The 71289-nt window shown below is 43.3% G+C and overlaps 3 protein-coding genes and 1 pseudogene across 3 annotated transcripts; all 4 read right to left on the bottom strand.

The window, feature by feature from the left end:
- Window positions 1-4159: 4159 nt before the first annotated feature.
- LOC123191834 (glutathione S-transferase TCHQD-like) lies at window positions 4160-8668 on the bottom strand (annotated as a pseudogene).
- Window positions 8669-30989: 22321 nt separating this feature from the next.
- On the bottom strand, window positions 30990-39907 carry LOC123190157 (probable LRR receptor-like serine/threonine-protein kinase At1g56130). Its single transcript, XM_044602751.1, has 24 exons — window positions 39652-39907; window positions 39367-39553; window positions 39176-39247; window positions 37124-37195; window positions 36965-37036; window positions 36496-36567; window positions 36294-36365; window positions 36130-36201; window positions 35920-35991; window positions 35753-35824; window positions 35605-35679; window positions 35416-35487; window positions 35264-35329; window positions 35104-35169; window positions 34975-35019; window positions 34772-34836; window positions 34017-34396; window positions 33727-33925; window positions 33040-33201; window positions 32838-32956; window positions 32443-32653; window positions 32124-32355; window positions 31880-32030; window positions 30990-31726 (listed from the first exon to the last, which is right to left on the bottom strand). Exons 1-24 carry the CDS (start codon window positions 39803-39805, stop codon window positions 31328-31330), a joined length of 3159 nt encoding a protein of 1052 aa, XP_044458686.1. The 5' UTR covers window positions 39806-39907; the 3' UTR covers window positions 30990-31327.
- A 1491-nt stretch (window positions 39908-41398) lies between these two features.
- LOC123190159 (probable LRR receptor-like serine/threonine-protein kinase At1g56130) lies at window positions 41399-49313 on the bottom strand. Its single transcript, XM_044602753.1, has 24 exons — window positions 49072-49313; window positions 48312-48498; window positions 48141-48212; window positions 47668-47739; window positions 47505-47576; window positions 47278-47349; window positions 47087-47158; window positions 46935-47003; window positions 46314-46385; window positions 46146-46220; window positions 45964-46038; window positions 45787-45858; window positions 45629-45694; window positions 45477-45536; window positions 45064-45108; window positions 44899-44963; window positions 44405-44784; window positions 44116-44314; window positions 43337-43498; window positions 43129-43247; window positions 42652-42862; window positions 42334-42565; window positions 42100-42247; window positions 41399-41995 (listed from the first exon to the last, which is right to left on the bottom strand). Exons 1-24 carry the CDS (start codon window positions 49160-49162, stop codon window positions 41642-41644), a joined length of 3042 nt encoding a protein of 1013 aa, XP_044458688.1. The 5' UTR covers window positions 49163-49313; the 3' UTR covers window positions 41399-41641.
- Window positions 49314-60186: 10873 nt separating this feature from the next.
- On the bottom strand, window positions 60187-68782 carry LOC123190158 (probable LRR receptor-like serine/threonine-protein kinase At1g56140). The gene is made up of 24 exons (XM_044602752.1): window positions 68538-68782; window positions 67755-67941; window positions 67588-67659; window positions 67352-67423; window positions 67175-67246; window positions 66641-66712; window positions 66203-66274; window positions 66052-66120; window positions 65192-65263; window positions 65023-65097; window positions 64844-64918; window positions 64651-64722; window positions 64493-64558; window positions 64343-64399; window positions 63857-63901; window positions 63699-63763; window positions 63205-63584; window positions 62892-63090; window positions 62095-62262; window positions 61886-62004; window positions 61416-61626; window positions 61097-61328; window positions 60862-61009; window positions 60187-60760 (listed from the first exon to the last, which is right to left on the bottom strand). Exons 1-24 carry the CDS (start codon window positions 68629-68631, stop codon window positions 60407-60409), a joined length of 3048 nt encoding a protein of 1015 aa, XP_044458687.1. The 5' UTR covers window positions 68632-68782; the 3' UTR covers window positions 60187-60406.
- Window positions 68783-71289: the final 2507 nt, after the last annotated feature.

Raw genomic sequence — 71289 nt, 5'->3', positions numbered from 1 at the left:
CAAGCTCGGGAGGTATTGGTTCCTCCTTTGGCCCCTCATATTGCACAACTAATTCATCATTATAAGCATTCTTTTGGCAAAAAGTCATGAGCCTTTGTTCAAGGGAAAAACTTAACCTGTTGTTCTGGATAGCAAAATTATCATTAAGTTCAGAGATCCTGTTAACAAGAACATCAGTAGGAACCTTTTTTCTAAGGTTTTCATTAAAAGCAACATGATCTAAAGATCGTAAACGCATAATGTCTTCTTGATAAAAAAAGATTGCTTCTATGGGAGGACGGCCGGCATCCACCCTATAATGCGCAAAAATTTCATTGGCTTCTTTCATTATAAATCTGAACACATGAGCTAAAAAGATGGTCGCTGCTCGCTTAACAGAAGAATGCTCAATATTGGAAAATTCTAAGAAAATCCTTTGTATGGAAGGATGCATATGTAAAAATTGTCTTTCAAGCTCAACTATGAGCAAGGATATAGTATCCATGAGACTACTAGTTTTATGAAGAATAGACCCGCTCATGATGGGCAAAGCACCGGCACAAGTAAAGAAATCTTGAATAACTCCCTTCCCAATAATATTACCGCTACCAATCCGAAACTTTTTAGTATGTAAAATAGTAGGATTTTCAAGACGATCATCGATAGCATCAAAATTTTCCATATTATTATCCTTATCAATGATAACCTCCCCAATTTCAGACATGAAGGCAGTAAGAGGCAAACAAAAAGAGGTGAACTAGAAAAGAGAAGGGGGACGGAAAAAGAGGGCGAATAAAACGGCAAGAGTTAAGTGGGGGAGAGGAAACGAGAGGAAAATGGCAAATAATGTAATGCGAGGGATAAGAGTTTATGATGGGTACTTGGTATGTCTTGACTTGTGCATAGACTCCCCGGCAACGGCACCAGAAATCCTTCTTGCTACCTCTTGAGCACTGCGTTGGTTTTCCCTTGAAGAGAAAAGGGTGATGTAGCAAAGTAGCGTAAGTATTTCCCTTAGTTTTTGAGAACCAAGGTATCAATCCAATAGGAGGCCACACGCAAGTCCCTCGTACCTACACAAACAAATAAGAACCTCACAACCAACGTGATAAAGGGGTTGTCAATCCCTTCACGGTCACTTACGAGAGTGAGATATGATAGAGATGATAAGATAATATTTTTGGTATTTATATGATAAAGATTGAAATTAAAGATTGAAAAAAAAATAGATTGGAAACTTATATGATAAAAGATAGACCCGGGGGCCATAGGTTTCACAAGTGGCTTCTCTCGAGATAGCATAAGTATTACGATGGGTGAACAAATTACTGTCGAGCAATTGATAGAAAATAATTATGAGAATATCTAGGCATGATCATGTATATAGGCATCACGTCCGTGACAAGTAGACCGACTCCTGCCTGCATCTACTACTATTACTCCACACATCTACCGCTATCCAGCATGCATCTAGAGTATTAAGTTCATAAGAATAGAGTAACGCATTAGGTAAGATGACATGATGTAGAGGGATAAACTCAAGCAATATGATATAAACCCCATATTTTTATCCTCGATGGCAAAAATACAATATGTTCCTTTGCTGCCCCTGCTGTCACTGGGAAAGGACACCACAAGATTGAACCCAAAGCTAAGCACTTCTCTCATTGCAAGAAAGATCAATATAGTAGGCCAAACCAAACTGATAATTCAAAGAGACTTGCAAAGATAAACCAATCATACATAAAGGATTTCAGAGATGAAACAAATATTGTTCATAGATAAACTTGATCATGAACCCATAATTCATCGGATCTCGAGAAACACACCGCAAAAAGAGTTACATCAAATAGATCTCCAAGAAGATCGAGGAGAACATTGTATTAAGATCCAAAGAGAGAGAAGAAGTCATCTAGCTAATAGCTATGGACCCGAAGGTCTGAAGTAAACTACCCACACATCATCAGAGGGGCCATGGAGTTGATGTAGAGGCCCTCCGTGATTGATGCTCCCTCCGGTGGAACTCCAGAAAAGGCCCCAAGATGGGATCTCTTGGGTACAGAAGGTTGCGGTGGTGGAAATAGGGTTTCGTGGTGCTCCTAGATGTTTTCGGGGTATATGAACATATATAGGATGAAGAAGTAGGTCGGTGGAGCCACGAGGGGCCCACGAGGGGGAGGGTGCGCCCAGGGGTGCAGGCGCGCCTCCCTGCCTCGTGGCCTCCTCGTTGATTTCTTGGCGTCCACTCCAAGTCCTCTAGATCATGTTTGTTCCAAAAATAACTCTCCCAAAGGTTTCATTCCGTTTGATATTCCTTTTCTGCGAAACATTGAAATAGGCAAAAAAACAGCAATTTGCACTGGGCCTTGGGTTAGTAGGTTAGTCCCAAAAATAATATAAAAGTGTAAAATAAAGCCCATTGACATCCAAAATAGATAATATAATAGCATGGAACAACTAACTCATTAGTGATGTGCATTACCGAGGTGTATCGTGTACATACCGAGCAATAGTTGCAAGCAATGTGACTAATGAGTTGGTTACGGGATGATGCATTACAGAACGAGTAAAGAGACTTGCCAGTAACGAGATTGAACTAGGTATGAAGATACCGACGATCGAATCTCGGGCAAGTAACATACCGATGACAAAGGGAATGACGTATGATGTCATTGCGGTTTGACCGATAAAGATCTTCGTAGAATATGTAGGAACCAATATGAGAATCTAGGTTGCATTGTTTGGTTATTGACTGGAGATGTGTCTCGGTCATGTCTACATGGTTCTCGAACCAGTAGGGTCCGCACGCTTAATGTTCGATGACGATTTGTATTATGAGTTATGTGTTTTGGTGACCGAATATTGTTCGGAGTCCCGTATGAGATCATGGACATGACGAAGAGTCTCGAAATGGTTGAGAGGTAAAGATTGATATATTGGACGATTGTATTCGGACATGGAATGGTTCCAGACTATTTTGGGAATTTATTGGAGTACCGAGGGGTTATCAGAACCCCCCCCCCCGGTGGAAGTAATGGGCCATATGGGCCATAGGGGAGAGGCAGGGCAACCCACAAGGAGGTGCCCCCCATGGGGAGTCCAAATTTTACAAGGGGAGGGGTGCGGCCCCCCTTTCCTTCTCCCTCTCCCTCTCCTTCCCCCTTTCCCCCTCCGATAAAAGGAAGGGGGGTCCGAATTGGACTTGGAGTCCTAGTAGGACTCCTCACCCTTGGGGGCGCGCCTAGGTCGGCCTCCTCCCTCTCCCTCCTTTATATACGGGGGTGGGGGGGCACCTCTAAGCACATCAATTGTTTCTTAGTCGTGTGCGGTGCCCCCTCCACCGTTTACTCCTCCGGTCATATTGTCGTAGTGCTTAGGTGAAGCCCTGCGCGGATCACATCACCATCACCATGCCGTCGTGCTGACAAAACTCTCCCTCGACACTTTGCTGGATCAAGAGTTCGAGGGACGTCATCAAGATGAACGTGTGCAGAACTCAGAGGTGCCATATGTTCGGTGCTTGATCGGTTGAATCAAGAAGATGTTTGACTACATCAACCGTGTTAAACTAAAGCTTCCGCTTTCGGTCTACGAGGGTACGTGGACACACTCTCCCCGCTCGTTGCTATGCATCTCCTAGATAGATCTTGCGTGATCGTAGGATTTTTTTTGAAATTGCATGCTACATTTCCCAACAGTTTTGTGCTGCTAGGCGCCTCGACCTTCGTTCGTCAAGGGTCCATGGCATGGAGGCGTGCTGGATCTCCCTCTTCTCTACACATCTAGAAGAGAAGACCTGACCAGAGATTAGACACGGGGAGGGAGAGAGATAGGAAGAGGAAGGAGGATGGATTGAACTCGCCGGAGTGTGAGGCGCCGCCGTGCCCGAATCCCTAGCAGTGGGGAGGGCTGCTGGTGGGCATGAGCGTCGAATCCAGAAGGAGGGGAGGACGCATCGGAGGGTGGCAAGCTCAGGAGGGTGCCTGACTAGCGCGTGTTGTACAACCCGCGCTACTACTACTGCTTGTGTGTGGGGCATGGTTAGGGATATTTACTAGTAGCGTGTTTTGTAAACCATGCGCTACTAGTAGTATTTACTAGTAGCGTGATTAATATAGCTCCCAACTAGTAATTAGTAGTAGCGTGGGGTCAATATACCGCGCTACTAGTGAACTACTACCTATAAGCATTTCCCTAGTAGTGACACTGAATCACCGTATTTTTGGAACAAAGTTCGGACACAAAGGAAGAACGAGGTCTTGAAGAGAGTATGGTACTTCTTCCACCGGTTGAAGTAGTTCCCAATTACAACCTTGTAGTTTGGCCTCTGCTTCACCAATGTGTGTTAATCCAGGACCCTGGCTCTGTAGCTGATGTATTCCTCATGTAGGTCAAGAAGGGTTATGCACGCAAGAATGTCAATGAACATCGAATCAGCCAGTGAGAATTGCTCGGCTCTTTCTCACTTTGTTGCATAGTCTGAGAATCCTTCAGTCTGTCTACGGTCTCATAAGCACCACGGAGACTGACATCATACATGCTAGATAAATCTGGGGCTTCAGCCATCCGAGCAATCAGCACCCGATGTATTAACTTGGAAACAAATGCATGGTACCTACTTTAGTGGGGTGGGAGTTAGTGTGAACATCTTAAGATTCCAAAAAAGAACTTTCTGCATCCATTGCATAAACTCAATATCCACCAGCTGGATTCACCGCTTAGCATAGTAATAAAGTGCCAATGTTTAGGAAGAACTTAGAAGAAAGGGCCCTCGGTATTTTCATGTGAATTTGTGATGGCAATGATGTCTGAATATTATGAAGAAAGGGCCCAAAGTATGTGCTCTAAGTATGAACTGCAAGCAATTTGGTTAGATTCTATAGTATTAATCTAAGGTGAAGTGTTATGTCCGCGCTTGGATGTATTCCTTTGATCATGATTTTTCCTAGTAAAATCCAAACGGCGGAGAGTGGGGAGTGATCAATAGAAGTAGGGAGTAATAGGCGGCCACTCTATACATGATTTTGCGATCACCAGATTGACAAGCACCATTCATTTAGTTGAATTGATTGTTTTGCTTGACAACTCAACTGATATAAATGCACGTAGTTGACCTCTCCAGAGAGAATGAAATGAACTCCCTTGAGCACTCAACTAATGCAACTATTTAGGTGCTTTAGTCCTTTATTTTGGTTTATGCTCATAAGTTTTTCAAATGTGAACCACTGAAGCCAACACCCCTGGCTCTCAGGTGTGGCGGTGCTCTTAAAAACTAAAAAAAGCCAATACCCCTTTTGTTCAAGATTCACCACTCGTGATAAAATATCATTTTTGCCTTGCGCGCTCATATTTGTTTCGTCATCCTGTTTGAGTTTATCGTCATACTGTAATGTTTTACCATATCATTTGGTTATGCATTTAATTTCTGAATCATGAATCGTGTCTACGGAAAGTAGCCTTTTGAGGTTTTGATAAAAATCTTGTCTTAGAGGTCCAGTAACAAATATTCACCTAGTAACACCTAAACGATTAAATCTATGTAATCATCTGATTTGTTTGGTTAAATCTGTGTGGAGATTGTGATTTCTCATGGAGCAACTTTTCTGTTGTCATTTCCATGTGCAGAATCTACACCTCACGACTTTGAAGTGGAGGTTGAATCAGCCTGCTTAAATGCCCTACCCATTAGTGGTGAACATGGTACGACAGCTACAACTTCAACCGTTCCCTTTTAGAGTTTCCTCCATGTGTCAGGTTCCCACTGCTCTTAGGCTCTCTTTTCTTCCTCTTGTCGACTAGTCTTCTAGATATCAGATTATCTAAGTATGTGCACTCATATTTACGTTGTATGCATTAATCTATTCCGCAAGAAGGGAAGAGGAAGGAGTGCTCAAGAACCATAGGAATGGGAGGCACCGGGAAAACACCAAATATAATATTTGTACCTCCACACTAGAGGTGAAAACAAATAAGTTTGGCTTTCCCCCATATTCCCATTCCTAGCGTTCTGAAGATCACTCTTCTTCCTCTTCATGGCTTACTCTTAGTGCCTACAAAACTCTCAAATAAGTAAACACAAAGCTTGAAGTGTTGGACAAAGTGTTTCAGACTATAAATAAACTGTAGGTCACTCTATATAGAGAACCTTCAGAAGCGCAAGCATTGAAGACTCGCAGTGCATGGTGCACCAATCTACATCCAATGACAATGGGGCCCCACAATAACTCGGCCTTGTCCTATTGTCATGTACTCTTAAGTCATAGCACATGCAGGGAGATCTTCTACTTACCAACATCCGAAAGCTGATATCTCATTTTGTTAAACTGTGCATTTATATAGAACGGTAGAACCAAATGTTATGGGTAAAAAATAAGAATAATATGAAGCAAAAAAGTTAGCAAGCAGAAGTTATGATCTAAAAATAATAATAATATGAACTTGTACAAATTGAACATAGAAAAAATACGGAACGTTGGAAAAGAAAATTTGAGTTACAATTGGTACACATGGACTTCATCTTTTTCAGAGAAAAGGCGTCGGTCGAGACCGAGAAGAGCTCGAACCTAGACATACTTTGAATTAACAAACCATCAACCAACCAGGATTACAAGGGCACCACAATACAACAGAGATGCAAAGCAAGCGGAAAGAAAGATACAAGGCACTAGGCAGAACAACACAAAGGCAACAGCAGAAGCGCCGATGCCGATAACCAGCACTACGCCTACATCGACTAGCAAACTAAGTGCACCGAAGGAGGGTCACACTGAGCAAGCATAGAGCATCGGCTGCATCCATAGTCCAAACTTGGGCAACACTTGAGCTATCTCCGCCGTCACAAAGGGACATTACCCTTTCACCCAGACTCGATGGGTGCCGCACCGACGACCAGCAGAGTGACTACCACAGAGCCCAACTCAAGGTGTCCGAGTTGCCATAGGAGAAGCAGACAGAGCTGACCCACAAATCACAGGAGACCAAGCAAATGAGAACCAAATCCGGCGGTGGCAGCACGGAGCATCGGAAGGCGGCAGTGGCAGTGGACTTCATATATTAGCTACACTAGAATAGATGATAATCTCAACCGCACAAAAAAGGATAGATGATAATGTAATCATCCCATGATTAACTGATTATGTAATAGCAAAACTAGAACGCTTGTATAGGTCGTTACTAGAGGCAAAAAATATACAGGCGCGCTGTTCTTTAAGTAATTTGGCATCCGAATAATGTATGTTGTGCACAGATACATAGAAGGAGAGATATAGGAAAATAAGAATCATTAGCCACAACCCCTTGGTGGAAGCATACTGGTCACGTCCTTGTGTGAACTCACTATCTACATCGATTCACCATGGGACATCTAGGCAATATGCTGAACCACCTAGCAATGGCGGAGCGTGAAGCATATTTTAGGAGGGGCTAGATGAGTGTATGAAAATATATTGTGATCAGAGACTGGGAGATATTAAAAAACAGAAATATATTAATATCCAGTAAATACCAATTACACCCAGTCTTTACACCAACAAGATGCCTAAAAACATCCAGGATGCACACAACCAAAAGAAGAGGAGAAGAGAAAAGGAGACCATGCCAGGGTGATCAAACACCCGCAGTAGTAGCACTCTAACCACCACCAAAGACATCACCCAGACTGAAAGAAGGTTCTCCAAAAGCACGCCTTTAGGAAGGAAACAATGCACAAGCGTTGTCGTTGTCCGATCAAAGATCGTAGGTTTTCACATTAGAGAAATATTGCGTTCCCAAAACAATGCTTTCAACAAGGTCACTACCAGGCACAACCAACAAAGGCCAGATCTTGAGTTTTCACCCTGGAAATCACAATTTGGTACTCAAAGGAGCACCACCAACAAAGAATTCCTCCAATGCTACCGCCCCCACTTGCGGAGGCTACTATACAAGTCACATACCGCCAAACTCACAGGAACTCCCACACGGTCTGGACAGGAACATATCAACAAGCCAAGTCTGAACAACTGCCTGTGAAGCAAAGTCTTCATCGCATCCAAGACCCCGCCTTCGCCACTTCCAGGTCCTCCAATCACGCCATGACATTCTCCGCATGCGTTGATCCTTGGAAATCTTGGTATAGACATGTCCCAAGGTGTCAACAAAAACACAACTTCGCGATACCCTAGTGAAGCTGGTTATGCTGATGTTGCGGGTGCATACCACCGGCCCCTATCCAATCAAGGTTTCCAAAGAGCGCCATATATGCCAGTCCTTGTTTTCCTTTGAAGGAGAAGTCTGGAACTCACTGATGGTCAGATCAAAGAGGAATGATCGCATGTAGAACGGTGACTTTGCGCGAAGACCACTAGGGCCACCGCCTGGCTGATTATTTTGCGAGACATGATATCCCAAGATAAACCATATCTCGACGCCCACCTCCGGAGGAAGGAGAAGGCCGCTGCCACCATGTCCGGGGCCGATGCCCTGGCGCCCAAGTGATGCGGTCCGAGCCGCAGGCCGTCGATGCCACGCACAGGAAGCAACAAGGTGCGAGATCGGTGCCAGCCAGGCCCATGTGGGACTAGATCGAGCCCACCATGCCGATGTCGCGCCTCTGGCTATTGCCACCATGCACCAACGCCACAGAAGGAGTGGGAACGGGCACCGCCTCTACGCCCAGCAATAACCAGCAGGAGCCCCGCCGCCGCCACATCGTGCGGGTTTTCCCGATGGTGCCTCCGGCGACGGCGGAGGGAGGGGAGGGGGTGAGGGGAGAGGGCCTCAAGCGCCGGCAGGGGAAGCCTTGGTGCGGCGCGGTATCGCTGCACTGGGGTCAGGTTAGGCCTCATTTTTCATTTTTCAGACGTCGGAGAATTAGCGGAGTTATTAACATAAATACAAGCCTATTTGGCAAAAAAAATCTAGGAAGGGGGGCCACGGCCCAGTTTTTTCCCATTGATGCTCCGCCACTGCAACCTAGTATTTTCAATGTGTCTCTAAACAATACGTTAAAGATATTGTTTTATGATCAAGTGTAGAATTGGAGTTAAGAGTTTGCAAAGCTGTTGATAAGTCATTTCACAGCCATCGTTGCTTCTTCCTAGTATGTGTTATCTATTCATTTCCCTATGCCCATGTGTGACCTTTGTAGCTATAGTTTATGTGATTTAGATCATTTTACATGGTGGATGCTAATTGATGCTAAAAATATATTTAGTCTGAACACCCTATAGATATTGTTCAACATGGATTGCCTAAGTAACAAAATGAGTAGACTAAGGTATAGCCTAGTGGTGGGAAGGGGTTGATGCCTTCCCACCCTCCCAGGTTCAAGGCATGGTACTTGCAATTTGGGTTTGTTGTACCAATTATACTATAGGGGCCTCCCTTACAGTGTTTCTGTCAAAAAAGCAACAAAATGAACCACCTAGTATTTTAGGGACAAGGCTCAGACACAAAGAACGAGGTCCTGAAGATATTTCAGTAATTCTTTCACCCTCCTTCCTAGTTACAACCTTGTAGATCGGCCACCATCACTCAAAGGATCAAATCACACGGGTTGCAATGCAAACACCCACCGAAGTTCAAGAGTGGAGGAAATAAGCCTTATCCCGCACGTCAAAACGATATATAAAAATACATCATTTTATTGTCATTTACAAATTCGATTGGAGTTTAGAGTTTTTGAGGTGGTTGTTTCTTGCTAGCATGTGTATATATCGATTAATTTGCTATGTGCATGTGTGAAGTCTCGGGGAACATTTTGTCCGTTTTAGTTCATTTTACAGGGTGCATGCTGAAAACAATTTGCAATGCATGTTCTGTTACATATTTTGTGAGCTGACTACCATGTTTCTCACTCTAACTTTTGCTATGACTCTTAGCTACACTCGCTGGCATTGGTGTGTCATTGCTCTGATTTTCTCTACATCATGAGTTCAACAAATGGGAACTAGTGAAGAATATTCATCATTTTATTTATTAAAGTTGTGTGTCTCATCTTAACAAGTCAGAAAGTTTGCTTATTTATGTTTCTATGACTAACTAGCCCTTTACGAGATATAACAATGTGTACTTCATATGTACTACATGACATGTAAATTAAATGTCTTGCTGTGTTTCATGGTGCTAGTATAATCTTAAAAATGAAACGGTATTACCAAATTGTCAAGTATAAACTAGTTGGCTTGTTAAGCCGACATCTTATCCTATGAATGGATTAAGGTATCCCAAAGAAATAAAGACAGAAAATAGAAATTCAACTATGCAGGGTGTATGAACTTGAAAGAAATCATTTTAATACTATGAATCATTTTTATGTTGTGTGATCCAAAAGGAAGAGGAATGAACACCAAAGAACAATCGGCATGGGTGGCAACATGAAAACTCAAAACAAATCCTCTTCCGGTGTTAGACGAGGAACTCATGTTTTAGCCTTCCATCATGTTACCATGCTCACCTCTCTTAGGCCCTCTTTTTTTCCACTTTCTGTCTCGTACTGGACATCTCATATAACCTAAATATATGAACATATATGTATTCTTTTCCTGCTAAAGCAATTTAACAAGCAAAAGGAAGAGGAAGGAGCGCATAAGAATGATAGGAATGAGAGGCATCGGGAAATACCAAACCAAATTTCCACCACAACACAGGAGATGAAGAACCAATAAGTTAGACTTTCCTTTATGTTCTCATTCCCACGGCTCTTAGGCCCTCTATTTCTTCCACTTCCTAGCTCGCTTTTGAGATCTCACAACGAATATGTGCGCATATATTTTATTTCCATGCTAACGCAACCAAGCAAGTCAATGAAAAGGAAGGAGTGCTAGAGAACAATAGGAGCAACCAAGCAAGCAAAAGAAAAGTAAGGAGTGCTAGAGAACAATAGGAATAGAAGACATCAGGAAACACCAAACTGAATTCTCACCTCCTACACTAGAGGTGGAAGCAAAGCAAGTTAGGGTTTCCTCCATGTTCCCATTCCCACTGCTCTCAAGCTCTCTTTTCTTCCTCTTCTCAACTAGCCTTCTAGATCTCAGGTTATCTAAGTATGTGCACACATATTTACGGTTTATGGATTAATCTATTGCGCAAGCGAAAAGGAAGAGGAAGGAGTGCTCAAGAACCATAGGAATGGGAGACATCAGGAAAGCACACAACTAAATATTTGCACCTCCAACACTAGAGGTGAAAATATAAGACTTAAACTTTCCTCCATGTTCCCATTCCTAGTGCTCTTATGCTCTCTCTTTCTTCCTCTTCCCTGCTTACTATTGAGCCTACAAAAGCTGAAGAAAAAATTATCAGACAACAAGCTTGAAATTGTTGGACTAAGTCTTTCAACTTTGATGTATAAATAGATGTGCTATGCACTATGTAGAGAACCATAGGAAGATCAACTAATTAAGACACCCAGTGCATAGTATCACTATACAGCCAATGACAATGGGGCCCATTGTCCTGTGTTGTACATGTAGAGCATGTGCAAGGATATCTTGTGCATTCATACAGCAGGAAAGTAATTTAGCGTTTTCACGGCAGAAGAAAATAAAAAATACTCTCCTTCGCCCTGCCAATTACTAGTAGTAGTTGCTACCACCTGAGATGCCAACTAACAAACACCTCGGCGCGCACACGCACCTCACCTGCCCTCATCGATGATGGAGGAGAACATCGACGACAGGTTCCCGGTCACCGGTGTGGCATCCCTGCCCGCAGCAGGGTCGGCGCTGAAAGACTGTTGACAGACCAGCCTGGCTGCTCGTGCCTGTGTAGCTGCTGCTGCTCCCGGCCTTGACCTGCCAATCCGTGATGTAGCCCGGCCATGTCGGCATCTTCCATGAGCATTGACACCACCATCGACATCAACGGTCGTCGGTGGGGCGACCCCTGGGTGCAGATGAGTGCGACGCGGATCACCCGGAGCACCTCCTCGCTGTTGAATTGCGACAACTTCGGATCCACAAAGTCGAGGGGGATGTCGTTCTCGTACAGGTCCCACACCTAAAAACATCCAGAGTTTTAGTAATCGTAGTAAAAAAATCAACTGTAAATTATGTGGCGGTCGGTTCACATAACTTTCAACATTACTCCACCAACTTCTATCAACACGTTATTTGGGACTTGGCTTGATGAGATAGATACTGCTACAGCGAGACACATTCGTGTGGGAGTATGTGCTTTATTGTGGGCAGTTTGGAACTGCAGAAATGATTTGGTTTTTAACAGAACAACAAACATTCATTTTTTGCAGGTTATCTTCAGAACAACTGCGTTGATCCATATGTGGTCGCTAGTCACTCCGATAGAGGCCAGGGAGCATTTGGTTACTGGGTCTACCCGATGGGAGATGGTAGCATGGGATATTTTCACCGGTTCGGATGGCGGTCATGTAATATGATAGGCATGTAGTGCTCCTACCGTTTGCCAGCCGGTTGTGGCCTTTCTTTTTATGCTTTGCTCTTCGTGAGATTTTTTTGTATTTCTTTGTTCGAGACTTGGAGACTTTTGTTGGACCTTTTGTTTATTAATAATATTGGCCGTATGCATCATTCCGATGCAGAGGCTGGGGCGATCCCCCTTTTCGAAAAAAAGATTTTGCCGACAGCATACCGACCAAATCACAGTTGTGGGCTTTTGGCTTTACTTTCTACTAATATACTCTGGATTTTATTGACCTTACTGAAGGAAATATGCCCTAGAGGCAATAATAAAGTTATTATTTATTTCCTTATTTCATGATAAATGTTTATTATTCATGCTAGAATTGTATTAACCAGAAACATAATACATGTGTGAATACATAGACAAACAAAGTGTCACTAGTATGCCTCTACTTGACTAGCGTGTTGATCAAAGATGGTTATGTTTCCTAGCCATAGACATGAGTTGCCATTTGATTAACGGGATCACATCATTAGGAGAATGATGTGATTGACTTGACCAATTCCGTTAGCATAGCACTTGATCGTTTAGTTTGCTGCTATTGCTTTCTTCATGACTTATACATGTTCCTATGACTATGAGATTATGCAACTCCCGTTTATCGGAGGAACACTTTGTGTGCTACCAAACATCACAATGTAACTGGGTGATTATAAAGGTGCTCTACAGGTGTCTCTGAAGGTACTTGTTGGGTTGGCGTATTTCGAGATTAGGATTTGTCACTCCGATTGTCGGAGAGGTATCTCTAGGCCCACTCGGTAATGCACATCACTATAAGCCTTGCAAGAATTGCAACTAATGAGTTAGTTGAGGGATGATGCGTTATGGAACGAGTAAAGAGACTTGCCGGTAACGAGATTGAACTAGGTATTGAGATACCCACGATCGAATCTCGGGCAAGTAACATACCGATGACAAAGGGAACAACGTATGTTGTTATGCGGTTTGACCGATAAAGATCTTCGTAGAATATGTGGGAGCCAATATGAGCATCCAGGTTCCGCTATTGGTTATTGACCGAAGACGTGTCTCGGTCATGTCTACATAGTTCTCGAACCCGTAGGGTCCGCACGCTTAAAGTTCGGTGACGATCGTAATAAGAGTTTTTGTGTTTTGATGTACCAAAGGTTGTTTGGAGTCCCGGATGAGATCAAGGACATGACGAGGAGTCTCGAAATGGTCGAGACGTAAAGATTGATATATTGAATGACTATGTTTGGACATCGGAAGGGTTCCGAGTGGTTCAGGCATTTTTCCGGAGTACCGGGAGGTTACCGGACCCCCCCGGGAGAAGTTATGGGCCTTATGGGCCATAAGAAGGAAGCACACCAGCCCACAAGGGTCTGATGCGCCCCCTTTGGGCAGGAGGCCGAATTGGAGAAGGTTTGGGGGGTGCGGCCCCCCTTTCCTTCTCTCCTACTCCTCCTTCCCTTCCTCTCCTACTCCAACTAGGGAAGGGGAAATCCTACTCCCGGTGGGAGTAGGACTCCTCCAGGGCACGCCATAGGGGCCGTCCCTCTCCCCCTCCTCCACTCCTTTATATACGGTGGTGGGGGCACCCCATAGACACACAAGTTGATCTTCGTGATCGTTCTTTAGCCGTGTGCGGTGCCCCCTTCCACCATATTCCACCTCAGTCATATTGTAGCGGTGCTTAGGCAAAGCCCTGCGTCGGTAGAACATCATCACCGTCATCACGCCGTCATGCTGACGAAACTCTCCCTCAACACTTTGCTGGATCAGAGCTCGAGGGACGTCACCGAGAACGTGTGCAGAACTCGGAGGTGCCGTACGTTCGGTACTTGGATCGGTCGGATCGGGAAGACGTACGACTACTTCCTCTATGTTGTGTCAACGCTTCCATTGCTGGTATACAAGGGTACGTAGACAACACTCTCCTCTCTCGTTGCTATGCATCACCATGATCTTGCGTGTGCGTAGGATTTTTTTTGAAATTACTATGTTCCCCAACAATGGCATCCGAGCCTAGGTTTTATGCGTTGATGTAATATGCACGAGTAGAACACAAGTGAGTTGTGGGCGATATAAGTCATACTGCTTACCAGCATGTCACACTTTGGTTTGGTGGTATTGTTGGATGAAGCGGCCCAGACCGACATTACGCATACGCTTACGCGAGACTGGTTTTACTGCCGTGCTATGCACACAGGTGACTAGCGGGTGTCAGTTTCTCCAACTTTAGTTGAACCAAGTGTGGCTACGCCCGGTCCTTGCGAAGGTTAAAACAACACCAACTTGACAAACTATCATTGTGGTTTTGATGCGTAGGTAAGAACGGTTCTTGCTAAGCCCATAACAGACATGTAAAACTTGCAACAACAAAGTAGAGGACGTCTAACTTGTTTTTGCAGGGCATGTTGTGATGTGATATGGTCAAGACATGATGCTAAATTTTATTGTACTAGATGACACCCCGCGCGTTGCTGCGGGAATTGTAGCAATTAAAAAATTGGAAATTGGACAAATGAAAAGATAATTTGAATATACTTGTTAACTGTGTTGTCTCTTGGCTAAATTAAACCCATTTCATGACACCGAGCAATACACAATACAAATATTTTCCATTTTGCTTTAAGAAATATCAACATTACTACTCTTTCAATTGTCTAGTGACTAAATATAGTGAGCATGAAATCATCTGTTCATCCAAAACATCTCACAAAAGGAGCAAATAAAAATAGAACAAATCAAATAGGCATCGATGATTGCCTTGGGAGGTGATAATGCTTCTTGGTCACCTACATTATACTCACTTCTTATCTTCAGTCGATGACCATAGCACAGTGTTGGCAATTGAAAACTGGAAAGGAAACAACGTGTGAGAAGAGGTGCATGATGTCAAGAACATAGGCATACCAATTTTGGTTGTAACATTATTACAGCCAAGTAATTAAACCTGTACTACATTTAGTGAAGGAAATATTAGACAACAATTAGCAAGAAATTAACAATATTAGAGAAATTTGCAAGAAAGGTCAGTTTCAACAGGAAATAAAATAGTGAGGCAATCTAACAGTTCAGTGGACAGAGAGTTAGCCCTCCATCTCAACTTGAAACTTTAATGCAATATTGGCAGGAAATTGTCCCGATAGTAACTGAAAAGGGAATGAGAATTAATACAATACATGAAAATAGAATGACATTAAAATATAAAGAATATTTGTATCCTGATGCTAACAGAACGTAGAAGATTAAAAGAGAACACATCACATCTGCTTATGATAAGAGAAGGACCTCAAACGCTACACAGAAGGCATAGTAGAGCAAGAACAAAGCATGTTAGTTAATGTTTGGGATTACCTGCCTGAGTTCGGCTGGCAACAAACTCGAACAGTGTCCAGGATTGCAAAGTATTGCGTCACCAGTCCACTGCAGTGCCTCCAATGGGTGGCTGCATCAAGGACGACGACAATCCGATCTGCTTAAAATTGATGTCCACATTCTACTATTATGGGCTCAATTAGCCTTACAGACTTGAAATAAGGTGTTATGGAGATCTGCAGTTATGCCACACACATACATGTTCAGAAGATTTTTAAGGTCTGGGATGTAGGAACTCGTGGTTGGAGCATGGCATGTTATAATACTGCCAGAAAAAACAACGTACCTGAAAATGAACTGGACTACTCTGATCCTCTGGTCCTACAAAACAATCATAATAGTTCAAACTGAATACAGATAAAATTTGTACTAATCAAACATGAGAGAGAGATATGCAGGTCTGTAGTTGAGCAAATATCAGAACATCCAACCAAGCTGACTCGGGACTGAGAGGGAGGAGAGTCCCAACCTCTTATCCACGTGACATTCAAGGAGGACGCCGGCGCCCGGTGGCAGCACATCTAGTTCAATGGGTGTCCGGTTCGACGCCTGGGCGCGGGATTTGGGCAGCAGAGCCGACGGTGGTGGCAAAATAGGGATTCAGGTTGACAGCAACACAGAAATCCGGCAGCCACGAACTTCTTACCCAACCATGGCATGTGTTTCGATCTCATGGCGTGAGTGGAACCGATGAGCCCGGAAGAGAGGTTAATAACATAGGAGATCAACCGTGTGGTGGAGAAAATAACTTGGGGGATACCAAAGGGTGTCGTGGAGACCATTATTTCTTAGGGAAAAAAGCTGAAATATCATATATGTAATCTAGGAAAAAAAAAGATTAATTTGTTTATGTGGTGGTTTGCTGAGTTGGATAGGCTGTTGCTCCCTGAAGTTTCACCTTCTGCCACAAGACATGAAGAGACAGCTAAACATTTGGGCTTCTTTTTGTTTTAGACGATCGGGCTTCGGTGCACAGTATATAAGATTGTAATCCGTTTTTTGCATGGAGGATATGGCGGGCCAAAGAATGAATGTCTCATGGCTGTATGCGGACGCATTGCTATGATGAAGAATTGATGACATGGCCAAGTGCTGATGTGGACAGCTTGCATGTCTAGATAAATAAGGTAGTGGGGGTGAACTTCTTAGGTATATAGGATGAGATGATCATGTTTTGTAACCGAGTTATCGGCAATTGGCAGGAGCCATATGGTTGTCGCGTTATTGTATGCAATGCAATTGCGCTGTAATGCTTTACTTTATCACTAAGCGGTAGCGATAGTCGTGGAAGCATAAGATTGGAGAGACGACAACGATGCTACGATGGTGATCAAGGTGTCGCGCCGGTGACGATGGTGATCATGACGGTGCTTCGGAGATGGAGATCATAAGCACAAGATGATGATGGCCATATCATATCACTTATATTGATTGCATGTGATGTTTATCTTTTATGCATCTTATCTTGCTTTGATTGACGGTAGCATTATAAGATGATCTCTCACTAAATTTCAAGATAAAAGTGTTCTCCCTGAGTATGCACCGTTGCCAAAGTTCGTCGTGCCCAGACACCACGTGATGATCGGGTGTGATAAGCTCTACGTCCATGTACAACGGGTGCAAGCCAGTTTTGCACACGCAGAATACTCAGGTTAAACTTGACGAGCCTAGCATATAACAGATATGGCCTCGGAACACGGAGACCGAAAGGTCGAGCGTGAATCATATAGTAGATATGATCAACATAGTGATGTTCACCATTGAAACTACTCCATCTCACGTGATGATCGGACATGGTTTAGTTGATATGGATCACGTGATCACTTAGAAGATTAGAGGGATGTCTGTCTAAGTGGGAGTTCTTAAGTAATATGATTAATTGAGCTTTAATTTATCATGAACTTAGTCCTGGTAGTATTAGCATATCTATGTTGTAGATCAATAGCTCGCGATGTTGCTCCCAGTTTATTGTGTTCCTAGAGAAAAATTATGTTGAAAAATGTTAGTAGCAATGATGCGGATTGGATCCGTAATCCGAGGATTATCCTCATTGCTGCACGGAAGAATTATGTCTTTGATGCACCGCTAGGTGACAGACCTATTGCAGGAGTAGAGGCACACGTTATGAACGTTTGGCTAGCTCAACATGATGACTACTTGATAGTTTAGTGCACCATGCTTAACGGCTTAGAATCGGGACTTCAAAGATGTTTTGAAAGTCATGGACCATATGAGATGTTCCAGGAGTTGAAGTTAATATTTCAAGCAAATACCCGAGTTGAGAGATATGAAGTCTCCAACAAACTTCTATAGCTAAAAAGATGGAGGAGGAGAATAGCTCAAGCAGTGAGCATGTACTCAGATTGTCCGAGTATTACAATCGCTTGAATCAAGTGGGAGTTAATCTTCCAGATAAGATAGTGATTGATAGAATTCTCTAGTCACCATCACCAAGTTAGTAGAACTTCGTGATGAACTATGATATGCAAGGGATAATGAAAACGATTCCCAAGCTCTTCGTAATGCTGAAATCAACGATGGTTGAAATCAAGAAAAATATCAAATGTTGATGGTAGACAAGACCAATAGTTTCAAGAAAAGGGAAAAGGGAAGAAGGGGAACTTCAAGAAGAATGGCAAGCAAGTTGCTGCTCAAGTGAAGAAGTCCAAGTCTGGTCCTAAGCCTGAGACTAAGTGCTTCTACTGCAAAGGGACTGGTCACTGGAAGCGGAACTGCCCCAAGTATTTTGCGGATAAGAAGGATGGCAAAGTGAACAAAGGTATATTTGATATACAGATTATTTATGTGTATTTTACTAGTGTTCGTAGCAACCCCTCAGTATTTGATATCGGTTCAGTTGCTAAGAATAGTAACTCGAAACGGGAGTTGCAGAATGAACAGAGACTAGTTAACGGTGAAGTGACGATGTGTATTGGAAATGGTTCCAAGATTGATATGATCATCATCGCACACTCCCTATACTTTCGGGATTAGTGTTAAACCTAAAATAAATGTTATTTAGTGTTTGCGTTGAGCATGAATATGATTGGATCATGTTTATTGCAATACGGTTATTCATGTAAGTTAGAGAATAATTGTTGTTCTGTTTACATGAATAAAACCTTCTATGGTCATACACCCAATGAAAATGGTTTGTTGGATCTCGATCGTGGTGATACACATTTTCATAATATTGAAGCCAAAAGATGCAAAGTTAATAATGATAGTGCAATTTATTTGTGGCACTGCCGTTTAGGTCATATTGGTGTAAAGCGCATGAAGAAAATCCATGCTGGTGGACTTTTGGAATCATTTGATTATGAATCAGTTGATGCTTGCGAACCATGCCTCATGGGCAAGATGACTAAGACTCCACTCTCCGGAACAATGGAGCGAGCAAAAGATTTGTTGGAAATCATACATACTGATGTATGTGGTCCGATGAATATTTAGGCTCGCGATAGATATCATTATTTTCTGATCTTCACAGATGATTTGAGCAGATATGAGTATATCTACTTGATGAAACACAAGTATGAAACATTTGAAAAGTTCAAAAGAATTTCAGAGTGAAGTGGAGAATCGTCGTAACAAAAATAAAAGTTTCTACGATATGACCACAGAAATAAAATATTTGAGTTACAAGTTTGGCCTTCAGTTAAAACAATGTGAAATAGTTTCACTACTCACGCCACCTGGAACACCACAGTGTAATGGTGTGTCCGAACGTCGTAACCATGCTTTATTAGATATGGTGCGATCTATGACATCTCTTACTAATTTACCGCTATCGTTTTGAGGTTATGCATTAGAGAAAGCTACATTCACGTTAAATAGGGCACCATCTAAATCCGTTGAGACGACACCGTATGAACTATGGTTTGGCAAGAAACTTAAGCTGTCGTTTCTTAAAGTTTGAGGTTGCAAAGCTTATGTGAAAAAGTTTCAACCTGATAAGCTCAAACCCAAATCGGAGAAGTGCGTCTTCATAGGTTACCCAAAAGAAATTGTTGGGTACACCTTCTATCACAGATCTGAAGGCAAGATATTCGTTGCTGAGAATGGATCCTTTCTAGAGAAGGAGTTTCTCTCAAAAGAAGTGAGTGGGAGGAAAGTAGAACTTGATGAGGTAATTGTACCTGCTCCCTTATTGGAAAGTAGTTCATCACAGAAATCTGTTCCTGTGACTACTACACCAATTAGTGAGGAAGTTAATGATGATGATCATGTAACTTCAGATCAAGTTACTACCGAACCTTGTAGGTAAACCAGAGTAAGATCCACACCAGAGTGGTACGGTAATCCTATTCTGGAGGTCATGTTACTTGACCATGACGAGCCTACGAACTATGAGGAAGCGATGATGAGCCCAGATTCCGCGAAATGGCTTGAGGCCATGAAATCTGAGATGAGATCCATGTATGAGAACAAAGTATGGACTTTGATTGACTTGCCCATTGATCAGCGAGCCATTGAGATTAAATGGATCTTCAAGAGGAAGACGGAAGCTGATAGTAATGTTACTATCTACAAAGCTAGAATTGTCGCAAAAAGGTTTTCGACAAGTTCAAGGTGTTGACTACGATGAGAGTTTCTCACTCGTATCTATGCTTAAGTCTATCCAAATCATGTTAGCAATTGCCGCATTTTATGAAATCTGGCAAATGGATAAACAAAACTGCATTCCTTAATGGATTTATTAAAGAAGAGTTGTATATGATGCAACCAGAAGGTTTGTCAATCCTAAAGGTGCTAACAAAATATGCAAGCTCCAGCGATCCATCTATGGACTGGTGCAAGCATCTCGGAGTTGGAATATACGCTTTGATAAGAAGCATATAGTTTTATACAGACTTGCGGTGAAGCCTGTATTTACAAGAAAGTGAGTGGGAGCACTACAGCATTTCTGATAAAGATATGTGTATGACATATTGTTGATCGGAGATAATGTAGATTTATTCTGCAAAGCATAAAGGAATGTTTGAAAGGAGTTTTTCAAAGAAAGACCTCGGTGAAGATGCTTACATATTGAGCATCAAGATCTATAGAGATAGATCAAGACGCTTGATAAGTTTTTCAATGAGCACATACCTTGACAAGATTTTGAAGTAGTTCAAAATAGAACAGTCAAAGAAGGAGTTCTTGCCTGTGTTACAAGGTGTGAAGTTGAGTAAGACTCAAAACCCGACCACGGCAGAAGATAGAGAGAATGAAAGTCATTCCCTATGCCTCAGCCATAGGTTCTATAAAGTATGCCATGCTATGTACTAGACCTATTGTATACCCTGCCCTGAGTTTGGCAAGGGAGTACAATAGTGATCTAGGAGTAGATCACTGGACATTGGTCAAAATTATCCTTAGTGGAATAAGGATATGTTTCTCGATTATGGAGGTGACAAAAGGTTCATCGTAAAGGGTTACGTCGATGCAAGTTTTGACACTGATCCAGATGACTCTAGATCTCAATCTGGATACATATTGAAAGTGGGAGCAATTAGCTAGAGTAGCTCCGTGCAGAGCATTGTTGACATAAAAATTTGCAAAATACTTACGGATCTGAATATGGCAGACCCGTTGATTAAACTTCTCTCACAAGCAAAACATGATCACACCTTAGTACTCTTTGGGTGTTAATTACATAGCGATGTGAACTAGATTATTGAATCTAGTAAACCCTTTGGGTGTTGGTCACATGACGATGTGAATTATGGGTGTTAATCACATGGTGATGTGAACTATTAATGTTAAATCACATGGCGATGTGAACTAGATTATTGACTCTAGTGCAAGTGGGAGACTGAAGGAAATATGCCCTAGAGGCAATAATAAAGTTATTATTTATTTCCTTATTTCATGATAAATGTTTATTATTCATGCTAGAATTGTATTAACCAGAAACATAATACATGTGTGAATACATAGACAAACAAAGTGTCACTAGTATGCCTCTACTTGACTAGCTTGTTGATCAAAGATGGTTATGTTTCCTAGCCATAGACATGAGTTGTCATTTGATTAACGGGATCACATCATTAGGAGAATGATGTGATTGACTTGACCCATTCCGTTAGCATAGCACTTGATCGTTTAGTTTGTTGATATTGCTTTCTTCATGACTTATACATGTTCCTATGACTATGAGATTATGCAACTCCCGTTTACCGAAGGAACACTTTGTGTGCTACCAAACGTCACAACGTAACTGGGTGATTATAAAGGTGCTCTACAGGTGTCTCCGAAGGTACTTGTTGGGTTGGCGTATTTCGAGATTAGGATTTGTCACTCCGATTGTCGGAGAGGTATCTCTGGGCCCACTCGGTAATGCACATCACTATAAGCCTTGCAATCATTGCAACTAATGAGTTAGTTGCGGGATGATGTGTTACGTAACGAGTAAAGAGACTTGCCGGTAACGAGATTGAACTAGGTATTGAGATACCGGCGATCGAATCTCGGGCAAGTAACATATCGATGACAAAGGGAACAACGTATGTTGTTATGCGGTTTGACCGATAAAGATCTTCGTAGAATATGTGGGAGCCAATATGAGCATCCAGGTTCCGCTATTGGTTATTGACTAGAGACGTGTCTCGGTCATGTCTACATAGTTCTCGAACCCGTAGGGTCCGCACGCTTAAAGTTCAGTGACGATCATAATAAGAGTTTTTGTGTTTTGATGTACCGGAGGTTGTTCGGAGTCCCGGACGAGATTGGGGACATGACGAGGAGTCCCGAAATGGTCGAGACGTAAAGATTGATATATTAGATGACTATGTTTGGACATCGGAAGGGTTCCGAGTGGTTCAGGCATTTTTCCGGAGTACCGGGAGGTTACCGGAACCCCCCGGGAGAAGTTATGGGCCTTATGGGCCATAAGAAGGAAACACACCAGCCCACAAGGGGCTTGTGCGCCCCCTTTGGGCAGGAGGCCGAATTGGAGAAGGTTTGGGGGGTGCGCCCCCCCTTTCCTTCTCTCCTACTCCTCCTTCCCTTCCTCTCCTACTCCAACTAGGGAAGGGATGAATCCTACTCCCGGTGGCAGTAGGACTCCTCCAGGGCACGCCATAGGGGCCGGCCCTCTCCCCCTCCTCCACTCCTTTATATACGGGGGTGGGGGTACCCCATAGACACACAAGTTGATCTTCGTGATCGTTCCTTAGCCGTGTGCGGTGCCCCCTTCCACCATATTCCACCTCGGTCATATCGTAGCGGTGCTTAGGCGAAGCCTTGCGTCGGTAGAACATCATCACCGTCATCATGCCGTCGTGCTGACGAAACTCTCCCTCAACACTTTGCTGGATCGGAGCTCGAGGGACGTCACCGAGTTGAACGTGTGCAGAACTCAGAGGTGCCATATGTTCGGTACTTGGATCGGTCGGATCGGGAAGACGTACGACTACTTCCTCTATGTTGTGTCAACGCTTCCATTGCCGGTCTACAAGGGCATGTAGACAACACTCTCCTCTCTCGTTGCTATGCATCACCATGATCTTGCGTGTGCGTAGGAATTTTTTTGAAATTACTACGTTTCCCAACACTTACATTTTCAAATATAAGTATAAGGTGTATCGTCTTCAAGCCTAGTGTGATGGTTCGGTTCACCGGCAACAATCTCCAGCGCTACCACGCCGAGTGCAAACACGTCAATCTTCTCAGCCGTGTGGCCTCTCATGGCGTACTCAGGTCCATGGTAGCCACTAGGAGAAGGAAAGCCAGCCAATCGCCGTCAGGACATTTAATTTTTTTTCACAAACTCATGAGGGTGATGTCGATGGAGACAAATTAAGACATAGGCTGGGAGTTAGTGTGAACATCTTAGGATTCCAACAATCAACTTTCTGCATCATTGAAGAACCTCAATATCCACAGGCTGGATTTCACCGCTTAGCATAGAGGTAAAGTGCCAAAGTTTTGGAAGGAATTAGAAGGAAGGGACCTCAGTATTTTCATGTGAATTTGTGATGACAATGATGTCTGAATATTGTGAAGACTGATTTTTACCTGAATATTGTGAAGGCAGATTTTTACCCAAAGTGTGTGGTCTAAGAATGAATTGGTAGTAATTTGGTTAGATTCTATAGTGTATTAGTAAACTATAAGGTGAAGTGTTCTGTCCGCGCTTGGATGCATTCCTTCCATCATGACTTTGCCTAGTAAAACCCAAATGGCAGATAGCGGTGAATGATCAATAGAAGTAGGGAGTAATAGGCGGCCACTTCATACCTGATTTTGCGATCACCAGATTGACAGGCACCATTCATTTATTTGAAATGATTGTTTTGCTTGACAACTCAACTGATACAAATGTACACAATTGACCTCTCGAGAGAGAATGGAATTAACTCCCATGACAACTCAACTGATGCAACTATTTAGGCACTTTAGTCCTTTATTTTTGGTTTATACTCATAAGTTTTTCAAATGTGAACCGTTGAAGCCAATTTCCCTGGCTCTCAGGTGTGGCGGCGGCCTCAAATTTTTTTCTAAAAGCAAATACCCCTTTTCTTCAAGGTTCATCACTCGTGATAAAATAGCATTTTTCCCTCGCGCGCTCATATGTTTCGTCATCCTATTTGAGTTGATCATCATACTGTAATGTTTTACCATATAATTTGTCTATGCATTTAATTTCTGAATCATGAATCGTGTCTAGGGAAAGTAGTATTTTGAGGTTTTGATTAAAATCTTGTCTCACAGGTCCAGTAACTAATATCCACCTAGTAACACCTAAAATATTATATCTATGTAATCATCTGATGTGTTGAGTTAAATCTACATAGACATTGTGATTCCTGACGAAGCAACTTCTCTGTTGTCATTTCCATGTGCAGAATTTGTACCTAGCAGCTCTGAAGTTGAGGTTGAATTGAATCAGTAGATGAAATATAGTAGCTGCCAATGGTGAAGATGGTACGACAGCTGCAACTTCAACCGTTCCATTTAGGGTTTCCTCCATGTTCCCATTCCCACTGCTCTCAGGCTCTCTTTTCTTCCTCTTCTCAACTAGTGTTCTAGATCTCAGATTATCTAAGTATGTGCACACATATTTATGAATTAATCTATTGTGCAGGAGAAAGAGAAGAGAAAGGAGTGCTCAAGAACCATAGGAATGGGAGGCATCGGGAAAACACCAAACATAACATTTGCACCCCCAATACTAGAGGTGAAAACAAATAAGTTTGGCATTCCTCCATATTCCCATTCCTAGCGCTCTTAAGATCTCTCTTTCGTCTACTTCTTCACAGCTTACTCTCAGTGCTTACGAAACTCTCAAATAAGTAAACACTAAGCTTAAAGTGTTGGACTAAGTGTTTCAAACTATAAATAGACTGTAGGCAACTCTATAGAGAAACTTAAGAAGAGCAAGCATGGAAGACTCACAGTGCATGTGGCACCATTCTATAACCAGAGACAATGGGGCCACACAATAACTGGGCCTTGTCCTATTGTCATGTACTCTTAATTCACATCACATGCAGGGAGATCTTTTGCTTACCAACATCCGAAATCTGATATATCATTTTATCAAATTGTGCACATATATAGAACCAAATGTTATGGGTAAAAGATAAGAATAATATGAAGCAAAAAAGGTAGCAAGCAAAATTTATGATCTAAAAGAAAATATGAATTTGTACAAATTAAACATAGGAAAAATATGAAAGGATGGAAAAGAACATTTCGATTACAATTGGTACACATGGACTTCATATATTAGCTACACTAGAATAGATGATAATGTGATCAGCCCATGATTAAACAAATTATGCAGTAGTAAAACTAGAACGGTTGTACATGTCATTTCTAGAGGAAACAATATACATGTTTGTTGTTCTGTAAGTAATTTTGCATCCAAATTATGTAGGCTACACACAGATACATAGGATAGATAGGAAAACAAGAATCATCAGCCATGATCCCTTTGTGGAAGCATATTGGTCAAGACGTCAAGTACTTGTCTAAACTCAGTATCCACATCAATTCAGCATGGTTCACCTAGGCAATACGCTGCACCACCTAGTATTTTGGGGACAAGGTTCAGACACAAAGTAAGAGTGAGATCCTCAAGATAGCTCGGTACTTCTTCTAGCGGCAAAGTACTTCACAGTTACAACCTTGTGGCTCGGCCACCATCCCTTGGATCAAATCACCCAAGTTGTGATGTGAACATGCATTGAGGTTCGAGAGTGGAGAAAATAAGTTGCGCGTCTAAATAGTATGTTAAAAACACAGTGTTATGCTCAAGTGTACAAATTCCATTGGAGTTTAGAATTTTTGAAGCTGTTGATGAATCATTTCATAGTTATGGTTGCTTCTTGCTAGTATGTGTTACTTGTCCATTTTCTATGCCCATGTGTGAACTCTATAGGAACAGTTTATGTGATTTAAGATCATTTTACAGGGTGGAAGCTAATTAACGCTAAAGATAATCTGAAATGCATATAGTTTACGTGTTATGTTTGCTAATTAAAATATTTCCCACTCTGATTTCTGCTCCTATTCTTAGCTTCAATGGTGAGGAGTGGTGTGTCATTGATCTGATTCATATCCAGATTGATTTCAACTTAATGGAACGAGTGAAGAATATGTACCATTGTATGTGTTAAAGTTGTGTGTCTCATCTTTCTTATCTTGCTAAATTTAAAAAGGTGCTAGTGTATGTTTCTTTGACTACATGGATTTTTTTTCCAGATCTAGATGTATCTTTAATTTATATTAATTGCCTTGGAATGATATGGACTCGTGTGCAGAATAATCCGGGGCTAAAACATGTTTTGTTCTATTTGTAGAATTTGAAATGTAGTTTACTATACTATACTATATTTTAAAGTATAAACTAGTTAGCAATCCGCCATCTTACCATACCATGGATTAAGGAATGCCAGAAAAACAGCAAAAAAATAACATTCCTACTACGTAGAGTATATGAACTTGAACCAAATCATGTTATATTATAAATCCTTCTTGTGTTGTGTGATCCAAAAGGAAGAGGAAGGAGCACCAAAGAACAATAGGCATGGGAGACCAAAGCATCCTCTAGTGTTAGATGAGGAATGAGAGCTTTAGCCTTCCATCATGTTCCCATGCACACTGCTCTTAGGCTCTCGTTACTTCATCTTCCTGTCTCACAGTGGACATCTCATATCATATAAATATATCAACATATATGTTTACTTTATTGCTAAACAATCTACCAAACAAATAGTAAGAGGAAGAGCGCTTAAGAACAATAGGAATGAGAGGTATCGGGAAATATGAAATGGGATTTCCACCTCAACAAAAGAGGTAAAGAACCGGTAGGTTACGTTTTTCTATGTGTTATCATTCCCATTGCTATTAAGCTCTCTCTTACTTCCTTTTCCTAGATCGATTTTGATATTTCACATTGAAGATGTGCACACACACATATATTTGGTTTCTAATCAAAGCCAAGCAAGCCAATTTTGTGTGCCCTTACCACCTTTCTCACTCTGATTTCTGCTCATACTTTGAGTTAGCAGTGGTATGTCATTGATGTGGTTTAGTCTCCAACATGAGATCAATATAAAGAACCATCCTATGTGTTAAAGTCATGTGTCTCATCTTGTTAATTCTGAAAATGTGCTTGTTTATGTTTCTACAAAGGCCCTTTTTGGACATAGAGAGGTATACTTCATATATATATATATAAGGACTCATGTGTGGAAGCCTAAAAAAGGACCCATGTGCGGAATAATCTGGAGCTACACATGTGTGTCGTTATGGAATAAGGAATGGCAACAAACAAATAAACACAGAAGATAGCAATCCAACTATGTAGGACTAATGAACTTGATCAAATCATATTGTACTACGAATCATTTTCATTTTGTATGATCCAAAAGGAAGAGGAAGGCACACCAAAGAATAATAGGGATGGTAGGCATCAGGGAAAGTCAACCAAAGTATCTTACTTTGTTACACAGGAACTGAGAGGTGAGAGCTTTAGCCTTCCCTCATGTTCCCATGCCCGCCTTTTGGTCCTCTTCATGTTATCCATATGCATTCTTTTGCTAAAGCGATTTAGCAAACAAAAAGGAAGAGGAAGGAGTGCCTAAGAACGATAGGAATGAGACACATAGGGAAATACCAAACTGAATTGCCACCTCAATACTAGAGGTGAAGAACCAATAAGTTAGGATTTCCTCTATGTTATCACTCCCACTGCTCTTAAGCCCTCTCTTTCTTCCTCTTGCTACCTCATTTTTTGACGTCTGACATGAAATATGTGCACACATATGTTTGGTTTTTAAGCTTCAACAACCAACCAAGCCAAAAGGGAAGAGGAAGGAGTGCTTGAGAACAATATAGGAATGAGAGCCTTGGAAAACACCAAAGTGAGTTCTCACCTCCAACACTAGAGGTGGAAACAAAGCAAGTTAGACTTTCCTCCATGTTCCCACTCCCACTGTTCTTAATTATGCTCTCTTTTCTAACACTTTTCGACTCGCCTTCAAGCTCTCCACTTAACCAAATATGTGGACTCATGTCTATTGATTCTCCACCAAAGCTATTGTATAAGACAAAAGGAAGAGGAAGGAGTGCACAAGGACAACAGGAATGGGAGGCATCAATAAAGGATCCATGAAAAATATTTGCACCTCCAACACTAGAGGTGCAAACGTACAAGGAGGGATTTCCTTATCTTCATGCTTACTCTCGGAGCCTACAAATCTAACGAATCAAAAACTCTCAAATAACAACCTTGAATTGCTGGAAAAAGTGTTTCAACTTTGAGGTATAAATAACAAGTGGTGCACCATATGGAGAACCATAGAGGAGTGCATGAGGCATAATTGTATTTTCAATGATGGTGGGGCCTCATAATCACGGAGCCCTGTCCTATTGTCCTCTACTCATAAATTAGAGCAACTGAATGGAAATCTCTTTTGCTTACCCTGTTACCCATATCTAAAACTAGTACATAATATCCATATCGGCATGTGCATTTATACAGTATGAAGAAGTGTAGCAATAAGAAGTCATGAGATAAAATAATATAAACCTGAACAAATTAAACAAGAAAACTTGGAAACAATATAGAACAATGGGGGGGGCATTGAAGTGGCAACAAATTTTTACACAGGTATTTCAGAGCCGAGGTACACCATTACAGATGAAAAATATGATTAGTCCATGATTCTAGAGATATCATATTAGTAAAATCAAATGTATATATGCCATTTTATCAAGAGATAAAATGTGTATATGGCTAGGGTTATTGTTCTATAAGTAATTTAGTATCCAAATTCTGAAGGTTGTACACAACAACATACATGGAAGGAGGGAAAATAGGAAAATGTATCTCCAAGGAAATCATTAGCCACAACCCCTATGAGGAAAACACATTGTATACATCGGTTCAACATGGATCGCCTAAGCAACATGATGAACCACCTAGTATTTTAGGGACAATGTTTAGACACAAAGAACGAGGTCCTAAGATATTTCATTACTTCTTCCACCCATCAAAGGACTTCCCAGTTACAACCTTGTGCCATGACTTGAAGATCAATCACCGTTGCAATGCAAACATCCACCGAGGTTCAAGAGTGGGGCCTTATCCCGCACGTATAAACAATCTATAAAAAACATCATTTTATGATCGTGTACAAATTCCATTGGATTTTAGAGTTTTCGAAGTGGTTGTTCCTCGCTAGCCTGCGTATGTATCCATTCGTTTGCTATGTGCATGTGTGAGGTCTTTAGGAACAGTTTGCTTATTTAGATCATTTTACAGGGTGGATGCTAAAAACAAGCTGCAATGCATGTGTTGTTACATGTTTTATGAGCTGACTATCATCTTTGCCACTCTAATTTCTGCTATGACTCCTATCTACAATGGTCGGCATTGGTGTCTCATTGATACAATTTTCTGTACATCGTGAGTTCAAAGGGAACTAGTGTAGAATCTGCATCATTGTATGTATTAAAGTTGTGTCTCATCTTAACAAGCCTAAAAGTGTGTTTATTTATGTTTCTACAACTAATTGGCTCTTTTCCGGATATAGCGACGTGTACTTCATGTATGTACTATCTGACAGGTAAATTAAATGTCTTGGTGTGTTTCATGGTGCAAGTAGAATCTTCCAAATGAAACAACACTACCAAATTATCAAGTATAAAGCAGTTTGCATGTTAAGCCGACATCTTATCTTGTGAATGGATTAAGGCATGCTAGAGAAACAAAGACTAAAATTAGCAATCTAACTATGCGGGGTGTATGAACTTGAACGAAATCATTTTAACACTATGAATCCTTTTTATGTTGTGTGATCCAAAAGGGAGAGGAAGGAGAACCAAAGAACAATAGGCATGGGTGGCAAGGTTAAAAAAATAGGCATGTGTGGCTACATGGAAACTCAAAACAAAGCCTCTGTTAGACAAGGATCTAAGGTCTTTAGCCTTCCATCATGTTCCCGTGCTCACCGCTCTTAGGCCTTTTTTTCTTCCACTTCCTGTCTCACATTAGACATCTCATATAACATGAATATATGCGCATATATGTTTTTTTTTCTGCTAAAGCAATTTAGCAAACAAGAAGGAAGAGGAAGGAGTGCATAAGAACGATAGGAATGAGAGGCATCGGGAAATACCAAACAAAATTTCCATCACAACACAAGTGATGAAGAATCAATAAGTTAGGATTTCCTCTATGTTCTCATTCCCACCGCTCTTAGGCCCTCTCTTTCTTCCTCTTCCTAGCTCGCTTTTGAGATCTCACATCGGATATGTGTGCACATAGCTAAAGCAACCAAGCAAGCCAAAAGAAAAGGAAGGAGTGCATGAGAACAATAGGAATAGGAGGCATCAGGAAACACCAAGCTGAATTATCACCTCCTACACTAGAGGTGAAAACAAAGCAAGTTAGGGTTTCCTCCATGTTCCCATTCCCACTGCTCTCAGGCTCTCTTTTCTTCCTCTTCTCGACTAGCCTTCTAGCTAGATCTCAGATTATTTAAGTATGTGCATACATATCTATGATTTGTGCATTTATCTATTGCGCAAGCCAAAGGGAAGAGGGGGGGGGGGGGGGGGTGCTCAAGAACCATAGGAATGGGAGATCAGGAAAGCACAAAACTAAATATTTGCACCTCCAACACTAGAGGTGAAAACAAAAGAGTTAAGCTTTCCTCCATGTTCCCATTCCTAGTGCTCTTGTGCTCTCTCTTTCTTCCTCTTCCCTGCTTACTTTCGGAGCGTACAAAATCTGAAGAAAAAAGTATCAGGCAACAAGCTTGAATTGCTGGACAAAGTGTTTCAGCTTTGATGTATAAATAGATGTGATGTGCACCTACAGAACCATAGGAAGATCAAGTAATTAAGACACCCAGTGCATAGTATCACTGCAAAGTTAATGACAATGGGGCCCATTGTCCTGTGCTGTACATGTAGAGCATGTGCAAGGAGATCTTCTGCTTACATATATCTGGGAAGCTATTGCATTCATAGAGCAGGAAAATAATTTAGCATTCGCGGCAGAAGAAAATAAAAATACTCTCCTTCGCCCATACTACCACCTGACGATGACAACTACGTAGCAAACACCTTGGCGCGCGCACGCACCTCACCTGCCCTCGTCGATGATGGAGGTGAACATCGGCGACGGGTTTCCGGTCGCCGGCGTGGCATCCCCACCTGCAGCGTGGCCACCGCCGGAAGACTGCTGCGTGGTCGACGATGACGACAGGCCGGCCTGGCTGCTCGTGCCCGTGTAGCTGCTGCTGCTCCCGGCCTTGACCTGCCACTCCGTGATGTAGCTCGGCTTGATCACCTCCTCCCCGGCCATGTCGGCGTCTCCCGTGAGCATCGACACCACCCTTGACATGGACGGCCGTCGGTGGGGCGATCCCTGGGTGCAGATGAGTGCGACGCGGATCACCCGGAGCACCTCCTCGCTGTTGAACTTCGAGAGCTTGGGGTCCACGAAGTCCAGAGGGTTGCCGTTCTCGTAAAGATCCCACACCTGAAAACATCAGACAGTTTCAGTGATTGTAGTACAAATTTCAACTGTAGATCTTGCCGACAATACACCGACCAAAGCACAGCTGCTGCTTTACTTTCGAGAACATTTCAAAATTTAACTTTCGAACGTACTGTGGCTTTTATTGATCTTTACCTTTTCAAATATATAAGTTGTCTCCTCTTCAAGCGTAGTGTGATGGTTTGATTCACCAGCAACAATCTCCAGCGCTACCACACCGAATGCAAAAACATCAATCTTCTCAGTCATGTGACCTCTCATGGCATACTCAGGTGCAAGGTAGCCACTTTGGAAAAGGAAAGCCAACCAATCACCGTCAGAACATTTACAAACAAATTTGACAAACTCATGAGGGCTGCGTCGATGGAGATGCACTTACAATGTGCCTGCAACTTTTGTGCTCACATGAGTCTTCTTGTCATCATAAAGCTTGGCAAGCCCGAAATCAGAGATCTTTGGGTTGAGATCGGCATCTAGCAAGACATTGCTGGCCTTAATGTCCCTGTGCACAATGCGGACGCTCGACTCCTCGTGGAGATAAGCTATACCTCTTGCTATGCCTAAGCATATCTCGAATCGTCTTGGCCAGTCTAGGTTCAAGCCTCCCTTTCCTGAAGATAAACATTGAGGGGCTTTAATTTTTATAAAATTAAGGTTCAACACAGCAGAGTCATAGTCGATCTTGAATGAAATCATACCAAACAGCGCGTGATCAAGGCTTCCATTCTCCAGGCACTCATAAACCAACAGCGGTGTCTTGCTCTCGAGGCAGCAGCCATACAACTTCACGAGATTACGGTGTTGCACCCTTGATATAGTCTCTATTTCCGTAGCAAATTGAAGTTTCCCCTGATTAGATGATTCAGAGAGCTGCTTCACTGCCACCACTCTACCATCACTTAACTTACCCTGCAAGGAAGTTGCACTAATCAATTAAGGTCAGGCTTTGACCAGGTTCTAGCAAATGAATACACTTGACAATGATGAATTTACGCATATCATCTGACAGATGTATACTAAGTTCAAGTTCAGATTATGACCAAGCAGTTTCTAAGCATTTACCAAATACAGATATATAGTAAAACGAACCAACCTTGTAAACTGATCCATATCCTCCTTCACCAAGTAGGTTACTGGAATCAAAATTTTCTGTGGCTGATCTTAGCTCACTATAACTGAATACATTTGGTCTTCCAACTATAGTGTACAGCTCTGCACAACAGACAAAAATGATCCTTAGCATAATTCTGTCTACAGGAAAGTAAACAATATGATCCTGGAATATCAAGGAGTACCTTCTAACTCCAATAATATTTTTTTCCTTTTCTGCCTCCATACAAAGACTCCAGCAAGAGCAGCCAGCAAACAAACAGCAACACCAATTACAACTCCAACGATCACACCAGTTTTACTGCTGCTCTTGTTGTCCACAGAGTAATGCACAGTAGGGATGAAATCTGAAAAAAGTTAACTTAGTTTGAGTATGCAAAACAATGAATGATGCTTAGTTGCAATGCAAGACGAGCAATTTAACACAGTTATGATTACATCAAATACAAAAGTGAATCGTGTAGAATTTCTACCCTCATCATGGGTCTTCCAACATTTATGCTAATTTCCAATTGAAATAGAAAACATTCAACTTGTTTAGACATGAATCAACCAGTGAGCATACACTGGCATGAACTATATTACAGAGCACCACTTAATCTTTTTAATGTGACCGTCACAAAAAAGATTGATTACTAATTTCAAATTGTAAGTATCTTTCACATCAAAGTTTCATGTTCAATTTTAGATATTAAATACACCAGTGGTAGAAGTGAAAAACACTGGCACTATCGATACTACAGTGACATGTTTCCTTGGCCACTGTGTTATACAAGTACTACCTCCGTCCCAAAATAAGTGACGTGGTTTTAGTTCAAATTTGACTTCAAGATGGCAGTGTAGAACAAAGAAGTTCCAGTTCAGGTTCGTACTTGGGGTTGCGCTCAAAGCCGATATTGCAGGCCCATAGTAGCCTTGAGTAGGAATGCAGCAAGTACCCTTGCCAGCCCAGAAGAGATGAATCTCAAGGAAGTTTTTTACCACAGGAACAACATACTGCTTCTTTACAACAACGAAAGATTTCCCTCCTGCAGCCTTTCTTATGTCGAAGTTCTTCTCCCTGCGCTCTCCCTATACAGACACCAATCAAAAGAATGTATTGGTTTCACAGTAGATGAGCTAAAAATATCAGACAGCAGAGAAATTTAAGCTTCTAAGCTACCTGGAGATAGATATCAAAAACTCTTCTCGCTCTGCTTTTCCAAGCTTGGGGATCAGGGGAGTCAAACTCTGCAAACTGAAGTGTCACTGTATAGTTTCCGTTCTCGAGTCCAATGCCATAGTATCTCAAAGATGATGGTGACATCCTTGCTGTTTGGAACAGTCCAGAATCTAGTGTGTTCTGAAATTGGCGTGAACTGTAGATTATGTAACTTCCATTGGGTGGGTCCATGAATCTTCCACTACTGCTAACACCCCAGATAGGTGCACCCCCAACATAATATGATGCAGCACCAAGATTGGCATTATCAGCCTGATACATGGCATTGTCTGAGCCTGATATGGTTCTACTACCACCACAGTCCACCGCTAAGGAGGAAGCTGCACACAAGTTACAAAACAGTAAGGGCATGTACAATGGTTGATAAGATAGTCTTGTCTTAAGTCTTGCATGTAATTTAGAGATGACAAAAAAAAGTCTACAATGGGTCATCTCTTAGCTTTATCTTCAACAACTGGTTATTCCTAAAAATGTGGTGAGACATATTGTGCTAAGAGATCATCTCTTGTCTTCTCTTAAATAAGAGAAGACAAGCCTTTTCTTATGAGTTCTCTCTCCTCCACCTCATCATTTATCCTACGTGGCACTCCTAAGATAGCACCATTGTACATGCCCTAATCTTTACTTGGGAATCTGCAATTAAGGGTCTAAAATTACTGTAGTGTACTAAAAGATGCAAAGAGTTGAAAGCTTACAGTGCGGAGAGCCAAGAGAACAGGGGGTATTTCGCTGAAGACAATTCAACCCAAATGGCAAAACACTGCAAATGGGAAAAAAGTGAATATTTTTCAATTCCACTTACAAGCTCAGATGGATATATTATTCTTCAAAAAACACACTGAGATGAATATTTGTTCCTACATGATTTTGGCAGGAGTAAATGAAATGCAGCAAGTACCTGTTATTGGAGCTATCGATCACAAAGTCGTTTGCCACCAAATTCCTAAAGCACAAAAAATCAGATTTTGTTGCTTAATTCAATCAGACTGGCTATGTATCTTTAATCAGTAATAATCATGAAGCATACAATTGTAGGTTTTTCTGGGTAACCCAAGAAGGAAAGCTTCCTGAGAGGTGGTTGTATGAAAAATCTCTGAAAATGAACACAACAAATTAGTAAGTAGATCGAGACATATTTTCTTGTAGAGGCCAATATGAAGTGAAAATCAAGGAGCATATGGTCATACAAATTGGCAAGTAGAGGAGATTTCGTAGCTGGTAGACTTCCCGAAAGGCTATTATTGCCAAGAAATCTGATGAAGAGGAATATTTGCAAACATTAGAGAAACATGATTCAAAAGAAACATTATGAGAAAATGCTAACAAGTAACGCGCTTACAGATAACTAAGCATAGGAAGATCAAAGATTGACCGAGGCATTTGGCCTGTGATATTGTTAAAACTCAAATCCCTGCACCAATGGGACAAGGAGTATCAGACAACAAAGTACCGCGCTTTTAACTGAAATTATACCATAGTAGAAAGGCTTCCGTTGGACTCTGATTTTTCTGATAAGGAGAATGCTTACAGTAAAGTCAAATTTACAAATTTGGAGAAGTCTACTGATGCAAGTGTGTCAGATATCTTGCTGTTCCTCAATACTCTGCAGGTCAAATAGTTTAATGATCAGGATCTTAAACTAACATGGAAAGGAAAGTAAAAAGCACGTGTCATACAGTTCACCCAAAGATGTCATGTTTCCGACAAATTCCATTGAAGAGCTTCCATTTACAATATCGCCTATTCTCCTGTTATATTCAGACACTCAATGCGTCTGTCAGTGCCACAAGCTTATCTTTGCAATGAGAACACAGCTAGTGAAACTGAAACTACTAAAACTTACAGGCTTGTCAACTTGATAAGATTAGAAAGACTTCTGGGAATCGGTCCTTGAAAAGAGTTCCCTTGGAGCCTCCTACAAGCTCATACATATTTTGTTAACAAAGAAGCAATACAAACCATTTCTATTTATTAATGTCCTTGGCTACCATTTATGCTAACAAAAAGTTCGAGAAACATTTAATATTAGTGATTGGTGGAGCATATATCTTACAGTTGGGTCATGTTGGTCAAACTCCCAAGGAAGTCAGGTATTTGCCCGGTGAAACTATTGTCTGATGCCCACCTGGATTCACGATGACAAGAGTGTCCTAGATTATTGGTTGAAAGTTGAAACCTTAGTATAAATTACACTGATATCTTGGTTTGGAAAATTACAAGGTTGACAGGTTCGTAAGCTGGGACAGCGCCTCTGGTAGAGGACCAGTGAAGTCATTACTATCAATGTACCTACATTCCAAAGACATACATCATTTTCCATTCAAGAAGACTATTATCGATCTGGACAATGCAGAGAACACTGATGATCATGCGGGCATGTGCAAATGGCAATGTAAAAGTGAGTAAATAGATTACTTACAGCTGTTGAAGTTTTGTCAATTTTCCCAGCTCGTCTGGAAGTGAGCCGTTAAAATGGTTTGAGCCCAATGCACTGAAAGCACGAGATAAACCAGGTCAACACTAGAGCAATATTAAAAAGGAAGTGCCACTAAATCCCTTTTACAAGTCCAAATGCTGCTCGATATTTGAAGAGAAAGGCACTCTGATTTGGTTAGGTTTTCTATTCCAACTGTTTCAGTTTGCATGAACAGGAAGACACATAAAAGAACATACTCTATTGCTCTACTTAGACCGTAGTGTTGCTATGCTGTCTATGCAAAATTCAAGCCCACAGTATACAATGTCATGCACTTTTGTGTGAGTGATTAACTGATTATACTCCCGAACTCATACAACTGATACAAAGAAATGATCAAAAAATTGAAACCTGATTAGAAGATACTATCAATATTTAACATTACTCATCAGAAGACAAGATTGGATCTTACACTGATACGAGATCTGTAAGATTCCAAAGCTCCTTTGGGACAGGTCCGGATAATGCATTGGTGCCCACGGTTCTTGCGACATTAGAGGAAAAGAGTGTGAGATCGGCTGAAATCAAGACGAGTAATGCACAAAAGGTGTTGAGTCGTCGAAAGCCTTACATGTACTTCAGCGCAGTCAGTTCTCCGATGAACGCTGGCAACGGGCCGGTCAAGCTATTTTTCCTGAAGTCCCTGAAATGACAAGATCAGAGACAAACAACGTTAATCACATACATTTCACACCAAGTTTGGGTGATCCAAAACAGGTACATCTAGTCCGCAATGTACCGATCTTTCTTCGGTGCTCGTCGTAACTGAAAACCAATAATTCAACACCAATTTGATAAACTGCACAGTATACTATGGTTGTAGAACTTGGCCCGATTTTTTCACCAATGGAAACTGGAAATATTTGGGGGGGGGGGGGGGGGGGGGGGGGGAACTAGGGCGGCAGCTACACCTACACCTGGAACAATCGGCTGTAATATTCTAGGCGCTGACTGTTATTAGGTTTATAATCCTCGCCGATATATTTGTGCTCGATGGAGCCAATCCGCACCACTGCCATGTGAAGAGAGCATACCTCCGTTGCAGAACACCGGTGGCGCACTGGGGCCACTCTACTGTCTTTGAAGCTTAAAATCTGAGCAGCAGCGACGGACTCGCCGTTGCGTCGGGCGGGGAGGCAAGCCCACTGCGCCCTGGAAGAGAGCCGGAGCGCGCCGGCGCCGATTCCCGGCCAACCTCGCCGGCTTTTTTTTTTTTTTTGAGCGAACGACATTTTGGTGGTGGAATGCTGGAATGGAACGATGGATTGAAGGGATAGCCAGATGGGCTGAAAACTATACGCGAGAGGGCCGGGCTGAGCTGAAAAAAGGCATGGGTCCTTTAAGACCCACTGGACCCGGCCCAGTAGTTATCTCGAGTTATTTTTGTCTTTCAAGGTCACCGTCACATTTCCCCAATGAGAATCACTCTAAAACAAATCCCCATGGAGAAAAGACATGTCTTTGTCTGTTGACTATCACTAAAGTTTAAGCATAGTCTTTGAACTTTTATACTGCCAAAGATTTTTGGTCCGTCAACTGACAAAACTATCCAATTTTGATTTTGGCACACTGAAAGTGGTTTTGGCGTGACATAAAGGCAGTTTCCCATGAGTTGCAACAAAGTCAATAGAAAAAATGGGAGAAAATCAATAAAATCAAGGAAAATGCAAAAAAATACACTAGAAAATTTTAAGTTTAGTAATCTGAAGATAAAATGGATAAAATAGGTTATTTTTTTGAAAAACTTAGGAAAAAATTCTAGTGTAGGAAACTAAACATTATTTTAAAATTTTCTAATGAATACTTGCATATAAATTTAGGAAAATGAAACTTTATATTTATCAATAATATTTCTAGAAAAAATATTGGAAAGTATGGTTTTTTAAAATGAATAAATTAGAAATAAACTTAGCAACTTTACAAATTCCATGGTTTTCTAGATTTACTAATTATAAGGCATCCTAGATTATTTTTTCAGACTGTTATGTGTACTAGTTTTCAGAATTCCTACAATCTTAATCCTTTTAATGGAATATTTAACCCCCCCCCCCTGCCCCTCTATTTTTTTAATTTATTTTTATGGTACATGGACTGCCACTTGTGCTAAACTTTGTCAGGTCATCATCAAGGCCTCTTTTGGTAGAGGTAAGAGATGAAATATAGACACTTGAGGGGCAGATGTTTTTGTTATTCGAGTTCAAGTTGATGTACTATGTTTATACTCAGACTAGTAATTCAAATTTACATGAAGCTTTAGTAAAAGAAAATGCTTTTTATGAGGCATGCCACAAACGAGCTCTTACCAGAACTTCATATGGATTAGAATCCTGGGAATCCAAACTCGCATATTTTTTCCCATAAGAGTTTTAATATTCAAAAAATCCATAAACTGTTGTAATAACATCAAATATTCATGTTTAATCAGAAAGCAAAATTCATATTTAATCAGAAAACAAAACTCATCCACCACATCGTGCATGCAAGTAATATACATAGTAGTACGTTGAGCTAAGATGTCTAGCTAATCAAGGCGTGGGGTTTTAACTTGGTAATATAGTAGTATTGCTTGGTGAACAGTGGTTGTTGGTGAACACTCTTGAGCCTAGAAGTGGATAGCACATACAGTTTGATGAGGTGGGTGAGGTTCCTCAGCTCTTCCGGGATGGGGCCAGCCGCGTCCAGCGAGTTTATCTTCCTGCTCCACCCAACCAAGAGCAAATTGTTCATCCTCTCCAACTGACCAGCCGAGCCGTCGGCAATACAGCAGACGAGAAAAATATGGAACGGATGGCGAGAGAGGAAGGGCTAGCTTACAGTCTGGTGACGTGGCAGAGGGTGCCGTTCTGGTCGGTGCAGTCGCACTTGATGGCCGGGTTGAAGTTGGGGTTGTCGTCCAGCGGCGTGTCGTCCGTGGCGGCGCCGCTGCAGGGGTTGCCGCTGATGTTCCACGACGCCGGCGCCGACAGCCCCAGCTTCCCCAGTATCGCGTTCACCGCCGCCGCTGCATCCCACCCCGCCAAGACACCGACCATTAACAGAGCTTAACAACCAGAGAAGAGAAGAGCAGTGAATGCGCGCCACTACTAATCCACTGCATACCTTCGGTCGGGTCGGTCTGCGACGGCGGTGGCGGCGGAGCCTGAGCCTGAGCGGCCGCCCTCCAGGAAGAAGATAGGGCTGTAAGGAGCAGCGGCAAGAGGAGCACGGAGCCATGGCGGAGGCACGAGCTCCACCTTGGACTCGGAGGACCCATCTCCCTCCCCTCCTCCCCGTCAGATTGCAGTCCTACTGCCTACTGGAAGAAGAGGCGATGGATGAGAACAATAAAGCAGGCATCCGCTGGAGAAGGAGAATAGAGATATACTCAGAGGAGCTGTGGGAGGAAACATGCAGCCAAGTCCAAGTGGGTACTGGGCGATTGTTTTTTTATGGAGGTGGCGGCCCCTACTCACTCTAGTACTGCAGCACTCCTACTATACTCCTACGCCGATCAAGCTGCATGCACCTGCTCCTACAACAGTGCCGCCAAAAGAAGAGTGAGTTATTGGTACTAGCAGTATTTTTTGCTGTTGTTATCTGGTGTGTTGCTGAATTTTATAGATGAATGCATAAATGCGCGGTGCCCGAATGGAATAGTCTGTTCTCTCAGATGGCTGGCTTGGACCGGGACCAAGAGGCGTGACAAGAACAGTTTTTTTTTTTTTTGCGAGTGATGACAAGAACAGATTGAGCTCACATGAATGAATTCAGTAGAGGCTCATCGTGCTTGCAATTGCTTGTCATTGTCCTGAATTTACATTATTTTTTCTGCTCCTTGATGGTTGTAGCGCAAGTGGGAATATACTGCATGGATCCACATGCACACGGAGCAGGTGGCGAAGCAAATCAGTAGTTGGAATTTCGCATGGACGTTTTATTAAGTTAAGTGAATATGGTGGCAGTTGGGGCATTTCGTAGGATTGGAAGCCGGCTAACACCATCTCGTACGTTAGGTGTGTATTTACATCTCTGTCGAGGGTAATTAATAAGTAGCTTGGTTTGTTAGCGTGGTCGGTCCCTCTCTCTTTGGTTGTCGTGTGCCAACCTCGGCGTGATGCCTGAACATCAGGCATGGATCTTACCATGTTAATCAGGTTGAAGAGAGAGAAAGCATCGACGTTAACCACGAACATCATATCATAATACCAAAAAGCTGCCACCTTGATGAAGGTGGGGGGGGGGGGGTGATGTAGCACTCAACTTGCCCAAATTTAAAAATGGTACCTATTTGCTAATTTTAAATGACCACATGGTTTTTAAATAACATAATGACCTTCAACTTTATCAAGCCGATCCAGACATGTTACCCAACCCAAGACCCAAATGCAATGAACCAGCCAATGCCCAAGGCCGAAGCAACCACCTTAATGCGCTGATATGACTTTGGGCACATCACTCCACCAAGAATTAACGGTCAAGATTCGAGATGACATCTGAAACAACAAGTATATAACTTTCTTCCACCGGACAAAGTTGCAGGAAAATGTTGACGGAGCAACGTCATCAACGCCGCGTCACTGATGTGCACGTTGTTCAGCTTTCAGCTACCGGCGATTTCCCGGAAAGAAAAACCGAAAGAGAGTCAAGCAAGAGACCAAGCGAATCTCTGAAGTGGATACCACCAATTAGTACCAGGTAGCCATCGACCACCTGCTTATGGTCTGGTCTGAAAGCCAGAAATAAAATGCGCTGTCATAAAGGAAATCGCAAAAGTCCAATATCGCCACGACTGGACAGACATTCTTGATTCTTCGCAAGCAAGCACGTGGGCAAGAAGAGGCCACGAACCTTCCTCGAGCTCCCAAAGTTCAAAGTCCAAGCCGAAAATTATTGCAAATCGTACGCGCGTCCAACGAGACCAAAGAATTCAGAGCTTCACCTACACGAGTACACATACAACTTTTACTCATCCTACATACCACCACTGTACAGTTCAATACAATGCCAAAAAAAAAAAAAACTGCCTGTATCGACACCATCCGTAAGATGCATGCATTCTCAACAAATCTGTAGCGCGAGAGGTCGATCGACATCAACGGGTCGAACTGTATCAGCGGCCTTCGTCGATGACGGAGCTCAGGAACGGCGAGGAGGTTTGGGACGTCGACGAGTGGGGCCTTGGCGCCGAGCTCGATTGCCCACTGACGTCGGTGCTCATGTAGGTGGTGTTGCCGCCCTTGATCTGCCATTCCGTGATGTAGCTCGGCTTGGTCACCACGTCGGGCGCCTCGACGTCGCCCGTCAGCATCGCCACCACCCTCGACATGGGGGGGCGCTGGTGGGGCGAGCCCTGGGTGCAGAGCAGCGCCACCTTGATGGCCCGGAGCACCTCATCGCTGTCGAACTCCTCCAGCCTCGGGTCCACCACGTCCAGCGGGTGGTTGTCCTCGTACAGCTCCCACACCTGAAAACATTCAGGTGATGTTTTATTCAAGGAAATCAGTTTTTCCTGTTTTCGTAACTTGTTGCAGGAGACCACTAGCGCACAGAGGGCATCAGTGAGCTTACCCATTCGAAAATATAAACCTTGTTCTCGTCCTTTGTACTGTAGTTTGGTCTTCCAGCTAAAGTCTCCAATACCACGACCCCGAATGCAAACACGTCGATCTTCTCTGTCATATGGCCTCTCATGGCATACTCAGGTGCAAGATAACCACTTCAAGAAGCAGACAGCAAACGCCATCAGCATACATATGAAAATACTACGTAGACATAGGGTCGGAAAGGTGGAAATGCACTTACAATGTACCAGCAACTTTCGTGCTCACATGTGTCTTCTGGTCATCATAAAGTTTAGCCAGCCCGAAATCCGAGATCTTAGGATTGAGATTAGCATCAAGTAAGATATTGCTGGCCTTGATGTCCCTGTGCACAACACGGATGCTAGATTCTTCATGAAGGTAGGACAGACCTCTTGCAACGCCTAAGCATATCTCAAAACGCGTTGGCCAGTCTAGGCTTGACTTCCCTTTGCCTGCAAATGTAGGTTTAAGTTTTTAGTTCTTTATACTAAGCGCGAATCTGCAGATATGTAGCTCCATCAATCAAAAGAAGTTGTACCAAACAGAGCATGGTCCAGGCTTCCATTCTCCAGGTACTCATAAACCAGCAGTGGCTTATTGCCCTCAAGGCAGCAACCATACAACTTCACGAGATTACGGTGTTGCACTCGAGATATAGTTTCTATTTCAGTTGCAAATTCCCTTTTTCCCTGATGAGATTTTTCAGACAGCTGCTTCACTGCCACAAACCTACCATCAGTTAACTTTCCCTGCAAAAAGGCGACATTTTTCACCAATAAAAGTTTCAGGTGTCGCATTGCCAAACATAAATTGCTCCAGATACGCTGAAATAAACACCCTCTCTTCATTTTCGAAAGTTATTGACAAGTATGTGAAGAAATAGAGATACAAAAAATAATCTGTAGAGGCAGATCTGTCTTCTGATGTTTCCGTGTACTACTAGCTTATCTAAAGTTATTTCCAGAACGATAACTTTACAGAAAATCCAAGACTGAAATGTATGGGATGAACCAACCTTATAAACCGACCCATATCCTCCTTGACCAAGAAGGTTATCAGGACTGAAATTATCAGTAGCTGACCTCAGCTCACCATAACTGAGGACATTAGGTCTTCCCACAATACTGTACAGCTCTGCAAGACATCACAAAAGATACAATAAGCTTACTTCGACTACTCCTTTGCTCAGTTAGAATGCAATGTGGTCCTAGTATATCTCATACCTTCTTGCTCCAATGATAGTTTTCTCTTTTTCTGCCTCCAAACAAAGATCGCGGCAAATGCTACCAATCCTAAAACTGCTAGACCAACTATAACTCCGACAATCACGCCTGTTTTACTACCATTCTTCTTTGCCGCAGCATTACGCACTGTAGGGGTGAAATCTGATAAAAAGTTCACTTGTTAGAAACATGTGATGTCAACAAGTCAGTATATTTCAAGTGAAGTTAAATGAAAGGTCCGACTATGTGCAAACTGGTTGGTGTATTACATCTTAAATGTCAGGTGATACATGTATTAGGTATTTCACTTCTCTAAAAATTTCTTACTGAAATTTAACTCCAGACCTATCATCCCTGAGTAGTTTGTTTAGTATATTTGATTTACTAGTTCTCTTGTGAATGTCTAACAAATGTAATAGGTAATACAGTAGTGGCAATAGACTAATTGATATTTCTACGAAGCCTCTCATTTATTTTGATGAACAATATCCAAATGTTTTAGTTTGAGCAAAGCCTGACTAGATGCGTTTCCACATTCCATGGTACTGAAAGTATAATAATTAGAACTTCTATAGCAGTTACAAGTACATCAAGGACTAAATGAAATATGTACAGATCAACCCTCATTTTCATATTGACGCTCTAGTATTTCCCTTTGCTATTATTTCAAGCTGCACAGGATTACATTCAGCATAACTTAGTATGTATTTCTGCCAAGTTAATCTGGAGAATATATGGTAGTCAGTATTAAAACCATTATTTCAAGTCAAGGAAAGTACTTGGTGTTGCACTCAAAGCTGAGATCGCAGGCCCGTAGTAGCCTTGAGTAGGAATGCAGCAAGTGCCCTTGCCAGCCCAGAAGAGATGAATCTCAAGAAAGTTCTTCGTGACAGGAACAATGTACTGCTTCCTAACAGCAGTGTAAGATTTCCCGCCTGCCGTCTTCCTTATGTCAAAGTTCTGTTCTTTACGCACACCCTATACCAACAAAATCAAGAATAAAATAATATTGGGCAGGTTATAAGCTAATAGTATTGGTTATCACTTATAAGGGGGACAGGAACCTACCTGAACATATATATCGAAAACCCTTCTCCCTGTGCTCTTCCAAGACTGACCGTCTGGGAAGTCAAACTCTGCAAATTGTAGTGTAACTGTATAATTTCCATTTTCAAGTCCAATGCCAAAGTATCTTAAGGATGACGGTGACATCCTTGCATTCCGGAACAGTTCTGTATCGAGTGTATTCAGAAACTGGCGTGAACTGTAGATTATATAACTGCCATTTTGTGCATCCATGAACCTTCCAACATTGCTAACACCCCATGTTTGTGCTCCTGTAATATAAAATGACGCAGGTCCAAGACTTGCATCATCAGATTCGTAGAAAGAATTATCTGAGCCTGATACGGGTCGCCTACTACCAGAGTCCACAGCAAATGAAGAAGCTGCAGGAAGATTAAATTATTTAATACCGGTACTAGTTTAGTAAAGCTGCAGTAGCAGGCTTATAGTTCTTCAAGTAGGCATGTGCTTAAATTTTCAAAAGGCAGTAGTCTCACAGTGTGGCAAACCAAGAAAACATGGTGTATTACGCTGAAGGCACCCCCACCCCGTAGGTAAGACACTGCAAATGTAACAGAGTGACACTTTGAACCCAAAATAAAAGCCAAAAGAATCTACTAATTATACTTAAGATGTTGAGGACATATTGAATATGGCCGAACCTGTTGCTGGAACTATCAGCCACGAAATTATTTGTCACCAGATTCCTAAGTAGAAGGAAATTAGACAAAAAATCAGAATGCATTGTTCGTACTTCATAGCATATTAGGGCTTCTTTGCAATAGTTTAAATAAGAAAAGTTAATTTATGCATAAATTTTGAGCTCGTCTGTAGGACTAATGTCTCCTTCCACACACAGTAGGAGCCATAGGCATCTTAAACAATTTTATAAATACTTGTAAGATAAATGCACCAAAACAGTCTATCAGATTTATCAAATATGATTCTAGCTTATTTCATCTGTACACTATAAACCTAGCAAGTAAGCTCAGGTTCCTAACCTAGACCAAACGTGCCCTTAATTGGGCTATATTTAGTTGAGAAAAAAAGGAAAGTTTCAGAATTTGGAACTTACAATTGTGAATCTTTAGCCCAAGAAGGAACAGTTCCTGAGAGCTGGTTGTAAGAAAAATCTCTGTACAAAGTAAAAATATGAAAGAACCATTAGAGATTAAATAAACACCTTCCTTCATTTATTGTGTAAATAAAATTAACCACGTTACGTACAAATTTTTAAGCGAAGATCCTATTGAGCTTGGGAGATTTCCTGAAAGGCTATTATTCCCAAGAAATCTAGTCACAACAAAATTTACAAACATTAGCTACAAGAATGATGAAAGCCTTCATTTCATAGAAATATGCTTGCAAGTCAAGATAGTCCATACAAGAAGTTTAGTAACTTCAGATTCAACAAGGTTTGTGGTACTTGGCCTGTGATATTGTTGAAACTCAAATCCCTGTAACAAAAAAAAAGCGAAAAGGAAGGATGTCATCAGCCAATATATAATGGCCTTGCACGAAAGGAATTTGGCTCTAGTTTATTGTGGAAATAAAATGCTTACAGTAAGTTTAAACTCGTCAACTTTGAAAAGTCAATCGATGAAAGCTTATCAGATATCCTACAGTTCCTCAAAACTCTGCAAAAAAAAAACATGTTGCATGTTTTAGACGTGACGAACCTGACGAGTTACATCAAATTGGGACTCTAATCTGAGACATTAAGTGAATAACAAGTTATGCATACAAGGTGCTCAAAGATGTCATGTTATTGACGAATGCCAGTGAAGAAGAACTCCCATTTAATATATCACCGATTCGTCTGCACCATAGAAGTAGATTATTAACTGTCCCTGCTGCAACCTTGACATTTAAGAATGACATTTAGCTCTTATCACCGGCAGTAGGCACTTACAAGCTTGTCAATTGGGCAAGATTGGAAAGAGTAGCTGGAATCGGACCTTCGAAAGAATTGCCTTGAAACCTCCTACAATGTCATAGTTCTAGTTAGTCACTTCAAGCACCCTTTGTTGACGGATGTAGCAACCTAGTAGTGAAAGAAAGGACATCTCTATTCTTTGGAAAACAAAAGAATGTGAACATATTTATCTAGAAGTACAACTTACTCCCTCTGTTCCGAATTACTCGTCGCAGAAATGAATGTATCTAGATGTATTTTAGTTCTAGATACATCCATTTCTGCGACGAGTAATTTGGAACGGAGGGAGTACTTCTGAAGAAACGACAGAGTATTCAAAGTGATTCAATGCTTACTCATCACCTTATCGGAAACTAGCACTCATCTAAGCTTTAACTTTTGAAATGACTCTCCCACTTCCACACCAATTTATGTTTTTCAAAGCTAAAGCTTGGCTTGTAGCCTTGTAGGTAATGGAAGCAAACCGCACAAATATTCTCTGAAAACTTTCCCGAAGAAACAAATATTCTTTGGAATTGTGTAAATAACGTATTCATAGTACTTGCTGTGTTTATATTTTTAGAGAAATGCTATAACTGAGATCACTGGCAATCTTACAGCTCTGTTAAACTCCAGCTCCCAATATAATCTGGTATCTGGCCAGTAAAATCATTATCTGATGCCCACCTAAACAAAGAGCAGAAAAGTACAATAAGATATGATAGTGTGAAACGCCTATAATGTCAACAACGCATCAAATATAGGCATACAATATTTTCATTTTCGTAAGCCTGGAAAGTGACGCTGGTAGTGGGCCGCTAAGGCCAGCACTGTCGATGTACCTGTAAGTGATAAATACAAAAACAGCACAAATTAGACATTGAGATGACACTAGTCCAAGCAAAAAAAAAAATTGCTTGGCAGAAGGAAAATGGAGTGCCAGAATTCAGTAAATACGTACATTTGTTCAAGTTTGACCAGGTTTCCCAACTCCAAAGGTAGTGAGCCATTGAATTTGTTTGAGCCAATGCCCCTAAAAGTACAACAAGAATTTCAGATTAGACATGCGAACTTGACAACTACTATAATCTATATTATAAGAAGCATGAAATTTATCATCATAGTTACCCTTCAGCCCGAGTTTAACGCATTGATAAATAGATAAATTACTGAAGGTATATTTCTTACAGTGATACAAGATTCGTAAGGTTCCCGAGCTCCTTTGGTAGAGGTCCAGATAACGCATTGATGCCCATACTCCTAATATGTTCAATAGAGGAAGTGTTAGATTTAATGACAAAAAATTAATCTATTTATTTGCTGCAATCATTTTTTGAGTTCCGAATCTCACAAGTACTGCATCTGAGCCAGCTTCCCAATGAACGATGGTATAGGCCCTGTTAAGTAATTTTGTGCTAAATTCCTGAAACAGCATCAAACAGATACAAGAAATAATTGAATTTAGTGTGAAATTGGCATATTATACAGAATGTCTTTTTCACGTTAGTACAGCAGAGCACAAGAAATCACTGCCACTATAAGTATATAATCAATATTGTGGGCGGTTCCCTCAATGCTATCCGGGATGCTAAAAATATACTCCAGAAGATAATGGTAACCATTAGCTGAAATTATGTAGCAATCATCTACGAGCACTTTTAAAACAAATATGAGGGCAATGGAAGAAAAAAAAATCTAGAATGTGTAAACTTGGGCAAAAGTTGGGTGGCAGAGTTAACTGGCAAACAGCCAACTCTGCCGGCGCCTCGAACATAGTGCTTTGTCCTCGAGACCATTTCACGTTTGAAAGTTGAGAGGACATACAAATTGGTGAGGCTGGTGAGGTTCCACAGCTCTTCTGGTATCGGGCCGACCGCGTCCAAGGCGTATATTTTCCTGCATTGACAATGACAAGCATCCCATGAGCTACTGGCGGCGTAGGCATTTCATCGAGCAGCTGGGGTGGGGGGCGGGGGGGGGGGGGGGGGCGCTTACAGCCTGGTGATGCGGCAGAGGGAGGCGTTGCCGGTGGAGCAGAGGCACTTGATGGCCGGGTTGAAGTTGGGGTCGTTGTCGATGTCGGTGTCGTCGATGGCGGCGCCGGTGCAGAGGTTGCCGCTGATGTTCCATGAGGACGACGCCTTCTGGCCGAGCTTGGCGAACACCGCGTTCAGCGCCGCCGCTGCGAGAGCAAAACCATGTCATCATCAGTCATCAATCAAATCAAAAAGAGAAAAAGGGCAATCCACGTCGCCGCTCAGCCGTCCGATGGGATCCAACGGCCTAGAACGAGCAGCGGCGGCTGGCCGTAACCAGCTACTAGACGAAACCGGACATGGTTTCTGACTTTTCTGTGTCGGACGAGCCAAAGTCAAACGCCGAGATTTCTGTCAGACACAGCCATCGAGGTGCGGCGATTGACTTTTTTGACCGCGACACCCGAACGAACGAACAAACTAGTCTCTCGTGACGGCGAGATCTTGCGCCCATTCATGCTCGCGAAGGTGGCGGGAAATTGGCGAATCACGCAGCGTTCCGCGGCCGGATTTGCTCAGCGGCGGCAGTTGATCATCAAAATTCAAAACAGAGGCGATGATCGATGGTTCCGACGACAGCAAAAGGACAAGGACGAAGAAAATCAGAAGATGAAGCAAGAAAGTGGCTGGATGATTCGAGCAAGATGCGATCGGAGGTCATGATCGAAGAGCGGCGTGAGCCTTGGGGTTGAGGAGAGGACGGAAGAAGGCGTGCTTACCATCGCCCGCATGGGTCCTCGGGGTCCGCTGAGCATGGGCGGCCGCCGCGAGGAGCAGCAGCGCGAGCGCCGCGCCATGGAGGAGCTTCATCTCCCTCCCTCGCTCGCTCTAGGTCTCTAGCTTAGCTCAGCCTAGCTCGACGACGACGACGGGCCTCTTTGTTTGTGACTTGTGAAGGATGGGAGCCCGGACAAAGAAGATAGATAAAACCTCACCCGGAAAGGGACGTGTGTGCGTGCGTGCGTTGGTGCCCCTGGACCTGGACGTATGTATGTACGTACAGACGACGGTGATGGGTACATGTAGCCTGCCATTGCCAGGCACAGCCAATCAGTACAAGGTTGGTACTAACAGCAAGCAGCAACTTGATCATCTCGCTCGTTCCCAATTGCCAAGTGGGACGCTATTTCTTATCAAGCTTTGGTTGAAGGCCCACTTGGTCAATTAGAGAATTGGTATGCAGACATGCAGTGCCTCGATTCGATGAACACGTGTGGCTCCGGTTAGCAAAAGGGGTACTATAATCTGAGACGTCGGGTTGGAGTTGGGCTGCTCCGCGCCCCTACCCCAGCCGCAGCCGCCACCCTCGCATGCGATGCGATGCGACGCGCGATCGAGATGGCGATCCACATGCGACGGTTGCGACGTACTCCCTCCGTAAAGAAATATAAAAGTGTTTAGATCATTATTTTAATGATTTAAACGCTTTTATATTTCTTTACGAAGGGAGTACGCGAGGAAGCTGCCGAGCTGGACGGAGGCGGAGCGGGCAGCTTTGACACTTCGCCGCGCGCGGGAAAAGGTCTTATCTTTCTTCTTTATACTATTTTTCCTTTGGACTTAGTATTATCCATGTTTGATTTCCCGCCTGTGTGTTGTGTCGTGCGTGTCTGTACTGTCTTGGAAGGGTTTTTTCCTTTCCAAGACGGAGAAAAGATGGAGCTTGGTTGACTGCTTTTGGCGTGGCGTGCTTAATCGATGATTTGGACAGGTGCATGCACGTACGTATGGAGGATGTAAGCACAGGGCGATCAGCTGCTCATCTTTCTTCGGGAACGATGGGATCGTACACGTTTGATTATCTATTTATCGTTTGATGAAAGATCCAGCAACCTGCTGGCCTTTTGATTGGTCAAAAAGCAGGAAAACAACGAGGTGGGTTTAGACATGAAGCACCAAAACCTTCAAATATTCAGGAACGGGTGGAGTGGGATCCAGAGAAAAAAGAAAAGAAAGAGAAAAGGCTAGACCGGCTATTTTGGTCCGGCCACTAGAAAGTGCTAATTCTCTCCACCCGGTCTCCATAGCTCGATGTTTCTTGCCACTGCATCCACCGTATCCTTTGATGCAGAAACCTTTTCTCTTGAAGGTGTTGTTGTTGCGTTCTTGCCAGATCTCCAAGCAAGTTAGTGGCTCCCTTCCTTTTGCCTGCTTTCCGTTCTCTCGATGTTGTCTTTCACGATCATTGAGGTAAATTGTTGTCTCCATTCCTCGCGCGGGGTTAGAGAGATGCAATGCAACCCTTTCATTGTGAAATTTTGCTCCACACCTCCTTTGTTAAAGAGTGGCTCCAAAATAAGTGTTGGGAGGTCTGCAGGTTTCGAAGGCAGAGCTGGCAAAAGTAGTTGTTCTCCCATCCTCTCCGCTAAAGCCAGTCGTTGCACCACATACAATTTTGTAGTAGTAACGAGGCGAACATCTTGATCTTCTTGGGAGCCCATGTCTTTCATATGATCCGGTCAAAATCAGTGTGCTTAAAAAGCCTTGAAATTGCAGGTTATACGCCGATCTCGTCAAGTACTATACTGATCTCTCAAAATTTAACCGATGGTGTCCTGAACTTCCTCATTTCTGACAATGTCTTCCTCTTGGATCTTCCGACGCATGACGATGAAATCGTGCACCAGGTTTTGCACACTGACATTGGCGAGATCCTAGATCTAGGTGTCCTCCGCGAATCCCTCTGTTTTACCGCCCTGTTCTTCCTTCTCCAGTGCTTGTATACACTATTAGGGAAAAGCCTAGCAGCAGCGCGGGTTTTAGGACTATCAGTAGCGCGGGCAGGAGCGCTACTGGTACGGCGTTACAGCTAAGGGTTAGCAGTAGCGTTGGTTAACCCACGCTACTGCTACACCGACTTAGTAGTTGCGCTTTTTCGATTCGGCGCTACTGGTAATTACTAGTAGCGCTTCTCCCAGCCCACGCTACTACTATTATTTTGTATTTTATTTCTTTTTTATTTCATGTTGTATTCATACACCTCTATACAAGTTTTCATACAGCAGCAATTTAAAGATTATTTTTACATCATAACGAGTTATTACATCATTGGGTGAAAGAACCGTGGACTAGTTTCAAGTGGATGGACATCCACTTGAAACTAATCTACGGTTCTTTCACGCAATGATATAATAAACAGGACCGGCCCTGGGGGGGGGGGGGAGGGGCAGGGGGCGGCCGCCCCGGGCCCCCAAAATCCAGGGGCCCCTCCCCAGACGCGCAGGTAGCCCATGGGCCCTTGCCCAGAGAGGTAGGCGAGGGGCGCAACAACGCTTCAATCACGCAGAGGCAACCTTCGTTCCTAAAAAAGAGGCGAACATTTCTTTGATCGGGCAAAAGCTGCCTTCCTCCGATCCCTAATTGCCGAGTTTGATGATTCCTGTCCCCCAAACGAGTAGTACTAACTTTTTCTTTCCAAACTCTTCAGATGGCTTACTCAAAGCGAGGCGATATCTATTCGAGTCCTGGATCGCTGGACGCTGGACGCGCACATCCTCGAGCGCCCGCCGCCGGAGTCAGACGCCAATCCAATGGCTTCGCCGTCAAGCGCCAATCTCTGATGATCGATGCCGATCCGATCTATTTCAGGTGCTCCGCATTGCAGTTACATATTGCCCACACTCGTATATTGCTAATGAAGTAATTTACTTTAGCATACAGATTGCGTACTTTGCATTGTTCATTCATCACTTTTTTTTAAAGAGAGCGGCCTCTTCGTTTTCGTTTAACTAAAATCACAATGTTCTTACAGTACCTTCACCACATCTATATTGCTTTTGGAACCATACATGTTCATTAGGGCATATACAACATGGGCGCTAGTAGCGAGCGCCAATGTCGATTTCCTTTCGGTTATGCCTCGTTTCTGTTTGATCCAAGGGTTTCCCTTTGCGTTGATGCCTCGTTTCTGTTTGATCCAAGGGTTTCCCTTTGCGTTGATCCAAGGGTTTCCCTTTGCGTTGATGCATGAAGTTGTTGGACGGAGCAGACGCTAGCATAGTTGCTCATCCATTTTTTCACTTGTATTGCCTGTAAATTGATTTTACCGCTCGAGCAACATACTGTAACGAGAGGATCATGTTCAGGCAATGCGGTAGATCGCGTTGTGCGACGGGGCATACGAGTGAATGTGAGCGCTTTATAAATCTTGTATTCATTATTATTGCTATAATGTTTATATTAAGAGCCCCAAATTTTATTTCGCCCCGGGCCCCCAAAATCTCAGGACCGGCCCTGATAATAAATATCATTATCATCATCATCGTCATCATATCATTAACAACTTATCATCATAATACATCATTGTCATATAACACCTCCTCATGATCATCGTTTTCATCGATGAGACATCACATGTAACGCCTTCGATGCGGCTATATCTCCTACGTGTCGAAGCACGACTTAGAGGCATAACCACATTGAAAGCAATGTCGCAAGTAAGGTAATCTTCACAACAACCCATGTAAATATATAAAAGGGGAAAGGATACATAGTTGGATTACACTCGCCACGTCACACAAATATATGAATAACATTACAATCATCCAATACACTCATGGTCCGACTACGGTACCAAAATAAAGATCAACCCCCACATGCGACAAAGTCCCGATCGCCCCAACTAGGCACCACTACTGATCATCTGGGAAAGACACATAGTAACGACGAGAGTCTTCATTGAACTCCCACTTGAGCTCACGCGCATCGTCTGGAACGGTACCATGTGGACTACGGTACCTGCATATGGTTTTGGAAGTAATCTATAAGTCACGGGGACTCAGCAATCTCGCACCCTCGCGATCAAGACTATTTAAGCTTATAGGTAAAGGCAAGGTAATATGTGGAGCTGCAGCAAGCGACTGGCATATATGATGGCTAACCTGTTCACAAAAAGAGCGAGAAGAGAAGGCAAAGCACGAACGAAGAACTATGATCAAGAAGTGATCCTATAACAACCTACATCAAGCATTACTCCAACACCGTGTTCACTTCCCGGACTTCGCCGAGAAAAGACCATCATGGTTACACACGCGGTTGATTCGTTTTAATTAAATTAAGTTTCATATTATCTACAACCGGACATTAACAAATTCCCGTCTGCCCATAACCGCGGGCACGGCTTTCGAAAGTTCAAATCTCTGCAGGGGTGTCCCAACTTAGCCCATCACAAGCTCTCACGGTCAACGAAGGATATTCCTTCTCCCGAGACATTCCGATCAGACTCGGCATCCCGGTTTTACAAGACATTCTCGACAATGGTAAAACTAAACCAGCAACACCACCCAGGTGTGCCGACAAATCCCGATAGGAGCTGCACATATCTTGTTCTCAGGGCACACCGGATGAGCAAGACGTCGGGTAGGCCAGCCCAGAGTTGCCCCTGGTAGCCCCGGACATCGCTCAGTTGGACCAACACTTAGAGAAGCACTGGCCCGGGGGGGGGGGTAAAATAAAGATGACCCTTGAGTTCGCAAAATCCAAGGGAAAAAGGCTAGGTGGCGAATGGTAAAACCAATGTTGGGCATTGCTAGAAGAGTTTTATTCAAGGCGAACTATCAAGGGGTTCCCATTATAACCCAACCGCGTAAGGAACGCAAAATCCGGGAACATAACACCGATATGACGGAAACTAGGGCGGCAAAAGTGGAACAAAACACTAGGCAAAAGGCTGAGCCTTCCATCCTTTACCAAGTATATAGGTGCATTAAGATAACAAGATAATATAGTGATATCCCAACAATAAACGATGTTCCAACAAGGAACGATCTCCAATCTTCACCTGCAACTAGCAACGCTATAAGAGGGGCTGAGCAAAGCGGTAACATAGCCAATCAACGGTTTGCTAGGACATGGTGGGTTAGAGGTTGACATGGCGATTTGGGAGACATGAAAGCAAGTGGTGGATATCATAGCATAGGCATAGCAAAAGAGCGAGCATTTAGCAAGCAAAGATATAAGTGATTTTGAGGGTATGATCATCTTGCCTGCAAAGTTGTCAGAGTTGACTTGATCCTCGTATGCAAATTCAACGGGCTTCTCGTTAGCGAACTCGTCTCCCGGCTCTACCCAAACAAGACACACAAGCAAAAGAAACATAATCAACCACGTGCAATGCTCAAACAACATGATGCGAACATGATATGCTATGCGGGATGCGATATGTGATGCATATGCAAGATTTGACAAGGAATGATTGAACCTGGCCTCAACTTGGAAATCCAAGAGTGCCACTGGAAAGGTGAGGTGATTTCGGTTGAAATCGATATAAAGATCACCGGAATCGGATGCACGCTTTGGAAATGGCAAGCAAAACAAATATGGCACCAGTCTGCGATAATCAGCAAGTAGCCATCTAAATGCATCAAGATAAATATGCTACAGCACTCAAACATGACAACAAAATACATGGCAGGGATCCATTCATGATGCTTGACAAAAGATGAACACTGAGCTACGGCTAATTCATCCATTAACAGATTCAAACAAGCATGACAAAAGTGCAAATGATAACAGGTTTCAGACTTAGTGAAATTAACACAAGTCTGAAATTTAACATCAGGTAGCACACTTTAGAGCATGAAAACTATAAGCTACAGGAACTTAACATGGCAAAGCAAGACATGGCATGAAGCTACTCAAAGTACTTAACAAAAGTCCCTTAGTGACCTTGAGCCAAAATGGATCAGAAAATACAATTGCAAGCATGTGAACATGGTAAAAACATAATCAGATTACAGACTTAGTGAAAAACTAGAGCATGCAAATCAATTAGCGAGTATGCATGTTCACGAGCTCGATGCACTCACTACAGAGCATGGCATGACAAAATAAGCATACACCCATAAAGAATACATATCATAGAAGCTAGACATGGCAAGAACAACAACATACCATGCACGGATCAATAGTAACATCCTCGGCAAAATCGCTAACAAGTCAACAATCTGTCAGGATTCACGAAATAGCAAAAATAGAGCTCGATTGACTCAAGATAGGGTACTCCATAAATGCAAACAAAGACAGGGATGGATAGAGCACCACAATGTTAACAAATCATCCTTACTGATCATCCTCAAAAGAGGCACGGATCACTAGGAAACAACATGAACATATGGTATAAAGACAAAATCAGGACAAGGACTTGGAGAAATTCGAAGTCTCTGAAATCAGCATTACCGAATACGCTATTTGCAAGCTTGTGCTAGTCACCACACGTATCACAAAAATACATGGTAAGCACCTCTGTAAAGATGGCATGGCATATAACAAAATCATGTAGAGCTCAGGAGCATATCATGCACACATTAATCATGGCAAAAATGACAAATATCTATTTGATGAAACAGATCTGGCAATTTTATCACATAGCCCTCTTCCAACAGCATTTCGGGCATCAAGATGAGCTTAAATGAAAATGATGCAATGAGATGAAATGATGTACTCTTTGCGACAAACATTTTGATATGCTACACGCGTAAATCGGAGCTACGGATGCGGAGTTACGACATGACGAAGATTGCAAAAATTCTAGGGTTAGTAGGAAAAAGTCAACCGTGGAGATGTCCCAGATCTAGATCTGGCACGGGTTACGATGTTCGCCGGAATTGGAGCTCGGGTGCCGGACTTGGGGAGCTCCAGCGTGGCGTCGTGGAGGAAGGGCGCGGCTCCGACGCTGGTTGGTAGCGCGGACGAGGCGGCGGGGACGGTGGCGCGGCTTGCCGGAGCGTCGGGACGCCGCGGCGACGTCGGCGAGGCAGGGGGCGGCGAGGTGACGACGGAGCCCGCGGTGGCCGGCGATGGCGGGCGCGGTGGCGCGAGGTGAAATTCGACGAAGGCAGGCGCCGGCTCGGGGAAGAAGAAACGGGCGCGGGCGGCGCTCGGCTCGGGCCGGGGAGGGCCGCACGCGGGCAAGGCGGCGATGCGGTCCCGCCCGGGACAGGTGGCGATGGCGGATTGGTCCGGCGGAGCGAGCAGACACGTCCGCTGCCCGAATTTTTGTCCGGCGGCGGCGGGTGGAGTTTTCTAGGGTTAGGGTGGAAGAAGACCCGAGATTTTTGGAGGAAGAGCTATTTATAGGCATAGAGGGAGCTAGGAAGCTCCAAATGGAGTGCGGTTTTCGGCCATGCAATCGTGATCGAACGCTCTAGATGATAGGAGGGGTTTTGGTGGATTTTGGGCCAAATTGGAAGGGTGTTGGGCTGCAACACACACGAGGCCTTCTCGGTCCCTCGGTTAACCGTTGGAGTATCAAACGAAGTCCAAATGACACGAAACTTGACAGGCGGTCTACCAGTAGTAAACCAAGGCCGCATGGCAAGTCTCGGTCCAATCCGGAAATGTTTAACCCCCACACATGAAAAGAGGTAGAAAGGACCACCGGAGGAGATAGGAGCGCCGGAATGCAAAACGGACAACGGGGAAAATGCTCGGATGCATGAGACGAACACGTATGCAAATACAATGCACTTGATGACATGATATGAAATGCATGACAAAGGCAACAACACACGGAGACAAAACCCGAACCCGAGGAAAATAAAATAATTTAGGCCGGAAATGGCAAGAGTTGGAGTACAGATAAGGTAAATTACATCCAGGGTGTTACATCACATAACAAGTTGGTCACTAGTCATAATCACAACTACTCCTCATCATCAACTCTAACACATTGTACCACATAATAAACATATTGTACCTCATAGGACCTACTACATTCTCTTAGGACCTACTATATTTCTAAGGTAAAATAGCAAAAAACAAGATAGCCCCTGGCTCTCCATTATACATGTTTTTATCTACATCATATATATCTTATAGGACTCATATTGACATGGAGATTTGGCTGGTCTCACCTCGAGGTCGGAGGGGGTCGGTGACGGGGACGACGGCGGGGATGATGGAGGGGCTCCTTGATTTCTGCAAAAGCAAAAACCCTATAAGTTATCACTAATACATCCTTAATAATTGCTTAAAATAAAAAAATAACAACAAATACGACATGTTCAACTAGTTCTATTAATTCAACTAGTTCTTACTAAATATAAACTTACTATAAATAGAAAAAAAACTAGTTCTTTCTAAAAATAAAGTAGTTCAACTAGTTATATTAATTTTCTTACTAAAAATACATTAGTTCTATTAATTCAACTAGTTCAACTAGTTTATTAATTTACATACTAAATGAACTAGTTCTATTAATCACTTAATATAAATAAACTAGTTATATTAATCACTTACTAAATAAACAATTTCTACTAAACACTTGCTAAAAATTCTACTACCCTAGTTCTACCCTAAATTTTTGTCGGAGTAATGGGCCACGGGTAGGCAAACCCAAGGCCCAGAACCTTTCAAGACATCGGGGCAGGCTGCGCCCCTCAAGACCCCAAGACGAAGAGCCGCCTTCTAAGGAGCCGACGGCAAGACGGCCGACTGACCACTCACGGCCGAGTCCCAGGGACGACTGCAGGTATAAGCCGACTCCTGACTGGCGACTTCCAGAGAAGCCGGCTTTGGGGAGTCGGCCTGCGACTCCAATAAACCCCATGACCTCATCAAGAGGGACGGGGCAGGGGAGTGGCTACAGTGAAGCCCACTCCCGCCCCTTACCAAGGGCAGGCATGGCCACAGCACGCCGTACCCCGGAAGATCTCCGTGCGGCGTGGCACTGTTGTCATACCGGCCCTGACATCAGCACCACAGGATCGAATCTTGTACCCACGACGGCTTGTCTGTACGGCCCAAAGGCAGCGGGTCCCACCAGTCAGTGAGACCCCAGGAGACGGTAAGAGGACCACCAGTCGGACCCGCCGGGAGTCGGCCCCGGGGAGTCGGCCGAGCCCTCCCCCGGGGCCCACACGCCATTAATCAAGATGTGATGGAGAGTGGCAATAGTGATCGCTCGCCAGGCGGCGGGGCTGTTGCCACGACCCTACGATCAAGCTCGCATCATCAGAAGCACGGCTACAGTAATCAGCAGCCGGCAAGACCCGCCCGCGGCGGACGCGGCCTGTCGGCTCCATACCAGGCCAGTCGACGGGGCCCGCCAGTCGGCGGGCCCCAGCAGTCGGTGGGGAAGACAGAGGCCAGAGGCGCTGATGGCTGGGCCCGCGTCCAGCCGGATTACCATTATACCCCTGGGGGGTAGGCCTATATAAACCCCCCAGGGCACCCATGCAAAGGGTTGGAACCCATTAGCTCTAGGCCAGATCATATAGGAGGGAGAGAGCTAGCCTTGCCCTCTCCTACCTCCAGGAAACAGCTCAAGGAGCAACCGTGTAGACACTTTGCCATAGTGATCATGCGGAGACCCCGCAGAGCAGCAGTAGGGGTATTATCTCCCCGAAGAGCCCTGAAGCTGGGTAAGATCCGCCGGCGTGCATGTCTTCGCCTCATCCCATTTTCAGGCACCGGCGACGTTCTACTCGCCCCCACCATGATAAGCCATCCTTTGGCATATGTCGCACCTAACCCCCGACAATTTTCTTACTTCTATTTTATTCAAAACACCTAAAATAGTCAAAAAAATATTATATTAAAAAACCTACATTCTACAATGTCTACATTCTAAAATCTACATTTAAATTACCTACAATTTGCAAGAACAGAGACAAGGGAGGGAGGGAGGAGAGAGGAGGGGGAGGGGGCGTCCGGAGGAGGAGGAGGGGGAGGGGCCGGCCGGAGGAGGAGGAGGGAGGGGCGGTGGGAGGAGGGCTGCCGGCGGAGGAGGGGAAGGGCCGGCCGGAGGAGGAGGAGGGAGGGGCGGTGGGAGGAGGGCTGCCGGCGAAGGAGGGAGGAGGGGGCGGTGGGAGGAGGAGTGAGGGAAGGAGAGAGTACCTCGGTGGAGGACGGACGGCGGCGGACGACGGGTATCGGCGCGGGCGAGAGTGACTGAGAGGGAGAGTGAGTGAGAGAGGGTCGGCCGCGTGGGGAGGATAAGGTAGGGTTAGTACTAGCACGTGTGCGAGAAAAGCGCTACAGCTAAGGAGAATAGCAGTAGCGCTGGGCGAGGATACGCGCTACTGCTAAGTTGGGCTGGCCATGTGCACCCAGTTCAAACATAGCAGCAGCGCTTTTTGCTAGTACGCGCTACTGCTAAAGTTATAGCAGTAGCGCGGTTTATTTACGGGCGCTGCTACTAAGTAGCAGTAGCTAAGATGTTATGTATAAGGTTTTCCCTAATAATGATAGTATGGGGAAGTCTGTGGAGAGTTTCCCCGCCCTCATTCAGGAAGAGTGCCAGAAGGACGCCAACCGTCACCGTAGTTGCGGCGGCGAACAACGCCCTGTCATCCTTGTCCAAGATGGTTCAGACCCGCTGAAGCGCTTCAAGGTCATGGATGCCCAGGCCGCCGTGCGTCGTGGGAGCGCAGATGGCCATCCAGTTCGCCTTGCAGCTCCCCCCCCCCCCCCCCCCCCGCGTGCTTGCGTCCATAAGAATCCTCTTCTGCACTTGTCGAGTCCTTGAATAGCTTTTTTGGACCGCGAATAACGAAGAGTGTATAAAAGAGTGTATTTCTATCTTCCCAATACAGTTTAAAGTAAAAAAAAATACTTCTCTCTTATCACATGGTAATTAAGACCAATAACAATCTACACATGATCTTCTTAATTTCTACACACACTTAGCTCATTAAGAGGGTTGGGTAATTAAAGAAGAGAGGGATGGTGGCTTGCATCTTTTCAATGTTTTTTTTATTTCACTCCATAATTTATCCTAAAATCTCTAGATGTACACTCTTTACCCAACGAAGTGAGTAGCACGCATCGAACGAGAACTCGTGTGCCAACCGCCGCCATGAACTGGAGATGAACTGGAGATGGCTCCACGTCAAGGTCCAAGCCAAAATTATTGCAAATCGTACGCGCGTCCAATGAGACCAAAGAATTCAGAGCTTCGCCTACACACGTACTACACATACAACTTTACCTGCTACTCACCCTACATACCACCACTGTACAGTTCAATACCAAAAAACTGCCTGTATTGACACCATCCGTGAGATGCATGCACTCTCAGCAAATCTGTACCACAGGAAGTCGAATTGAACTGTATCAACGGCCTTCGTCGATGACCGAGCTCAGGAACGGCGACGAGGTGCGGGACGACGGCGAGTTGGGCCTCGGCGCTGAGCTCGGCTGCCCGCTGACGTCGGTGCTCATGTAGGTGGTGTTGCCCCCCGTGATCTGCCACTCGGTGATGTAGCTCGGCTTGGTCACCACGTCGGGCGCCTCGACGTCGCCCGTCAGCATCGCCACCACCCTCGACATGGAGGGACGCTGGTGGGGCGAGCCCTGGGTGCAGAGCAGCGCCACCTTGATGGCCCGGAGCGCCTCTTCGCTGTCGAACTCTTCCAGCCTCTGGTCCACCATATCCAACGGGTGGTTGTTCTCGTACAGTTCCCACACCTGAAAACATTGAGGCGATGTTTTATTCAGGAAACCAGTTTACCCTTTTTTTTACTTGTTGCAGGAGACCTCTAGCGCGTAGAGTTCCTCGGCGAGCTTACCCATTCGAAAATATAGACCTTGTTCTCATCCTCCGTGCTGTAGTTTGGTCTCCCAGCTAAAGTCTCCAATACCACGACGCCGAATGCAAACACGTCGATCTTCTCTGTCATATGGCCTCTCATGGCATACTCAGGTGCGAGATAACCACTTCAAGGAGACAATATCGACCGCTATCAGCATACATGCGAAAACACTTCGTAGACATAGAGGTTGGCAAGGTGGAAATGCACTTACAATGTACCAGCAACTTTGGTGCTGACGTGTGTCTTCTGGTCATCATAAAGTTTGGCGAGCCCGAAATCCGAGATCTTAGGATTGAGATTGGCATCAAGTAAGATATTGCTGGCCTTTATGTCCCTGTGCACAACACGGATGCTAGATTCTTCATGAAGATAGGACAGACCTCTTGCAACGCCTAAGCATATCTCAAAACGTGTTGGCCAGTCTAGGCTTGACTTCCCTTTGCCTGCAAATATAGGTTTAAGTTTTCAGTTGTTTATACTAATTAAGCTTGAATCTGCATATATTTAGATCCATCAATCAGAAGTTTTACCAAACAGAGCATGGTCCAGGCTTCCATTCTCCAGGTACTCATAAACCAGCAGTGGCTTATTGCCCTCAAGGCAGCAACCATACAACTTAACCAGATTACGGTGTTGCACTCGAGATATAGTTTCTATTTCCGTTGCAAACTCCTTTTTTCCCTGATGAGATGCTTCAGATAGCTGCTTCACTGCCACGAACCTACCATCAGTTAACTTTCCCTGCGAAAAGAGGCAGTTTTCAACAATGAAAGTTTTAGGTACCGCACTGTCAAACATCATTTTCTCCAGATACACTGAAATAAATTCCTCCTCCATTTTAGAAATGTTATCAATATGTATGTGCAGATACTAAAAATACATAAAATAACTCAGATAAACAGGTCTGTCTTCTGATGTTTACTTGTACTACTAGCTTTAGTTACTTTCAGAAAGAAAACTTTCAAGAAAATTCAAGGCTGTATGTACGGGATGAACCAACCTTATAGACCGACCCATATCCTCCTTGACCAAGAAGGTTATTAGGACTGAAATTATCAGTAGCTGACCTCAGTTCACCATAACTGAGGACATTAGGTCTTCCCACAATACTGTACAGCTCTGCAAGACATCACAGAAAGATATAACAAACTTACTTAAACTAATCCTTTGCTCAGTTAGAATACAAATTGGTCCTAGTGTATCCCATACCTTCTTGCTCCAACGATAGTTTTCTCCTTTTCTGTCTCCGCCTCCAAAGAAAGATTCCGGCAAGCACTACCAATCCTAAAACTGCTATACCAACTACAACTCCCGCAATCACACCTGTTTTACTATCATTCTTCTTTGCTACAGCACTACGCACTGTAGGGGTGAAATCTGACAGAAAGTTCACTTGTTAGAAAAACGTAATGTCTACAGAATCAGTATATTTCAAGTGAGGTTAAATGAAAGTTGGGCTATGCGTAAACTGGTTGGAATATTCTTAATGTCAGGTTATACATGTATTAGGTATTTCAAACTTTATTTACAGAAATCTATCCCCATACCTAGTATTCCTGAGTAGTTTGTTTAGCATATTTGATTTACTAGTTCTCTTGTAAATATTTGATTCCTGAGTAGTTTGTTTAGCATATTTAAGCAATATTAATACAGTAGAGACAATAGAGAGATTTGATATTTCTATCCAACTTCCCATTTAATTCGAAGAACATTGTCCAAATGCTTTAGTTTGAACAAAGCCTAACTAGATGTGTTTTCACTTTCCATGGTACTGAAAATAGAATGATGAGAACTTCTATAACAGCTACGAGTACAACAAGGGCTAAATGAAATACATACAGATCAACCCTCAGTTTCATATTGATGCTCTGGTATATCTGTGTTTGCTTTTATTTCAAGCTGCACAGGATTGCATTCAGCATAATTTAAAATCGATCTATCCAAATTAACCTGGAGAATATATGGTAGATGGTATGAAAACAATTATTTCAAGTTAAGGGGAGTACTTGGTGTTGCACTCAAAGCTGATATTGCAGGCCCGTAGTAGCCTTGATCAGGAATGCAGCAAGTGCCCTTGCCGGCCCAGAAGAGATGAATCTCAAGAAAGTTCTTGGTGACAGGAACTGTGTACTGCTTCCTAACAGCAGTGTAAGATTTTCCGCCTGCCACCTTTCTTATGTCAAAGTTCTGCTCCTTACGCTCACCCTATACCAATAACAAGAAGAAAAATATGACTGGGTTATAAGCTAAGAGTATTGTTTATCATTCAACATTCGAAAAAAAAAGAGTATTGTTTATCATTTATCAGCGAGAACCTACCTGGGCATATATATCAAAAACCCTTCTACCTCTGCTCTTCCAGGACTGAGCATCTGGGAAGGCAAACTCTGCAAATTGAAGCGTAACTGTGTAGTTTCCATTTTCAAGGCCAATACCATAGTATCTCAAGGATGATGGCGACATCCTTGCATTCCGGAACAGTTCTGTATCAAGTGTATTCAGAAACTGGTGTGAGCTGTAGATTATAGAACTTCCGTTTGACGCATCCATGAATCTTCCAACGTTGCTAGCACCCCACGTGGGTTCTCCTGTAACATAATATGATGCAGCTCCAAGAGTGGCAGCATCAGGTTGATACAGAGAATTATCTGAGCCTGATATGGGTCGATCACTACCACAGTCCACAGCAAATGAAGAAGCTGCAAGCAGGTTAAATTATTTAATACTGGTATGCATTTAGTAAAACTGCGGTTGCAGGTATATAGTTCCTCAAGTATGCATAGACTTAAAATTGCAAAAGGCAGAAATCTCACATTTAGGAGATCCAAAAAAGCAAGGTGTATTTCGCTGAAGGCAGTCCAACCCCGTAGGTAAGCCACTGCAAATGCAAACAATCAACATTTTGAATCCAAAATTCAAGCTGAGAGAACATAATAATTTACTTGAGGTGGGTATCATAATATGAACGAACCTGTTACTTGATATATCGGCCCCGAAATTATTTGCCACCAAATTCCTAAGTAAAATGAACAATAGGCAAAAATTAGAAAGGATTGTTCATACTTCATATCATATTCCTATTGATTGTTAGATATAGATTAAATAATAAGGAATAAATAATTGGCTTGGTTGTTAGATATAGCTTAAATAATAAGGGACAAACAATATGTTCAATTTTTTTTTGGCTTCATTGCATGCTAGGCTGTATAAGGTTAATAAGTCTCACTTCACAAATGAAGGAACATAGGCATTTCAAATAATCTTATAATGCTTGTAAGATTGAAGTACCAAAATATCCTCTCGTTTTTTCAGATTCATCAAATATATATGATGCTAGCTTATTTCCGTACACTACAAGCCTAAAAGTCAGCTCATGAGCCTAAGCTAAGCTAAACAGGCCCTGTTGGGCTGGATTTGGTCCGGCAAGTTAGTAGAAGTTTCAGAACATAGAACTTACAGTTGCGAATTTCCCCAAGAAGGAACATTTCCTGTGAGCTGGTTGTAAGAAAAATCTCTGCAGAAAATTAAAAGTGAAAGCAGCATTAAAAATCAAATAAACACCTCCCTGCTTTTATTGTGCATATATGCTTGAACCACATTGACATACAAATTTTTAAGCATAGGTCCTACTGAGCTTGGAAGGCTTCCCGAAAGGCTATTGTTTCCAAGAAATCTGTCACAAAAGAATTTACAAACATTAGCAAGATGAATGATGAAAGTTTTCCTTTCAAAGAAATATGCATTGCAAGTTAAGATAGTCCATACAAGAAGCCGAGTGAATTCAGATTCAACAAGGTTTGTGGTACTTGGCCTGTTATATTGTTAAAACTCAAATCCCTATAACAAAAAAGAAGGATAAGGGGAGGATGTCAATAACAAATGTATAATTTATAGCTCTGCATTAATGTATCACACAAATGACACTTGGCTGTATTTTTCAGTCAAATAAAATGCTTACAATAAGTTTAAACTCGTGAACTTCGAAAAGTTTACTGATAAAAGTGTATCAGATATCCTACAGTTCCTCAAAACCCTGCAGCGAAACATATTATATGTTTTAGTACAGAACAACTTGGTGAATTACATCAAAATCGGACTGTAGTTTGAGGCATTTAGTGCATCACAAATTAAGCATACAGGGAGTTCAAAGATGTCATGTTACTGATGAATGCCAGCGAAGAAGAACTTCCGTTTAGTATATCACCGATTCGTCTGCACCATAGAAATCGAATTTTTATTTGTCCTGCCGCTACTTTGATATTTTTAAGAATGATACTTGGCTATTATCACAGAAATAGGCACTTACAAGTTTGTCAGTTGGACAAGATTGGACAGAGTTGCTGGGAGCGGACCTTGAAACGAATTTCCCTGAAACCTCCTACAGTTCCATAGTTCCAGTTATTCATATAAAGCATCGTTTCTTCATATGCAGGTGTGTAAGATTGGCAGAGATAGCAATAAGGTTGTTCATGTAATAGCAAAATTCTCTAGGATCGTTGGAAGGGATGTTCTTTGGAAAAATCAACTTCCCCTTGATCTAGCTGTGTTGGTGCAACAGGACTGTAATGACTTGATTGTTACTCTGAAATGAAATTGCTATCTTTCCCATAATGATAAATAAATAAATAAAATATAAAGCATCATTTCTTCATGGATGCAGTAGCCTAGTAGTGAAAGAAGGGAGGTCTCTATTCTATGGTAAATCTAAAGAAAGTAAATTTATTTAGGTACAGGTGATTTCTGAAGAAAAGACTGGTCTTGTAAAGTGAATCAATGCTTACTGATACCATCACCTGATCCGAAATTAACAACCATCACAATTAAACATTTAGTGGGAAGGAATATGTAATGTTTATCCATACTAATCTAACATCTGACTTTAAATGAGCTGTTTCTTAAGAGGCCTCAGATGGAGATTCAGCAGGGTAAAAAAACACTCTAGAAAAAAATGCTATCCCTGGCACAGATCATAGTGTACCATCACATATTTATGTTTTGAACAAACTAACACTTGACTTGTAGATAACTACAGAAAATTGTACAAATATCCCTTTAAACTTCCCAGATAAAAATGTTCTTGAAACCATGTAAGCAAAATATTTGGATGGCTTTTAATACTTAGTCTAAACAAAGAATTACTATGACGGAGATCAATGGCGATCTTACAAATCTGTTAGATTCCAGCTCCCAATATAATCTGGTATTTGCCCAGTAAAATCATTATCTGATGCCCACCTAAGCAAAGAGAAAACAATATTTTCATGAGGCTGAATCATGTAAAGCATTAATAGCGACAATCCGTCAATTATAGCCATACAATGTTTTCATTTTTGTAAGCTTGGAAAGTGATGATGGTAGTGGACCACTAAAGCCAGCACTGTCTATGTACCTGTAATTGAGAGATACAAAAACAATACACGTTAGACATGGAGCTAACTAGTCCAAGCGAAAAAACGCTTGAAGGAAAATGGGGTCTTCGGTATTAAATACTCCCTCCGTCCGCGAATAAGTGTACTTCTAGCTTTTGTTTTAAGTCAAAGATTTAAAACTTTGACCACCTTTCTAGGAAAAAGTAAAAGCATTGATGACTTCAAATTAGTATCACTAGATTCATCATGAAATGTACTCTGATAATATATCAATTTGATGTCATATATGTTACTACTATTTTTTAGAAAATTGGTCAAAATTTTAAAACTTTGACTTAGAACAAAAGCTAGATGTACACTTATTCGCGGACGGAGGGAGTACATACAATTGCTCAAGTTTGGCCAGGTTCCCCAATTCCGAAGGAAGCGAGCCACTGAAATTGTTTGAGCTAACGCTCCTGCAAATACATAAAAAATTACAAGTTAGACATGCAAAATTGACAACTTGCAATTTATATTCTAGGAGGCACGAATGCTATCAGCATAGCCCCCTTCAAACCGAGTTTAACTCCATGGATTACTAAAATAAAAGGGATTCTAGATTAGTTCAGTACAGGTAGTTATTTGATTGATCTAAGATGAAAAAGAGTCCAATTTTTTTTGTGTGATTTCCTCAAGTCCTTAATACAAGAATACTAGAACAAATTAAGATGTGATATGTACTTTCACTAACAATTTTGGAGTTCTTTATTGAATCTCGGAAACTTGAGGTTGTTGGCATATATTCTCAATTTAATGGCTCTTCATCTCACGATTTTTTTTTGCACAAACAACTTGTATTTATAGTTTTATAACTAAAACACAATAAAGTTGCATGATAAACACAGTCATAAAAATAATGAAAAAAAAGTATTTCTTACAGTGAGACAAGATCCGTAAGGTTCCCGAGCTCTTTTGGCAAAGGTCCAGATAACGCATTGATGCCAAAAGACCTTATATGTTCAAAGGAGAAAATGTGAGATCAAATGAAAACATTGCAAAGTAATACTACCTTTATTGATCTCATTAAATCAGGATTAACGTTCTGAAAATCTCACATGTACTGCATACGAGTCAGCTCCCCGATGAACGATGGTAAAGGCCCTGTTAAGTAGTTTTGCGATAGATCCCTGAAACAACATTGGAGCAGATACAGAAACAATTGAATTTGGTGTGAGACTGGAATATATTATACAGAAAAACCAAAGCGAGCCATTCCATGCTTCAAATAAGCTGCTAATATGCCTATGCCCATGAAATCATTTGACGTGTGATGAAAGTTGAGAGTCCATACAAATTGGTCAGGGCCGTGAGGTTCCGCAGCTCCTCGGGTATGGGGCCGACTGCATCCAGCGCGTATATTTTCCTGCATCACATTCACAGGCGTCCGGTCAGCCGTGGCGTTTCGTCGAACACCCTGTGTGCGCGGGGGCACAGGAGAGGGAGCGCCAGGGCACTTACAGCCTGGTGACGCGGCAGACGGAGGCGTTGCCGCCGGAGCACTCGCACTTGATGGCCGGGTTGAAGGGCGGGTTGTTGTCGATGTTGGTGTTGTCCGTGGCGGCGCCGGTGCAGGGGTCGCCGCTGATGTTCCATGACGACAGCGCCTTCTGGCCGAGCTTGGCGAACACCGCGTTCAGCGCCGCCGCTGCGAGGCAGAAGTAGGTGAGTAACCCCACCAGTCAGTCGGTAACCGCTGCTCGGCCGTCCGATGGGCCAGGCTCACGCGCATCCGACGGTCGAGAGGCGAGATGAAACTGGACGTGGTTTTTGACTTTTCCGTGCCGACGCGGGAAAAGTCAAACGCCGAAATATCAGACAGAGTCGTCGACGTGCCTCCATTGACTTCCCCATCGAACGGAGGAGAGCTGGTTTCTTCGGAGCCATGCAGGAGCTGGTTTCATGGATGAGTCCAGGGACAGAAGAGATCGTCTACTAGCATGCAGATGATGTAAGTGATACCCCAGGGGAAATTAACCAGGAGAAGAAGCGTCCCCCATGCTTTGCTTTCTTCAGCAGCGGTTGTCCAACACAGAGGCAGAGACGAATCATGGTGTTTTTGATCAATCGGGCAGCAAACACAAAAGCAATGGGGTCTCCCAGGAAGGATTTCTCATGGAAGAGAGGAGCCAAGGCCAAGAGAAGTGGATGGTCTGGTCTATTCGAGCAAGATGGTTCGGGGTTGAGGAACGAGCGCGCGTGAGCTTTGGGGTTCAGGAGAAAGAGGGGATCAAGCTTGCTTACCGTCGCCTGGATCGGTCTGCTGAGCATGGGCGGCCGCCGCGAGCAGCAGCAGCGAGAGCGCGGCGCCATGGAGGGCCTGCCTCCTCCGCCCCATTGCTCCTCCCTGGCTCTCTGCCTGTCTGTCTGCCTGGTGCTCTGGCTTGGCCTTGCTCGGCCGCCTCTGACTCGCAATAAGAGAGCTGGTGAGCGTCGAGGGCAGGGACAATCAAGGAAGAAGATAGTAGATAAAGCCTGGCCCCGGAGAGGGACATGTGTGTGTTGTGCTGCTGCTCCTGGACCCGGAGGCCGGCATGTACGCGACGGCGACGGGTACATGTAGCCTGCTTGCCCCGTACAGCAAAACAGTACAGTACAGACGACTATTTTTTTTTTGATTTGACCAATTAGATTAGAATACCTCGATCACATGTGGGTTATACAACGAGCATAATCTCAGATGTGGGATTGGAATTGGATGGCTGCGGCGTGCGGAGGCTGCAGCCGCCACCCCCACACGCGACGTGCGGCGCGATGGTGCCCATCCGCACGCGACCGTTGGTTGGTTGGTTGGTTGGCTGCGACGCGCGCAGGCCAAGCTGGACGGAGACCGGCAGCTTTTGACACTCTGCCGCGCGCCGCAGAACGGGAAATGGTCGTCTCTTTTGTTTACTTTTCCTTTGGACTTATTATCCTTGTTTGATTGAGTTTACCTCTGCGTGTTGTGCTTGTGCGTGTCTTGTCTTGTCTTGGACGGGTTCTTTCTTTCTACGACGGGGAAAGATCATTTCAACAACAAAAAATGGACGGAGGAAGATCGGAACATGGTTGACTTCTTTTGGGCTTATATAAATGGGACAGGACAGGTGCACGCATCGTAGCGTATGGATGGACGACGTAGGAGTCGGGAGTGTGAACAGACCGGTGCCGTCAGCCCTTCGGAACGATGGGATCGGGCATGCTTGATTTACGTACGGCTCGGCATCGTCGTCGGCGCACAACGCGCCTGCTGACCACGACCATGAGAAAACCGTCCGCCGGCAGTTGTGTCCTGGGGTGAAACATCTCAGCCTCAAGTAGATCGTCCACTCTCCGTGCCGCCAGAGCCTTGAGAATCCAACGCCTCAAACATTTCTGTGGAGGGGTTGGATTTTCAAGATTCCGGGAAAATCGGTCAAAAGAACCGAGCCATATACATTCAAGTGTAGTGCATTGTATCTCGCGTACATTTTTCAATAAAGACAGAACAACGTATTAATATTAAGATGCTAGCAATTACATCTACTGTCTACAATGACACAATATGAGAATGCACACAACCAAAAAGATAAAACGAAGAAGAAATAGAAAAACAAAGATAGCCGATGCGACAGGCGACACGCAACAGACACCGCCATCACCTTGCAGCAGCAGCCGGAGTTGCAAGACGGCGTTGTCAGCATCATTGCTGCGAGGGCGGCAATACACAGGCAACACCAAGGTGCTGCAAACCGTTGCCGTTGGGTGTCGTGAGGGGAGACGACCAACTGCCGATGCAGCTGCATGAGCGGAGGACGATGGGTGTTGGGATGAGTGACAAGGGGTGCTACATAGGGGTTGAGACTAGGAAGGACGATGGTGTCAACATGTGCTTGGGTGGTGCGATCATACACGTCTCCTGATGGCCAGCCAACTGATTTTGGGAGAAAATGAGGCATAACAATCGCTCTTGTTTTCCTAATGTACATGCTAAGGGCGTCCCCAACGCCGACCCCCCAAAACGGGCACGGTATCCGTCCACGGGCTGGTCAAGACCAGTCCACGGATAGTGATGCGGGAGCCGACAGTGTCACAGAGGTACAGTATGGGCTTGGCGGGCGATCGGGGTGGTAGAGCAGTGGCGTCAGCGGGGAGAAAGCGGATAGAGAAAAGGAGGGAAGGATGGAGAAGCAGGGTCTGGGCGGGGTTGTCGGTGTCCTACGTGGCGGCGGTCCGGACCCCCACAAAGACCCCTAGTTTGCTTTTGATTTCTAGGAAAATAGACAAGCGGACAGATGTGGGACAGCGCTGGATGACAAACTGCGTCCGGACATCTCAATCGAAATGCTTGCAGGAGGTTTGAGGGTCGATTTTAAAGATGCCCTAAGGTCCAAAACTTATGGACTCCCCTTTTTTCAGGGGAATCTAAAGGGACCTCTGACAACTCTCACCTACGAGACAAATTGGGGACAAGAGGGGTGGGGTGAGGGAGAGGATTTGTGGCACGCGGGTGAGAGAGCACCGATTCCCTCGCTTCTTTTAGCTTTTGATTTTCATTTTTTCATAACTTGTGAACGGAAAGTCCAAACTAAATTATGTTTCTATATTCGTGTTTCTCATGACGAGGGTTTTCAAATAAGATTTATTTTGAATACGTTTGGAGGAGTTTCAAAAAAATCATTTAAGTTTCAACCTTTGAAACTTTGTACGAGCGACCGGTAAAATCACAACTTTTGTGAAAAGAAGATCCTTAAAGTTTCGACTCTGAAACTTAGTACAAGTGACCAAAAAAATTGCAAGTTTCAGATGCAAAATCATATTTTTAATATTCAACTACTTTGCAGGTGTGTGCCCTGCGCCTGCGTGTCCTGAGAATTTCCGGATGGGATGAACATGAAGTTGCCAAGATGGCTAACGCGGATAGCTTTGACGGCTCACCATGCGCTGCAGAACGAGAGAAGTTCACGTCTAGGGGTGCAGAGCGGCGCCCGGTCCGTCCCGCTCCATAGTGAAAATTGATTTTGGGAGTGGCTACTTA

Source organism: Triticum aestivum, chromosome 2A, assembly GCF_018294505.1.
Source record: "Triticum aestivum cultivar Chinese Spring chromosome 2A, IWGSC CS RefSeq v2.1, whole genome shotgun sequence".
NCBI classification, from domain to species: domain Eukaryota; kingdom Viridiplantae; phylum Streptophyta; class Magnoliopsida; order Poales; family Poaceae; genus Triticum; species Triticum aestivum.
Note: the sequence above shows the minus strand (reverse complement) of the source record. Positions and strands in the feature narration are given on the sequence as shown.

Bases quoted from the DNA above. Each gene is read 5' to 3' on its own strand.
- LOC123190157 (XM_044602751.1), bottom strand. From the start codon at position 39,805: ATGGGTCCTCCGAGTCCAAGGTGGAGCTCGTGCCTCCGCCATGGCTCC. The intron at 33,202-33,726 runs GTACGAACCTGA...AACTTTTTTCAG, and splicing joins GGCTTTGAGCGCAACCCCAA to ATTTCATCCCTACTGTGCAT. The intron at 32,957-33,039 runs GTACTCCTTGAT...TCTGTTGTGCAG, and splicing joins AATATTATTGGAGTTAGAAG to AGCTGTACACTATAGTTGGA.
- LOC123190159 (XM_044602753.1), bottom strand. From the start codon at position 49,162: ATGAAGCTCCTCCATGGCGCGGCGCTCGCGCTGCTGCTCCTCGCGGCG. The intron at 42,863-43,128 runs GTTGGTTCATCC...GCCTTTTTGCAG, and splicing joins GATATGGGTCGGTTTATAAG to GGAAAGTTAACTGATGGTAG. The intron at 42,248-42,333 runs GTAAGTGCATTT...TGCTTCTTGAAG, and splicing joins ACGAAAGTTGCTGGTACATT to TGGTTATCTTGCACCTGAGT.
- LOC123190158 (XM_044602752.1), bottom strand. From the start codon at position 68,631: ATGGGGCGGAGGAGGCAGGCCCTCCATGGCGCCGCGCTCTCGCTGCTG. The intron at 62,005-62,094 runs GTATGGGATACA...GATGTCTTGCAG, and splicing joins ACTATCGTTGGAGCAAGAAG to AGCTGTACAGTATTGTGGGA. The intron at 61,627-61,885 runs GTTGGTTCATCC...CTCTTTTCGCAG, and splicing joins GATATGGGTCGGTCTATAAG to GGAAAGTTAACTGATGGTAG.